The following is a 53,847-nucleotide window of genomic DNA, read 5'->3' as shown; positions in this document are numbered from 1 at the left end:
AGGATTCCTCACAAACTCATCTTGGTGTGGCACTTCCAGCAGGTAAGGAGGTGTCCAACAGAGGCAAGAGAATTAGGAGACGTCAGAGATCCTGGCATAACAGACCCGAAGACACTGCCAGAGATGTCAGCACACAGCTCCAAGAGATTCTGTGCACTCTTTCAACCCCCGAGGGCACTGAAGTCACCTACACAAACCCACCAGACACATACACATGGTTAAAATAAATCTGTTTTTGTTTTTCGAGACAGGGTTTCTTTGTATAGTCCTGGCTGTCCTGGAACTCCCAATGTAGACCAGGCTTGCCTCAAACTGCCTGCCTGCCTCTGTTTCCTAAATGCTGGAATTAAAGGCGTGTGCCACTATGGCTGGCAAACTAAGATACATTTTTTTTCTTTTAAAAAGCCGATAGTATAGCTCCGTGTTTGCCTAGTATGCACGCATTCCTGGCTTCCAATTTTAACACCCCATAACCCCGGCGCACGCCTGTCATCGCAGCACTCCAGCGCCGACAGACGCATCGGGAGTGTAAGCTCACCCCCAACAATACGGGGAGTTAGAGGTCAGCCTGAACTTCCTGAGACCCAATCTCCAAAAAGCAGACGTAAATAATAAAATACGTAAACAAGGGGCTGCCTGTCGACGACTGCTTTCAGTTCTTCCCTAGGTCTGCACGAGTCTCCATCGTCGCTTCAGAAGACACGTCGTTGCTCCATTTCTGTCTGAGGCCGATGTTGGGAAGCCGGGCGCCCCATGTTCAAAATTCTTACCCAAAAGGCGCAGATCGGAACGGAAGCACCCGAGCCGGGATCCTGTGATTGATTAGCCAAGCCTGGACGGTGCAGGAGGCTGTGAAGGACGCGGAGGCCCAGGACCGCCCCGACGCTCTCGCAAGGACACAGAAGCCCAAACTCAAGCCGGCGCCGCTCCACACTACCGCGTCGCGGACTAGCGGCGCGTCCGGCGCGTGCGCCAAGAAGCTCCCACGCATGCGCCTCGCTAGCCCCGCCGCGCGTGATTCCTCACGCAGCCTCTTCCCGCCCTCCTCCAGTCCTCACTTCCGGGGTTTCCCAGCGACGGCCGTAAATGGCGCGCAGAAGCGCCCCGCGAGGCCGTCGTAAACGTCTCCCTTTGCGACACTTCCGGCCGGCTTCTGCGGCCGGTGCTGGTGGGCCATCGTGAGGCGCCGGAGGACGTTCCCAGCGGCTGCAGCCATGGAGATGCCGCTGCCGCCAGACGGTGAGGCCCATCCTTGAGCGGAGGTCGTTAGGTTCTCCCCGCTTGCCCCCGCTGGCCGGCCGTGCCTCTCCGAGTTCCCGGATCGGAGACGAAGCGCGCTGCGGCCTCGCCGCTCCTCCCGCGGCCTCTCCCGTGGGTCCCCGCATTCCAGCGCGCGCGCTTGGCCCCATTCAGGACCCGTACACCGCCGCCTTGCCGCGGCCCGCCCCAGAGGACCCCGGCCCGGTCTCCGGGTTCGGGCTGCCTCCATTGACGTCTTTTCCTCCGTCCTGCAGACCAGGAGCTTCGAAATGTCATCGATAAGCTCGCTCAGTTCGTGGCTCGCAACGGGCCCGAGTTCGAGAAAATGACGATGGAGAAGCAGAAGGACAACCCGAAATTCTCGTTTCTGTTCGGAGGCGAGTTCTACAGTTACTACAAGTGCAAGCTGGCTCTGGAGCAGCAGCAGCGTGAGTCCCCCCGGCCCTCGGCCGCCTCAGAGTTCAGTCCGGGCCCCGCCGCAGCCTCTTTATTTGGGGGTCGCATGTTTCCTCTGCAGAGCTGAGCGGTTGTGTCTCCGCTGTTCTTTCTGTTGTTCCCGGGGCCCTGCATCAAGATAGACTGTTGAATACATGTGTCATGTAGAGTCATAGAAGTGTTACAGATTCACTTCCCGGGCGCCGGGTCGGGAGTTTCTGGATTTCTTTGCAGGGGGATGACGAGTATGCAGGAAGGCGGGAAGCAGAGGCTTGTACCTGGGGCAGGAACTGTGTAGCTCATCCTTCAGGCTGAGGCCAGAGGTTTCTGTGCATTTCAGATGCATAGGTCAAAAAGTTTTCCCTTTAGTTTTTGCAACTTTTTTTTCCTTATTTTATTTTATTTTTTAAATGGTTTTCTACATAGAGTTTCTCTGTGTAGCCCTGACTATCCTGGAGCTAGCTTTGTAGACCAGGATAGCCTCAAACTCCGATCTGCCTGCTTCTGCCATCCAAGTGCTGGGATTAAAGACATGCACCACCCCGCCTGGCCTAACTGTATCTTAAATACCCAACTAGGTGAGCATCAAGAAAAACATGATAAAAAAAATAATAAAGCCGGGCGGTGGTGGCGCACGCCTTTAATCCCAGCACTCGGGAGGCAGAGGCAGGTGGATCTTTGTGAGTTTGAGGCCAGCCTGGTCTACAGAGCGAGATCCAGGAAAGGCGCAAAGCTACACAGAGAAACCCTGTCTCAAAAAACCAATAATAATAATAATAATAATAATAATAATAATAAATAAGAATTTTAGAGCCAGGTGTGGTGGGTCTGGGTCAGCCCTTTAATTCCAGCATTGAGAAGGCAGAGGCAGGTGGATCTCTGAGTTTGAGGCCAGCCTGGTCTACAGATCAAGTTCCATTATAGGCAGTGCTGCACAGACCTTGTCTCAAAAAAATGAAAGAAGAAAGTAGAAAGCACAGCTGGCCTTTGAGGGTCTCACACTGTAGCCCAAGTTGGTCTGCCAGCCTGTTACTCAGACTGGCTTCCAACTCAAACCAAACTTCCTATATCAGCTTTTCAGGTGGTGGGATTACAAGTGAAGCCAGCATACCCAAGCTTTGAATGGTAACATGTCAACAGATGGTGTGGGTCCTGAGGGTAGGACTCAACATCTGTCATATCCAGAGTAGCTCTCTAGCCTCTGAATAAGCTGTTGAAATGAGTGCCTGCCCTTGCAAAGCCATGGGTATTCAAAGCTGACAGCTGCCGAGCCACAGTCCTCTGATGCCAAATAGTCTTTGTTGTGCTCTAGCAATGTGTTGTAGATGATTGGTAGAAAGCTTGTAGGACAGACAGACTTGAGCCCATGGAGCACAGGGACTTGAAGAAGCTATATATTCAGAGAGGAGCCACCAGTGGCCACAAGTGTGAACTGAGGAAGGGTTTGATGTGGAGAGTTTTGATATACCACGGTAGGTGCTGGAGTCTTGTCGGTCATAAGGTTTTGTTTCCTGTTTAGTCTTGGTAGAGGTCAGCTGTTTGATGTCACCAGCAGGGTGTCTGGTCATTCCTTAGCCCCCAGAGCTCCAAGTTCATAACCATCCAAAGGCAGCAGAGAACCCTTAGAGGGTTCCAGCACAACAGGCTAGAGTTGGGGAGGGAGGTGATTGATGGTCACCCTTTATGAAGGTGGTCATGAGCATGGATGGAGGCAGGTGGGGCCAAAGGCAGACCCCCTTGGGGATGGGTGAAGAAAGACAAAGTGGGAGGAAGTTTTGACAGTGCCTGGGAGCTACACAGGAAGTCTGTGCCCACCCTTCCCCCCCAGACAGTCACTTGTTGGGGCCATAGACTTAAAGCTGTAGCAGGGAAAGGAAAGTGCATGGAAGCCATGGTAGATTGGGGGCAGGGGACAGGAGGAGATTCCAAGAGCCATACCATAGTAGGATCTACTGAACATGACAGGGACAGCCAGGAACAAACTGGAGAGAGGGCTGGGCGGGGGGTGGGCGCTAGGCTGAGGGTGATGGATGGTGGAAGTCCAGAAGAGGGTTTGGGTTTGGTCACAAGGGAGATAGGAATAGAGAGGACCTACTTGCTGAGGAGCTATGAGCGTCACCTGGAAGTTAGGCTCAAAAAGGGCAGCGGGCCAGCTTTATTTATTTCATCACTAAACCTTTGACTGGTCTAGAAAGACAGTTTGCAAGCTCTGTGGTAAAGGACTGGGGTTCAGCTGTTTCTTAAAACTTTAACCACCATGGCCTTGTGTTTGTAAAGTGCAATAAAAATGTAAGCTGTGGGGTATTGCCTATCCCGTAAATTGTTACTTGAGGTGAGGCTGCTCCACAGGCTTCTGTCTGCTATGTGCAGAGGGGCCACTCTGCTTACTGGGTATGGTGCAGGCCGAGGCAGAGCTGTGGCTGACACTGTTGTTGATTTGTGTGAGGGATACAAACACCCTCATCTGGATGGACCGCTGTACTGGAGTGAAGGAGCAAAGCCCAGCCTTGGGCTGGGAGGCGGGTACGGTGAACCTGTGAAAGGCGGCCCAGTGGTGCCATGAGTGAAGGCCCAGGCCATCGATGGCTCCTCCAAAGTGGAGTTTCCTCCCCAAAGGAGTGTAGGATTTACAGCTTAAGCCAAGCCGACTTGTAGGGTGCCACTAAGGCCAAATGACACCTGCCCTCTTCCCCTACTTTCTTTGTTTTTATCCAAAGGCCATTTCCTTTGGGTGAGCCTCAGAGGCTCCCAAAGAGTGTGACTATGTTGTTGGAACCAGGCAGGGCCCAAAAGTAGAGGGTGGGCAGGCCATCTTGTTGAAGTCCTGTCTGCACGCAGGGACCTTTTTCTCCAGACACACTGATACCTCATCTGGCCAGCATTGGGGCACATGCCAGCCCCAGGCACTTATTGTCAGACCAGTGTGTTTCTGGTGGTTCAAGCTACATGCATGGATCCTGGATGCTAGTCCAAGGGCTACAGATTGGGAGGATCACTACAGGAGGTGGGGCAGGTTTTGGGGGCACTCCAACCCTGTGTGTGTTGGCCAGGGCTCCAGAATGTGTCTCGAGTGAAGGGGAGATTAGGGACCAGTCGCATGGGACAGGTGTCACATCTCCAGCAACAGCCATGGCCTGCAGTCCATAGTAGCTCCGACCTGGGGAAGAAGGGAGGAAGATGGGCAGGTTCAGCCTGTGTGGTGAGGAGTGGTGAAAAGGCAGCCCTGGTGGTCTCCAGCGAGGCCAGGCACAGCAGAGGAAAGCACGGGCAGGTTGGCCCTATGAGGTGGAGAGTGGACCTAACGTCCTTCCATCAGGCCCTCTCTCTATAGAGGCCAAACCTTGTTGGTGAAATTATTAAGGCCACTCCACGTAGTTAAAAGGAGATTTATTTAATGGCATAACTTACAAATGAAGGGATAGGTAGGTTGAGGGTTCTGGGAAAGATGCAGCGCAGTCCGGCAGTGTTCTCTGGAGAACTCTCCTCAGTCCACCTCTAGCGTCCGGGGTCCAAGCAGGAAGAGAGAGTGGCGCATACCGATCTTGGGTCTTCAGGGCCCTCCCTTGGCCCTGCCTTGTAGGCGTGATAGTTACTGAAGCCTCAGTGGGGGTTGGAACTTCCAGACCAAAGCTGGAATGGCTACCCACTATAAAACCTGATGCATCTTAGGGAACCTGGGACTGGCCCTAGGCTCACAGGACCCATCTCTTTCCTAGTCATCTGCAAGCAGCAGGCCCCAGAGCTGGAGCCAACCTCAGCCATGCCCCCTCTGCCACAACCTCCGCTGGCTCCCACCACACCCCTCACTCCGGCCCAGGGCACCCCATCAATGGACGAGCTCATCCAGCAGAGCCAGTGGAGTCTCCAGCAGCAGGAGCAGCACCTGCTGGCCCTGCGCCAGGTACAGATGTTGCTTGGGCCAGTGACCATGGGGTCACCTTCCAGTAGGACTGCCGGTCATTTACAGGTGTTGGGTGGACTTGTGCCCGTTGTGGATGCACCATGTGGTGGCTTGGTTGGTGCCTTCCAGACTCAGTGAGTGGGGAGGGACCCTATTGGCCCCATCTGTTAGGCTGGTCCTGTTGCCAAATTCTATAGGGATGAGAACCAGAAATGAAAGGAGTGACCTAAGGACCTGAGTACCAGCCCCACTTGGTGTTTCCTTGCTGCCTCTGTCATACAACATGCATGGGTGTTTGCCACCAGTCACAGACTGGACAGTGAGGTATTGGGCACCAAAAGAGGCCTCTGAGTCTTAACTGGCTTGGTGTACTTACCATGTGTTTGTTGGTTTGGGTTTGCTTTGCTTTGATTTTGAGACAGCAGCTCTTCATGCTGTCCTGTAATCACAGTCTTCCTGCCTCAGCCTCCCGAGGGCTAGGAGCACAGGACCTACCACATATGTTGACCCTCACTCCTGCCTTGCTCTGCTTAGTTGGTTCTCAAGCATCCTGCCTCCCCGACTTCACCTTTTCCTGTTGTCTGAGGCCAGCTCTGTCCCCTGCCTGATCATCTGCTGTGGTGGTGGACTGTCACAGGATTTGGCATATGCTAAAGACAGATGTCAGTGTGTCTGCTCACACCACCTGTCCCTTGTGGCCTTCCCAGGAGCAAGTGACTGCAGCTGTGGCACATGCAGTGGAGCAGCAGATGCAGAAGCTGCTGGAAGAGACACAGCTGGACATGAGCGAGTTTGACAACCTGCTACAGCCCATCATTGACACCTGCACTAAGGATGCCATCTCGGTGAGGCTCAGTGTGGGGTGGGGATGTCGTCACCTACCTGACCGACCACCCACTCACCCTGGCCTGACTCTCAGGCTGGGAAGAACTGGATGTTCAGCAATGCCAAGTCCCCACCACACTGCGAGCTGATGGCAGGCCACCTACGCAACCGCATCACTGCCGACGGAGCACACTTCGAGCTGCGGCTGCACCTCATCTATCTGATCAATGATGTGCTGCATCACTGGTGAGTACGCGATCACTCGGGCCATCGCCCACACCTGTAAGGGTCTCCCAACTCACCAGACCACCCCCTGCACACCCACACACTGGACCACTGCCTGCCCTCCCAGGACAGCGGCTGGCACCTCCACAAGGCAGGCCTTGGGTTTTCCTGCCTCCTCTGCCTCTGCAGCATCATGTGTCTGCTTCAGTCTGCTGTCCTCCCTCCTACCACTGTTGGGCACAGCCGGACACCTGGCTGCTGCACTGTGGGGACCCTCCCTCTGCTCTGATGTGTCCTGGGGGCTCCTTTTGCTGACTCTGCCTATCAGACTTCTCCTTTGCACTATGGCTCCAGCCTCCTAGGGCCTGGTAGGTGTGTCTCTGCATGGTCACCGGGTGAAGTTGATGGAGGAAACCAGAACCCAGAACTCTGGCCAGAGGCAGGTGCAGGAGTTCCACAATAGTGATACATGCTGACAGTCAGCTAGGCTGACTGCCCCTGCCTTTCAGCATGGCCATGACAGCCAGGACACCTGATAAGTGTGCATGGCTCTCCTGACAGCAGGAGAAGCTGACCTGCTCTTTCTCTCCCTCCTTCCCCCTCTCCACTCTCCCCATCTCTACACAACCCCTTCCTGCCTCGTCTCCATATCTGTCCTGCTGGGAAGTGACAGTGGCTCTGCCACCTGTGCCCTCTTGCATTGTACCCTTCTCTCTCTCAGTGGCTTGCTACTGCCTCTGAGGATAGAGTCTCTGCTCGGATGGCCTCCTTCCCACTCCCTGCTATACTCTTCACCTGGGCTCACATAAAGCTCTGGCCTGCGCTGCCTTATGTTACCCAGCTCCTGGCCAGCCATTGCTGCCCTTTGACCTCAGCTGTGGGAGCTGAAGCTGCTAGCCTCTGTGTGTACCTTTCCTGGGTTGGCATGTGGGCCATCTTGCTGAGCCACTGTCACACCAGAGGCCTGGATCCACCATGCTGCACAGCTGGAGGGGCCTACTTGGACTGTTTCTTCCTCTTTGTCCCTCCTCAGTGGCACTGGGCACGAAACCCAGGGCCTTGCCCATGGCAGGCAAATGCTGTGTCCAGGGCTGACCATAACCCTCATGGGTAAGGTTAGGCTCCAAGAAGCCTCCTCAGTGGCCCAATGGGGCTGAGGAATCCCTGCTGAGCAGGTTGTTGAATCTGCTTGTGCACAGTGGTGACCAGGTCCTGACTACAACAGCCCCATTTCACACTTTACACACATGCAAGCCCTCTGGTGGGCCCTTCTTATAGTGAAGGCCTTGCTCTGAATAGCTCTGGGGTGCACATATTCACTCCACCTGTCTCCCAAGACAAGGCACCTACACTATAGGTAGTCCTGCCTGGTTGGGGGGGCCATTTCCTGAGGAGAGGGTGCTGTGGCTGCAGCCGCATGGTAACGGGTGCGTGGCCGGGTCCCGCCCCAGGGCCCTGACGCGCGGAAGGTCTCTCCCTCACAGCCAGCGCAAGCAGGCCCGGGAGCTGCTGGCTGCCCTGCAGAAGGTGGTGGTGCCTATCTACTGCACCAGCTTCCTGGCTGTGGAGGAGGACAAGCAGCAGAAGATTGCCCGGGTATGGGGCTGCTGGGGCTGGGTGGGCGGGTGAGTGACTGGTGAGTGGCTGGGGCTGAGTGCCGTGGCCTCTGCCTCACGAGTCTCCCTCTGCATCAGCTCCTGCAGCTCTGGGAGAAGAATGGCTACTTTGATGATTCCATCATTCAGCAGCTGCAGAGCCCCGCCCTGGGACTTGGCCAGTACCAGGTAAGCGCCACCCATCACCTCCAAGTCTCAAACTGCCCACTGTAGATGTTTTCATCACTGAGTCTGTGGCTACATCTCACACACCCTTTAGCTATTGGGCCCCAGGCTGGTACTCTGAATGGTGGTGTTCTCTCCGTCAGGCCACTCTCATCAATGAGTATTCCTCAGTGGTGCAGCCTGTGCAGCTGGCTTTCCAGCAGCAGATCCAGAGCCTCAAGACACAGCATGAGGAATTTGTCAGCAGCCTGGCCCAGCAGCAGCAACAACAGCAGCAGCAGCAGCAGCAGCCACAGCCACAGACACAAATTCAGCTGCCTCAGATGGAAGCAGAAGTGAAGGCCACACCCCCACCACCAGCACCGCCCCCAGCCCCAGCCCCAGCACCCACTATCCCACCAACTACCCAGCCAGGTATGAGGTTCCCTCCACCTCTTAAAACTGAATGCCCTGAGATTCAGAAAGCACTGTTCCCCTAGACATCTGCTCCACAGACCACCCACTGCTGGGCCAAGAGTGATCTGCTTATGTGCCCAGGCTAGGCAGACACTCATAGCAGTGTCGGCTCTGCATGATCCCCAGAATAAAAAGGAGAAGGTAGGCTAGTGCCTTAACATGTCCGTATCTCATGTTTGTAGTGTACGTGTGTATGTGTGTAAGAACCACTTCTGAAGAAACCTGGGTAAGGTCTGAGCACCCAGGAAGAGAGGGTTTCAAGTTTGTTTGTTTGTTTGTTTTTTGGTTTTTTGTTTTTTTTTTTTTGGTTTTTCGAGACAGGGTTTCTCTGTGTAGCTTTGCGCCTTTCCTGGAACTCACTTGGTAGCCCAGGCTGGCCTTGAGCTCACAGAGATCCGCCTGGCTCTGCCTCCCAAGTGCTGGGAATAAATGTGTGCGCCACTACCGCCCAGCTCAAGTTTTAGACTAGCAACTGCTTGCCATGCAAGCTTGAAGACCTCGTTTAAAACGTCAGGTGCAGTCTGGGCAGTGGTGGCACACACCTTTAATCCCAGCACTCAGAGGCAGGCGGATCTCTGTGAGTTTGAGGCCAGCCTGGTCTACAGAGTGAGTTCCAGAACAGACAGGGCTGTTACACAGAGAAACCCTGTCTCGAAAACCCAGAGAGAGAGGAGAGGGGGCGGGGCTTATAGTAGTGTATGTCAGCTGAGTGCTAGGAAGGCAGAGATCGCCAGATCCCTGGAGCTTGCTGGCCACCCAGCCTCACTCGGTCACTGAGCTCCAGATTGAGTGAGACACCCTGTCTCTAAAACTGAGGTGGAGGCCAGCAAGATGGCTCAGTGGGTAGAAGCACTTGCAGGGGTCTGGTGACCTCAGTTTGATCCCTAGGATCCACAGAGCGGCAGGAGAGAGCCTGTTGCCAAGAGTTGACCCAACTCTCACTACCACACATGCACCATGTGCATGCCTGCAAACACACAGATGAGTTCATTAAAAAAAAATGACTCCATACTTTTGTGAATTGTAGACAAGACAGGGACATATCATGAGCATTGAAAATAAAATGTCCAGTCTTGTATTCCTAGAGGATGGTGGTGGTTACCTTGGCAGCGGTGGCTTTCAGCCCTGCTCTTGGGCTGGGTTGGGGGTCCTGGAGCCTCTCCTCCTACTGATTGGCTACCTCTCACTGTCAACTGTGTTTAGATGACAACAAGCCTCCCATCCAGATTCCTGGCTCTTCGGATTACGATGCCTCGGCAGGTGTCCAGGATCCTGCAGCTGCTGGCCCTCGGGGTCCTGGCCCCCATGAGCAGATCCCACCAAACAAGCCCCCTTGGTTTGATCAGCCTCATCCTGTTGCTCCTTGGGGTCAACAGCAGGTACTTTCTTATCTGTTGGGGCGTGTGTGTGTGTGTGTGTGTGTGTGTGTGTGTGTGTGTGTGTGTGTAAGTAAAAGACCTGCTGTGTTCACACCTAGTAGGGTCCTGTGGGGCAGGGGGCAGCCATAATGGCTCAGGGACAAGGGAACCTGAGCAGACCCCTGTCCCCATAGTATAATTGATTGGGCCACTCCTTGGCCTGTCCTTACTAGTGCAGCTTTCAGGTCTGTCAGGAGGGATGCAGGGAAGATCAGAAGTGGTGAGCTAGCCTCCCCCGGAGGCTGTAGATGCTGGCTGCAGTGCCAGGACTCGGGGTGGCTCAGGGTGGGAAGCTTCTAGACCAGGGCAGAGGTCACATGGTGTATGACCAGAACTGCCCTATAATTTGCTAGGTGAGATTGGCTGGAGCGTCTGGTACAGCAGACGTTCCCCTCAACAGGGCCTGTCCTGGTGACTGACTGCAGAGGACACTTAGGGTGCCAGGGATGTGGCTGTGGGCTGAGAACTATAGGTCTCAGATCTGAGCCTCACACCCCTCAGCTTCAGGTTTACTTGACAAGAGATGGCACACTCCCTGTAGACAGTCCCCATGTTCCAGTGTGGGCTTGAGCCTGCTGGGTGTGCATGGGAACCTTTGAGGGAGGTGGGTGACAGGCTTTGTCAGCGCAGGCTCAGTAAGAGCTGTGGGATGGAGGGCTGGTCCACCTTGAGTTCATGTCTGTGCTTTGCCTTACAGCCACCAGAGCAGCCCCCATACCCACACCACCAAGGTGGACCACCCCACTGCCCACCCTGGAACAACAGCCATGAGGGCATGTGGGGTGAGCAGCGTGGGGACCCTGGCTGGAATGGCCAGCGAGATGCTCCCTGGAACAACCAGCCGGACCCCAATTGGAATAACCAGTTTGAAGGACCATGGAACAATCAGCATGAGCCACCACCCTGGGGTGGTGCCCAGCGTGAGCCACCTTTCCGGATGCAGCGGCCCCCCCACTTCCGTGGGCCCTTCCCACCCCACCAGCAGCACCCACAGTTCAACCAGCCTCCACACCCCCACAACTTCAACCGCTTCCCACCCCGCTTCATGCAGGATGACTTCCCCCCTCGTCACCCTTTTGAGCGGCCACCCTACCCTCACCGCTTCGACTATCCCCAAGGAGACTTCCCCACAGGTGAGTGAAGGGGCAATGTAGGAAGGTCTGTTGGGGTGTCCCAGGCCTGCCTGGCTGTTGGTAGTGTGGAAGTGACAGACATAGGATGGGTGTGGAATGGGCAGACAAGGGTGGTCTCCACCCTGTGCCCACACACAGGCCAGCCGGACTTAGCCTGGCTGTACTTCCAGCACCGTTTTCCTTCCCTCGTCTTGCCGTCCTTCCTGGCTGCTCACTTATCTGAAGCTGTGCCTGTGTCTTCTTGTCTCTTGTGGTTGCTGTGTCAGCCTGAGCTGGACACAGAAGCCACAGACAGGGGTGTGCCTCAGTGGTAGAGATCCACACCCTACTCCAGGGTCCTCAGGGCTAGCCTCAGGAAGGCTTCCCTCTGCATTTGTCCTTCCTGTTCTCTTCAGAGGACCCCAGGCGGTTGGGTTGGAGTCTACCAGAGACCTGGTAGCCCTACTGTTACACTTTGAGGGCAGCTGCTAGCTCACCGTGATGTAGCTGGAGAGTTTTCTCTCCAGGTCCCGCCGAGCCCCGGCAGTCTGACAGCCCACTTACAAAATAAACACACAGACGCTTATACTATTTACAAACTGTATGGCCATGGAAGGCTTCTTGCTAACTGTTCTTATATCTTAAATTAACCCATTTCTATAAATCTATACCTTGCCACGTGGCTCGTGGCTTACCGGCATCTTCACATGCTGCTTGTCATGGTGGCGTCTGGCGGTGTCTCTCTCTGCCTTCGTGTTTTCACAATTCTCCTCTCTGTTGGTCCTGCCTATACTTCCTGCCTGGCCACTGGCCAATCAGTGTTTTATTTATTGACCAATCAGAGCACATGCAGACCATCCCACAGCAACCACCTTGTGCTTCGGTCCTGGCAGAGAAGGACCTCAGCACATTCCTGTTGAGAAGATAGAAATTCAGCTTGCAGCCACTGGGTACAGTGGTAGTCCTTCAGTCTTCTCACTTGAGTCCCTTAGCTGCACCCGTGTCTGTGAGAGTTCCAGGCCTCCCTCTCTGTTGGCCCTCTCACCCCACTTGACTGCCCCAGCAAGCTGGAGCAATGTTCTGTTTTGCAGAGATGGGACCCCCTCATCACCACCCTGGCCACCGCATGCCACACCCTGGGATCAATGAGCACCCGCCCTGGGCTGGGCCCCAGCACCCTGACTTTGGCCCTCCTCCCCACGGCTTCAATGGCCAGCCTCCCCACATGCGGCGACAGGGCCCACCTCACATCAACCATGATGACCCCAGCCTGGTCCCCAATGTGCCCTACTTCGATCTTCCAGCGGGGTTAATGGCTCCCCTTGTGAAGGTGATGCTGGGCCCTGGCAGGGGTGGTAGCTTAGTGTGGGAGGAAGGAGCATGCTGGTGTTCCAGGTTCCTGCCTTGCTGCTGTCTTCCACTGGGTGGTCAGGGAGGGCTCCTCGGGGCGCAGGCAACAGCTGTGTTCTCCTACAGCTGGAGGACCATGAGTACAAGCCTCTGGACCCCAAAGACATCCGCCTGCCGCCCCCCATGCCACCCAGCGAGAGGCTGCTCGCAGCCGTGGAGGCCTTCTACAGCCCACCCTCCCACGACAGGCCGAGGAACAGGTAGGAGGCTGGGCCCCAGGCCTGGCTGAGCCCCGCCCTCCTAGTCCACCTTGCAGGTGAGGAGCTGGTTCCTCCACAACACTCTGCATTGGTCTCAGACACGGCATGGAGCACAGGCCTTGGGCCATCCAACCTTGGCCCCGCAGCCACTAAGAACAGCAGTGGGTGTATTTGTGAGGTCACCAGGGATTCGGTTGCCCAGCAGGTCCTCCCAGTGGGAAGGAGGTCTGGGCACGAGGCAGCTGCCTCCTGGTCAGCTCCCTCCTGGCCATTATGGCCCTTGGGAGGCTGTCCCAGGTCTCTCATGGGGACCTTGTCTTACAGCGAGGGCTGGGAGCAGAATGGCCTCTATGAGTTCTTCCGAGCCAAGATGCGGGCGCGGCGGCGCAAGGGCCAGGAGAAAAGGAACAGGTGAGCAGGGTGGGTGTCATGGGGCCAGCCCCGTGGTGTGCAGTGTCCTAACTGGCCGTCCTCACTGTGGCATTTCCCCTGCAGTGGCCCCTCCAGGTCACGCAGCAGGTCCAAGAGCCGAGGCCGCTCATCATCGCGCTCCAGCTCACGCTCCTCGAAGTCTTCACGCTCCTCCTCACGCTCCCGGTCCCGGTCCCGGTCCCGCTCCTCCTCACGCTCCAGGTCCAGGTAGGCATGTGGGGGCATCAGGAAGCTCATTGTACACTGCTCCTACCACCCACATCATCCCACTGTCCCCACAGAAGCCGCAGCCGGTCACGCTCCTCCAGAAGCCGCTCGAGATCCAGGTCTAGATCCAGGTCCAAGTCATACTCCCCTGGGAGGCGGCGCCGCTCCAGGTCCAGGAGCCCCACCCCACCGTAAGCCACTGGTGTGGGGCATTCAGAGGCGCCCCTGTTGCTAAGGGGCAGGTGGCATCACTCGGACCAACTGGGCTAGCCCACAGGCCCTCTCCTACCATGCTTCACTGGCTGCTCTTGGTGCTCTAAGGCCCATTGTGGGGGTCACCAGCTTACCACATGGCTCTCTTCATTCCAGCTCTGCAGCTGGCCTGGGTTCTAATTCAGCACCTCCCATCCCAGACTCAAGACTCGGAGAAGAGAACAAAGGCCATCAGATGCTGGTGAAGATGGGTGAGTACCTGGGCCAGTGCCAGCTTCCTGCATGACCACATGATGGGATTCTGCTGGGGTTCAGTGGCCACTCCGTGGGGACATGGTGACAGCCTTGCCATGTGCACGTTCTTTACTCTCTGAAGGTTGGAGTGGGTCTGGTGGCCTCGGAGCAAAGGAGCAGGGCATCCAGGACCCCATTAAGGGTGGCGATGTCCGGGATAAGTGGGACCAGTACAAGGGCGTGGGCGTGGCCTTGGACGACCCTTACGAGAATTACCGCCGCAACAAGAGCTACTCTTTCATTGCCCGAATGAAGGCCCGCGATGAATGTGAGTAATGGCGTGGGTGGGCAGGGTGGACATAGCTTTGTGCTGGAAAGCTGGGAGTGACAGCCCTGTTCTTATACAGTCTCCACGTTTGGGGCGCGAAAGGAAGAGAAAGAAGACTGATGCAGACCTCGGGCAGGCGCTGCTCGGTGTGGAAGGGGCTCGGGCTTGACTTGCGCATGCCCTGGAGGAGTCGCTGCAGATACCTCGGCCTCTCAGTGCCAGGATAGCAAAGCTCAAAACCAAGACCACCCCACCCCAGCCCAGAACCCAAGTCCCCCCCACAGTGCTGTGCAGCTAGGAGCCAGGTAGTGAAAAAGCCTGGCTTCTGAGCTGCAGAGGTCAGGAGGAATTTCATTTTGGTTCCACCTGGTTTTGTGTTAGGAAAAACAGAGACCCCTGACTCCTCAGTTCATCGTTTAGCTGTGTTTTTATCCCTTTCCTCAAATGTTAGCTGTTTGCTACTACCTGGACACAGCTTCTGAGGAGACAGGGCTGAGCCTCTCGGGTCAGGAAAAGACGGCCTCCAGAGCCCTTCCGCCCTGTGCAGCGCCTCAGCTTGCAGCTCCCGCCTGGGAAGCCCAACACCAGCGAGGAGCACCCCAGAGTATGGGGTGCTATGGGGTGTGGGGTGCCAGCCAGGCAGCACCTCCTGTGCTGTTCAATTTGCGCACCCCAGCCATTCCCAGAGAGAGGGAGGGAGGGAGGCGAGGCCTGGGAGCATCCTGGGGCTGCAGCAGCCAGTTATTTGTACAGAGACTTTTGAAATGTTCTTTTCAATAAAATGCAGAGCCCTCTACAACTTCTCAACACCACATGAGACACTTGATTTTTGTTTTAGATTTCCCATAGCTGTGACGTGTGCAGACGTGTCTGACTCGGGATAAACAAGCAGACACATGTGCTGTTAACAACTGATTGTGGATTTTACTGTTTTGCCTTCAAATAAAGCCTTTTGTAAAAGATCATTTCGTCCCACTGTGGGTGCACACGGCATGGTGCAGGCTGCTCTGGGGTGGATGTTGGCTGTGACAGACAAGCTCAGACCTGTCTCAGCACCTGGTATGGAATGTTCCCCATGGGGCAGCTGGTCCCCTCTTGGATGATCCAGATGCCTGGCATGTGCTGTCTCTTGGCTGACTCATGGCTCCATCCTGCTGTGAGTGGCCTGTGGCAGGTCCTCAGCTGTCCTCACGATGTGTCTGCAGAGCAGCTGGCTGGGCAGATGGAGGCTTTAGAATCCATGTGTGGTTGTTACTGAGCAGGGATTATCCGGGGGATCCCCAACCTCACCTGCCCCCACAGGAATGAGGTGGACAGAGTTAAGCCTCACCTGCTGGGACTTGAAGCTCCTCCTTCACCTCCTGAAGGGCAGCCTCCATGGTCAAGGGTGCAGGCCTGTGACACCTAATGTACTGCGGGACACAGGATGGAGACTGGTGCTGGACCCCGAGGGGCTACACTCCAGATGTCCTGGAGTGAAGAGCCACACTGGGTTCTGGGTGACATGGTCAGGCTGGGTCAAGAAGCTGAGATGCTGTATCAAACATCTCACTGTGAACTGGTGTGGTGCTGGCCCACCTGTGATCCTAGCATTTAGGGGGCTGAGACCAGGGAATGTAAAGTTCTGGGTCAGCCTGGGCTATGAAGCAAGACCCATCAAAAAGTATGTGGAACCTGCAAGATGGCTAAGTGGGGTCAGAGTACCTGCTGCTAAGCCTGATAATCTGCCCTCAACCCCAGGACTGGATGGAAGGAGAGACTCAACTCCTGTCAGCTGTCCTTTGAACAAAATGAGCTGGGTACGTACGGTGGGTATGCTGCCATCAGCACTTTGGAGGGAGGCTGAGGCAGGAGGCGTGCCATTGGTCTGAGGCCAGCCTAGGCTACAAGAGTGAGACCCTATATCAAAAAATGAAAAGACGGATGGCTCGGGCCGAGAGCACTGGCTTCTCTTTGCAAAGGACCTGGGTTTGGTTCCCAACACCCAATGGCGGCTCACAACTGCCTGTAATTCTAGTTCCAGGGGATTTGATGTCCTTCTGAGATCCTCAGGCACCAGGCACACGTGGTGTGCACATACATTCATACGTATATGCAGCAATTTACATGCTTAAAAATAGGGTCAGCTGAGTGGTGGTGGTGCACACCTTTAATCCCAGCACTCTACAGAGTGAATTCCAGGACAGCCAGGGCTCACAGAGAAACCCTGTCTCCATTAAAATAAGAAAGGGAAGAAAGATGAGTGGGGAGGGTGCTCTCCTGATTAGCCCAAGAGACAAGCAGCTGCAGCCTGTCTGGTCTGGAAGGGCACAGGACCCGTCCCTGACATGGTGTCCAGAGTGAGGTGTCTGTGGGGCCCCAGCCTGAGAGTACAGGCACCCCCAGGCCCGTCGCTAGCCTCAGGTCATCTCTGACATGACTCCCCGCACAGTTACCTCTTTGGTTTCCTCCAGGGTGTGGTAGTGAAATGAGTCCCCATCCAGGGACTGCAGGAGGGACACGTGCAGATGGCGACTGGCCTCGATGAACTGCTGCGTCAGGCTCAGCTGCTGCTTCAGCATGTCATTCAGCACCAACACCGCAGGGCTGTAGGCTGTCAGGGCTGTACCACCCCATGTCACTCAGTGGCTCTCCAGTGCCACGTGGATCCTGCAGATGCCACCTGTGCAGCCCACGCCTCCCTCCCCATGGAGTCCAGACTCCGGCAGACCTGCTGCTTTCTGGCCAATCTGCCCCTCACAGCACACACACAGCCACCACACGTTAGCTCCACTAAAGGTCAAGAAAAATCTTCTCTTTAGCTGGGCATGGTGTCACATGTCTGTCATCCAAGCAGGAGTATGAGGCGCTAGAGTCGAGCTCCAAACCAGCCTGGGCTATGTGCTAAAACCCTACCCCTCCACCCCCTACCCCGTTCCACCCTCGAAGACAAAATGTTCTTTGGATGGTTTTTTGTTTGTTTGTTTTTGTTTGTTTGTTTTTAAGAGATGGGGTTTCAATAAACTCCATTCAAATGATCCTCCTGCCTCAGCTGCCCAAGTAGCTTTGATTACAGGCTTAGTATTGCCAAAGTAATGGCAGGGCCAGGATGGACTCAAGGCTTCTCTGATGAGCTGACCACCAGTCCCTGGGAATTACTTCTGGACTCCTGGGTTTGGTTAAACCTAGGTGTCCCTTTACCAGAGATGAAAAGGTCCCAGCCACCCTTAGGCTGTCCAACAAGATCCTATCAGCTGCTGACAACATCCCTCCCAGGGACTCCTCAATTGTAGCCAACTCTCGAGAGCGCTGCCCTGTGCCTCAGGAATGGCTGGGCACTGTAGGGAAGGGGTGAGGCCCCAGCTGTCCGTTACCTTCTATAGCGTCCGCACTGACAATGTGACTGGCGATGGGTGCTGGGTCCACGTAGGCGCCTCCGAGGGTGGGGCCGATGGCCGCCATACCACCAGCTGGCCCAAGACAAAGACAAAAGACAAGCTGTTGAGTGTGGTACAAGGGCTCTAGGATGACAATGAACTGAGCTGCAGGCGCCTGTCTGTCTCCTTCTGGATTGCTTATTGGTTGGTTGGAAACGGGTCTGGAAGCCATAGTACCCAGGTTTGCTTTGAGCTTCTGGGCTCCAGAAATCCTCCTGCCTCATCCCCTTGGCATCCAGGACCACATGTACACAGACAGTTTTGTGTTGTTTTTGTCCACTTTTCCTATGTGTGTGTGTGTGTACGTGTGTGTGTGTTTGTGTCAGAGCAAGGAAGAGGCTTAGCACCTTCCAGTGGCCTCAATTGGCCACCAAGGCTCCTTCCTCTCTGAAGAACAGGTGAAGACCCCCAACCACAACAAGGTCAAGCAAGGCTAATATACAGTGTGGCCCCAAATTCAAAACCATCAAGTGAGAAGTGCGCCCCTCCTCAGCGGAGGGGGAAGGAGGAGCAGCACAGCCACCCTGCCTGCAGCTGACTAGGAAAAAGGTCTAGAGCAATGTCAGGAAAGAACGGAGGAGCCTGAGACCACAGCTGGGAAGGAGAGAAACATCTGGAAGTCCCAGTGGGCATGATAGGAGCTGCTTTCAGAATACACTGGCCACTAAGGTCAGACACGTGACCTTGGAAACTGTGCAGTCTGGATCGCACCTGGTGAGGACCTGGGTGCAGGGGCTTGCAGCCAGGCTGGTGGGCTGGTATCCTCTGTCCCCTCCCCCAAAGCAGGCTTCTGGGCACCAGGAGCCATCTGCCCCAGTGGTGGCATCCTGGATGTAAACAGACTTCACTGTCTTCCCAGGGTCTGAACAGGCCTTCGTCTTAGTTCTGAAATATGTTTCAGAGCTGGGAGGCTACCAGAAACACCCTAGCTGCCACTCCCTTGTCCTGGGAAGAAGAAACAGGGTGCCAAGCGTTGAGGTGGAAGATCTACCTCAGCGTTCCCTTCCCCATCTCTTTCTCTCCAAACCCTGCCTCATCTCAGAAAACCCACCAAACGGCAGCTCCTCCCCGAGAGATGCTCAACACCACTCCTACAGGGTATTTAAACTGCCCCCTAGAGAATCGGTCTCTTCTCCCCATCTCCTCTTTGGGGACTGCAAAATCATCCGGGAGTGTTTCACTCATTAAACCTGGACTTTTCCTTAATTCGGTTTGATTCAGTCTGATTAGATTTACTGCATTGGCAGAGAGTCTTAATATCAGGGTATGGAAACTTCATCAAGATCCCCCCAAAGCTGGTTAATGACAAGAGCCTGCTGTGGGCTGCAGGAATACATCATAAGAACTCAGCTGGTTATGGCAGAGTCACTACCTGGAGGGATCAGGGAATTCCTCCAGAGGAAGCCAAATTCCAAGGAGTTTTTGGTGTTATTTGGCTTGTTATATATCAGCTGTCTTCTGTTATGAAAATCATGTGTGCCTTCACAGTTTTCCCAACTGACTTTTCCCTAAGAAGGGCTAACAGTGTGGGCTGATCACTCTCTGGACATACACATTCCAGGACTTTGGAGAACAGCCTCAGGAAAGGCTTCCTCTGGAATCAGGGATCTCCCTTAGCCACTTTCAAGGACTAACAGTGATAACAGTTCACATGCTAGTAACCTGACTTAAGGTGAATTCCACAAGGGGACACCACCTAGGTCAGGTGGATGTTAAGTAATAGCTTTACACAATTTAGCTCGGACCCTCCTTTTATATACCGGGACTTCCAGGACACAGGACCGAGAAGAGAAAAGAGAATGGAAGAACTAGATGGGTAAGAACTTGAGAGGAACAAACTGAGATGGGGAAGAACTAGATTGAAGGGCTAGAAGAGAGGACTAGAGGAACGAGATGGAAGATGAGGAAGAGCCAGATGGGGAAGAACAAGATGAGGAAGAGCCAGATGAGAGAGAAGGAGATGGGAGAGGAGCTGAGATGGGAAAGAACTAGATGGAGGAGAACCTAGATGGGGCAGAACTAAGATGAAGAAATTAAGATAGAACCTAGAGGGGACAGTAGATATGTAAAGAGAAATTGGGCAAGAAAGGAGCTAAAAATGAGAGCAGAGTATAAGTTTGTAGAGAGAACTGACAGAATAATAAAGTGTATGGACTAAGGAGTTTTGTGTACATAGATTCATTTCCTTTCTTCAAAGATTACTTATCAGCTGGTTGTAGATTCTTCCTGGACCCTGGGAGGGGACTAGCGAGGGTTGGACCCCCATAGTCCCCGATAGGAGCCCAGGTTCCCACAGGCCCTCGCTCACCCTTGCTCCACTGGTAGGCAAAAGCAGGGTCGAGAGTCTGCACAGCTGTCTCCTTCACGACTCTGGTCACACCTTCGCCCCACTTTGTCCTTGATAGGGATTGTCTGGGAAGGAGATCTGTCCGCCGACTGGAAGAAAACTGCGATAAAGTGTCCAGTGTCCTGTCCAGTGATGCCTCCGAGGCCAAGAGACCAGAGGACTGCTCAAAATCCTCAGAGTAAGCCGGGCTGGCCGTGAGTGCGGTGGGGGTCTCCACGGACCGCACACGGGACACACTGTGAGACGGGACAGCTTCGGCGGAGCCGTCAGCCAGGTGCTCCGAGACCTCAGTGGTGAGGCCCTCTTCATCTGCAACCATGCTGCCTGTGCCCTGAAACGCAGAGCTCTTGGGCTGGGTAGCCCTCTGTTCTTCCAGTGGAGTGGGTGACGTGGGTGGAGAGCTTCTGCCTGACATCCCTTCCCTTCCAGAACCTTCCTCCTAAAAAGAGCAATGGCAGCAGAACCAGAGGGGATTTTAGAAAGCTGAAATAATGCCCCTTCAGCCAGGCAGAGCAGCATACATCTGTGACCCCAGGAGGGGTCTGCAAATTCTAGGCTAGCCTGGGCTATATAGCAAGACCCTCTCTCAGAAACTCAAAGTAATCCACACCTTTTATTCCAGCACTTGGAGGCAGGGGCAGAAGGATCAGGAGTTCAAGACCAGCCTTAGCTACAGAGTGAGTTGGAGGCCAGCCTGGGCTACATGAGATCCTGTCATGTCAGAAAACCAAAAGTAAAAATCAAAACAGCTGTGGTATATCGTGCTTGTAACGTGACCACTGGGAACACAGAAGCAGGAGGACTGCCTAGTCTAAGGTCATGCTAGGCTACAGAGTGAGACCCTGTCCTCCTGACCTCCCGAAAGAAAAGAATTAAAAATATGTCTCTGTGGGCTGGAGAGATGGCTGAGCAGGAAAAGGCAGTCCATGCCAAGCCTCACAACCTGAGTGAGATCCCTTGGACCACACGAGGGTGAAGAGCAGACTCCCACAAGTTGTCCTTGGTCTTGACTCACACATGTGCATGGGTGTACACACACACACACACACACACACACACACACACACACACAACAAAGGGGGGGGGCGGGGACTGGAGAGAAGACTCAGTGATTAAGAGCACTGGCTGCTCTTCCCAGGGGATCTGATGCCCTCTTCTGGCCTGTGTGGGCACTGCACCCACATGCATGTACTTCCAGAAACACATAATTAAAAAGTAAAATATGCCGGGCGGTGGTGGCGCACGCCTTTAATCCCAGCACTCGGGAGGCAGAGGCAGGCGGATCTCTGTGAGTTCGAGGCCAGCCTGGGCTACCAAGTGAGTTCCAGAAAAGGCGCAAAGCTACACAGAGAAACTCTGTCTCGAAAAACCAAAAAAAAAAAAAAAAAAAAAAAAGGGCTTATTGGGAAATGTTATCATTTATACTATTTTCTACAGAGAAAATATTTTACTGTTTAAAATAACCCTGAACTTTTAAATTATAACATGTTTTTATGTTCAAGCTATCTGTGTATTATTTCTCCTGCAGTTATACATAAAATGTTTTTACATTAAAAACAGAACAATGATTTCCTAAGTACAGAATCTCTGTTTTTTTTTTTTAAAGATTTTATTTGTTATGTGTACAGTGTTCTGCCTGCAGGCCAGAAGAGGGCGCCAGATCTCACTACAGATGGTTGGGAGCCACCATGTGGTTGCTGGGAATTGAACTCAGGACCTCTGGAAGAACAACAGCCAGTGCTCTTAACCGCTGAGCCGTCTCTCCAGCCCAGAATCTCTGTTTTGTATGATGGAAAAACCCCACAAATGGACAGTAGTATCAGGACATAATATCATGAATGTAATAAGTCAATACAATTAATGTAATTAATAAATACCATAAATACAATTATTTTATTAAATGAATACTGAGAATGTAATCAATGAATACCACAAATGTAATTAATATCATGAGTGTAATTAATGAATATCATGGGTATAATTTAAAAAATAAACTAATTTTAAAAAATCCCAAAAATACTCAAAAAAAATACCCATTTAAGGCGGTGGTACCCACCTTTAATCCCAGCAATCAGGAGGCAGAGGCAGGTGGATCTCTGTGAGTTTGAGGCCAGCCAGGGCTACAGAGCGAGTTCCAGGACAGCCAGGACTGTTATATGGAGAAACCTTGTCTCAGAAAACAAAACAAACATGCCCTATATGTGCCAACAGGGCACCTCCATGTTGTCTGGGGGAGGCAGGCGGCTGGGGATGGAGCCCGGGGCCTTGTGCATGCTTAGCACATGCTACTCCACTGCACTGAAGCCCAGTGCCAGGAACCACAAAGCACTTCACACAAGGCTTCTTTCTTCTTCTGCAGGCTAAGGACAAGGACGGGACTCATTCTAGGTAGTTCAGACTAGCCTAGAATGTACATCAATATGGCCTCAAACTCACAGCAATCCCACTGCCGTAGCTTCCCAAGTACAGGGATTACAGGTATGAAGGAGCACATCTGGCTAGCTTTTGGGTTTCTTTCTAGTGTAGTGGTTTGAATAAGAACAGCCTCACAGGCTCATCTATTTGAATGGTTAGTCACCAGGGAGTGGCAATATTTGAAAGGATTGTAAGGATTAAGAGGTGTGGCCTTGTTAGAGGAAGTGTGAGCTGTGAGGTTTTAAAAGTCCACCCCGGAGAGTCTCTCTCTCTCTCTCTCTCTCTCTCTCTCTCTCTCTCTCTCTCTCTCTCTCTCTCTCTCTCTCTCTCTGCCTATGGATCTGGATGTACCTCTCTAGCACCTGCCTGCATGCTGCCATGCTTCCCACCATGATGATAATGTAAGTAAGCCTGAAACTGTAAGCAAGACCCCAATTCAACATTGTCCTTTATAAGAGCTGCAGTGGTCATGGTGTCTCCTCACGCCCTTCTTTAAAGCCCTTAAGCTGATGCTGTTTGCTGCCTGTCACAGACACAAGACCAGTTAACTAAGACACCATGGAAAAGAACATGGCCTTGAACTTCTGACCCTCCTGCCTCCAGCCTGAACCCACCATTCAGAGCTGGGTGCTATGAACTTTAAAGGTGCACCCTTGTGTATTACTAAACCCACAGCTGATAGGGCAAGATGGTCACAGGAGCCTGGGGCCACAAGTGGCTGAGGACTGCATCCCACTCAGCCAAGGCTGTAAGAGCTGTAAAAGGGGTTCTAGCTGGGCAGTGGTGGCGCACGCCTTTAATCCCAGCACTCGGGAGGCAGAGGCAGGCGGATCTCTGTGAGTTTAAGGCCAGCCTGGTCTATAGAGCTAGTTCCAGGACAGAAAGGGTTACATAGTGAGACCATGTTTCAGGGGGAAAAAAAAAAGGTTCTGATCACTTCTTTTTTGTTTTTTGAAAAAGAGTCTCTCTATGTAGCCCTAACTATCTTGGAATTCACTGTGTAGACCAATCTAGCCTCAAACTCACAGAGATCCTCCTGCCTCTGCCTCCCGAGTTGCTGGCTTGATCAATTTGCTTACAAACATTAATAATACATTTATTTAGTGTGTGTGTGTATGCGAGTGCATGTGTTAGTGTATGCAAATGTGAGCACACATGTATAATATAGTATGTACATACAAGTGAGTGCACATGTTAGTCTGTGTGTGCACATTTGAGAGCATGCATGTTATTTAGTGTGTGTGCATGTAAGCATGTGTAACCGTTCGAGGACAGAGGTAGGAGTCAGTGGGAACTACAGTTCTATAGAATGAACTCAGGCTTGGAGGCAAGCACTGAAACCTGCTAAGAGTCTTGCCAACCCATGGGGTCCCTTCAGGACTTAGTGTCTCCTTCTCTCTTTCTTTCTTTTCTTTTTTTTTTGGTTTTTCGAGACAGGGTTTCTCTGTGTAGCTTTGCGCCTTTCCTGGAACTCACTTTGTAGACCAGGCTGGCCTTGAACTCACAGAGATCCGCCTGCCTCTGCCTCCCGAGTGCTGGGATTAAAGGTGTGCGTGACCACCGCCTGGCTTTTTTTTTTTTTTTTTAAGACAGGGTTTCTCTGTGTAGCCCTGGCTTGTCCTGGAACTCACCATGTAGACCAGGCTGGCCTCAAACTGAGAGATCTGTTGAGTGCTGGGATTAAAGGCATGTGCCACCGCCACCCACTGGCTAAACTGTGGAACTCCTGACAGGAGAGTCAGACCATTCTTTGGACTGGTGACTCCTGCAAGACACTGACCAGTCTCTGTGGCCTCGACCCCTACAGATGCTGTTGTCCCAAACTCAACCAACAGGTCCCTAACTGTTGCCAGCATCACAGGACAGGACTGCTGTGGCCGAGCCCCACCGCCTACACAGAACATTCCAGCTGCACACTGCTGTACTTTAAATGTCTCATGGGGCACCGGTGTGGCGCAGAGGCAGACCATTTGCCCAGCACAGACCACACCCTGGCTCTGACCCCAAAACCACAAAGAAAAGTAAACAAGGGCTGTTTCCATAGCCCAGGCGAGAGATGGCCCTGGAAGTCTGTGTTTTGTCCCCAGGACTCACAGGGTGAAAGGAGAGGAGCAACTTTATCCTCCGCCCCGTGTGTGGGCTGTGGTGTACAAGAGCGCGCGCGCGCGCACACACACACACACACACACACGAGTAAATGTGTGCGGCATATTGCCTTAACTCCAGCATTGGGGAGGCAGAGGCAGGAGGATCTCTGTGAGTTTGTAGCCAGTCCAGTTGATAGAGGGAGCTCTGGGCTGATCAGGACTACATACTGAGATCCTGTCTTTAATTTTAAAAAAGTAAACTAATACAATAAAATGACTCCATTATACTTACTTTCTGTTCCACATCTGATTTCTCTCCATCAGCCAGAACCAGATCATCAATGGACAAAATATTAATTCTAAAATCTGTAATTAAAAAGTAAGTGCACTGTGGGTGAGAGGGCTCGGGGTAAAGGCCCTTGCAGCAAAGCCTGGCGACCTGAGTTCAATCCCCGGGACCATATGGTGGAAGGAGAGAGCCAACTTGCTAGTTGTCCTTAACTCCCCATGGGCACTATGGACATGGGCTCCGCGCACACATCACACGATAAAGAAAAAGAAGCCAGGGTCTGGAGAGATGCTCAGTGGTTAAGAGTACTGGCTGCTCTTCCAGAGGAAGTGAGTTCAATTCCCAGCAACCACATGGTGGCTCACAACCATCTATAATGGGATCTGGTATACAAACGTACATGCAGACAATGCACCCATATACATAAAATGCATAAATAAGTAAATCTTTTAAAGAAAGAAAAGGAAGCCAGGTATGATGGCACACGCCTTTAATCCCAGCACTCAGGAAACTGAGGCAGGCAGATCTCTGTGAGTTCCAGGCCAGCCTGGTCTACATAGTGAGTTCTAGGACAGCTAGGCTATGTTGAGAGACCCTGTCTCAAAAAACCAAAAGCAACAAAAAACCCCAAACCCAAAGTCATGAATCTGGGAGAGGGATTGATGAGTAAGGGATACAGTCCCAGAATGCACTGCACACGGGTATAAGAATGTCAAAGAACAAAACTACCCAGTTAGTGCAGTGATGTGAAGAATACAGCCATCTGTTAAAATGTCAGTTCTGTCCCTCAAGGTCCCCCAACAGAACCATCTCCTGCTCTTCCTCATCCCACCCAACAACAAAGCAGCAAGACACCCCCACCATGCAGTCCACAGAGATCTAGAACCCCCTTCCAGGTCAGCCTCTGTTCTCTGAATTATCCAGCCTGGGATGTAGCTCAGAGGTACAGCACTGCTAAATTAACTGATTAAATAAATAACCCAGGGCGTGGATCTCAACACTCAGATCCTGGGTGCATATTCTTCACCCAGCCTAGGAGGCCAGTGCAGTCACATATAACCCATGTGGACATCAAACTCAGTAGGCACCTGAAGATGACCATGAAGCCCTGGTCCTCCTGTCTCGACCTACCTCCCCATCCCATGCTAGGATAACAGATGGGGGACCACCACGCTCAACAACACCTATAACTTTTAATTTTTTTCTTTAGATTTATTTACGAGTGTTTGTCTGCATGTCTGTGTACGCAGCATGTGTGTGCAGTGCCTCCAGAGTCCAGAAGAGGGCATCAGATCCCCTGAAACTGCAGTTACAGGCAGCTGTGAGGCACCACATGGGTGCTGGGAACGGACCCCGGGTCCTCTGCCAGAGCAGCAGTGCTCTTAGCTACGAAACCATCCTCAGCACCACCCACAGCTTTGAGTGTGTTTTCCTTTCTCTGACCAAGGCTTGGCTATGTGAAAAGAACAGACTCAGGTCTAGGGCTGTGGCACATGCCTGTCTTCTCAACACTCAGTGGTAGAGGTCTGAGGAAGACAAAGGAGGCACCCAGGCAAGCTATCGTCTCCCTCAAACAAGGAATGTGTGTCGTGCCAGCCTTGGTCTCCACAGGCTGCTCCAGTAGCACTGAGAGGAAGACTTTCAACTGACTGGCAGTTCACCCAGGCCTGCTGCCAGTGTGATGGGATTTGCCACCCACCCACCCACTGCCCACAGCAGTGCCCTGGAACTGCAGACTGGGTACACTCAAGGTAGCCTCACCCTTCCCCCCAGAGTGATGGGTTACCATGGAGACTGTCATCAGTAGCTTCTGAGACTGGCTCCTCTGAAGCTCCCACCTCACTCCTGCTGGGGCAGGAAGCCAGCTTGATGCACCCCATCTTTGAAGATGCTGATTTTGAAAGGTCATTTGTGATGGAAGGCGAGGATGTGAGGGAGGCTGTGTCTCCAGCATTGAGAGTCCATGGGGAGTCTAGCCGATGAGAGGGACGCGAAGGCTTTGTGCTGGAATGGTCCACACTGGGCAGAGACAGGACCTCTGGCTGAGCTGGAGTCTGATCCTACTTTTGTGAAAAGACTGAAGTTACCAACTTAAGCAACATAAACTCTTGCCATCCCATGGAGCCACTGATGGGTGGGTGACTCGGCCAGCAAGATGGTTCATTCAGGGAGCAAAGGCTCTTGCTGCTGAGTCTGAGGGTTTGAGTTCAATCCCTGGGACCCCTGTGGTGGAGGGAAGTGAACTGACCTTGGCAAGTTGTCCTCTCAGCTCCATGTACACACAAGTGGGTATGCATGCACACAGTCTCTCTCTCTCTCTCTCTCTCTCTCTCTCTCTCTCTCTCTCTCTCTCTCTCTCTCTCAAATACATAAATGTTAAAGAAAAAAAAAGTACTCTAAGGGACAGTGACTAAGTAAAGTATCTGCCATGCGAGCACAAAGACATGAATTTGACCCCTGAAATGTGGTATGGAGGTGCACACTTTTCATTCTAGTGCTGGGAAGGCTCACACCGACGGATCCCTGGGGCTCACTGGCCAGCCAGCCTGGGCTCAGCAGTGAGCCCCAGGCCAATGAGACCTTATCTCAAAAGGAAGATGGACAGTGGCTGAGGAAAGACAGCCAAGATTGACCTTTGGCTTCCACACATCCGCACATGTGTTTCACACACAGGTGCACATTTAGATGACGATGGGGTTGGGCATGGCTGAGGCAGGAGGATCTCAGGGTCCGAGTTTCTCTCCTGGGTGCGTATTCTTCACCCAGCCTAGGAGGCCAGTGCAGGTACAGCCAGGGAGGTGGTCAACTACACCCTGTTGGTCCCAGCTAGAGGCATTCCCACCCAGCTCACTCGGGGTGAGCAAAACAGACGGAGGCCTTATGAAAGAGTCCCGGAGGAGCCAGCCGGTAAGAAAGCAGTGGCTAGACCCTTCCCAAGCTGAGCTGCTCCGGTGTCTCCCTGAGTGAAAAGCATCTTCAGTCACCTGACACTTGCTCAGAGCAGATGCCGGGGACTCCCAAAGTGCTTCAGCACGTCACGTCTGACGCCCACAAGGTGACCGAGAAAACACTCTGTGACAGCCGGAGCCTGTGGATGCAACAGAGTGAACAAGGGGGCCTTGTGAGAGCAATAAGTTTGTGAAAACTCTCACCTGGGGCAGGTGACCCCTTAGGAAGGCCCTTAACACAGCAGTCGTAGCTGCTGGTGACACTGAAGGACTGGAGGGGAAATGTACTGCTGAAGATGTCACATGCTTAGGTTGCAGGACTTGGAAAAGTAAGGCTAGGACTGAGCCAGAAGTGTGCCTGCCCAGATGCACGCCTGTAATCCCAGTGCTCAGAGGGCAGAGGAAGGTGGATCTCTTATTAGAGTCTAAGGCCAGCCTGGTCTCCATTGCTAATTGCAGGACATACAGGGCTACATACAGACCCTGTCAAAAAACCAAAAACCAAAAACCAAAAAGCTGCCCCTCCATGTAGGCTCACTCTTGCAGTGCAGAAGGCAGTACTCAGCGCTGGGGGGGCACGGCCCGAGGTCCGGCGTGCTTAGGACGAAGACAGCAGTGCAGGGCAAGGCCTGTCAGCTGCCGAGCCAGAGGCAGGAACAACTTCCTGACCGGACTTAAGGCCCCCCTCCCCAGGGGACCCTCACAACTGCTATTTTGAACTTACATAAACCCGGGGCCAGGGGAGTCAGGCTTGGGGAAATCTAGAGCTGTGGCTTTGGTAAATGATGTGTGCAAATGGCCAAAGTGCCACCCGGCATCTGTATTTGCGACCATGAGCTATCACTCACACTGGGGTGGGCTCTGGTCATCACTGTCTTCCAGTCACCTCTGCTCCTGTAAGTGTCCCCAGTGAATGTATTCGTTCCCCAAGATGGACTTAGGTGCCGTTTGTACTTTGGTTTGTCACTGGTTCCCTATCTGGGGTGAGATGTCTACATATCTCCATGGCAATGGTGCCACACAATAGCTTGCTCCCATTGGCTAGTACTCAGGCAGCTTTCTCACACAACCCAGCGCCACTCAGGCACCACCAGTTCACAGCGGGCTGAGCCCTCCACATCAATAAACAATCAAGACAGTTCTTACAAACAGGGCGGCAGGCTCATCTGATGTGGGCGATCCTTTGACTGGACTTCCCTCTTCCCAGGTGGCTTCTGGTTGTGTCAAGCTGACAACCAAAACCAACCAGGACAAAGCACCTGCTGCCCTTTCTTGAAGCGGACCTGAGTTGGGTTCTCAGCACCCACATCACATGCCTCACAACACTCTCTAACTCTGCTTCCAGGGAATCACAGCCCTCTCCAGCTCGGCAGGCACCTGGGCACACGTGGGGCATCACACACACATACGGACGCACATACATTCACCAAGGAGGGGTCTCTGAGGTAGCCCTGGGTTCTGTCCCCAGAGTCACAAAAAAATCTAAAACTCTCAAACCAACAAAAGAAAACCTTACCGAAGACAGTTTTCCATGATCGCTCCTGCTGACTTTGGTGCTAGTGAACTGCCGATTCCTGTGTGTTTCTTTCTCTCTAGAAGAGTCCATCAGGCTTGCGAGCAACACTTTCATTTCCTCTTCGTCACTGTCGGGAGCATCGCGTTTTCCAGCAGGTTCTCTCTGTCTGGGTGGTGGGACGCGCTTCCCTGTCTCCACTGCGGGCACCGGGGACCTAGCTTCAGTGGGCGGCTCCTTCTTCTTCAGAAACCTGCTACCTGTCCCACTTTGCCCATCGCTCTTTGCTGGGGGCGTTTTACAGGCTTGTTTCTGGAAAGTTCTGTGTGGATGTTGAGAAGAAAGATCAGGCGCTGTATCTGTGTCCTTCGGGAGACGCCTCTCGCTGGCCTTCGAGTCAGACTCCGTGTCTGACAAAGCCGCAGGCGCCTGCTTCCGACTCTGGATCTTGGTTTCAATCTGGGCCACCTTCCTAAGGGCCTCATTGGCTCTGGTCTTGGAGGAGACCGTGGGGGGCCTCAAGCCCAACCTTGACCCCTTCCCTGGCATGGCCTCCTCCTTGGGCATCAAGTATTTCTCATCCATCCTTTGGTTTCTCTTTAGAATTCTGTTCTGCCCGGGCGTTACTTGGCCAAGACTTCGGGCTTGTATGTTCCTTATCTCTTCCATCCTTGAGTCCTCCAAGAACATATCATTGAAGTCAAAAACACCACGGGGAGGGCCAAGGGGTCTTCTTGTGGAAGCCATTCTAGGAAAACCAAGAATTATGTTTTTAGTTTTTTTAAAGTATTTAATTTATTTTTTGTTTCTTTTTTCTTTTTTCTTTTTTTTTTTCCGTTCTGCTTTCTCAAGACAGGGTTTCTCTGTGTAGCCCTTGCTGTCCTGGAACTTACTCTGTAGACCAGGCTGATCTCCAACTCAGAGATCCACCTGCCTCTGCCTCCCGTGTGTTGAGATTAAAGGCGTGCACCACCACTATTTGGCTAAAAGCCTTTCTTTTAGTCACCTATGATGCCACACACTCTATGGGTTCAAGGCCAGCCTGGCTGTAGAACTTGCTTCTCTTTCCCCATCGCTGGTCCAGGGGAATAACTAGCTCCAGTGGGCGGCTCTTTCTTCTTCAGAAACCTGTTATCTTTCCCTCTTGGCCAGCCAGCAAAGGTTTGTCCACCCAGCCAGGGCTATGTAAGGAGACTGTGTCTCAAAAAAGCCAAAAAAGCCGGGCGGTGGTGGCGCATGCCTTTAATTTCAGCACTCAGGAGGCAGAGCCAGGTGGATTTCTGTGAGTTCGAGGCCAGCCTGGTCTACAGAGTGAGTTCCAGGAAAGGCGCAAAGCTACACAGAATAACCCTGTCTCGAAAAACCAAAAAAAAAAAAAAAAGCCAAAACAACAACAAAAAAATCATGTGGATGTGTGCATGCTTGAGTGTGTGTTTGTACACCTCACTCATGCAGGAGCCCTCAGAGGTTAGAAGCGGTGTCAGATCTCTGGAGTTATAGACTGTTGTGAGCTGCCATGTGGGTGCTCGGAATTGAACCCAGGTCCTCTACAAGAGCAACCGGGGCTCTTAACCACCGAGCCATCTCTCCAGCTCCTCTTTCTTTTATTTTTTAACATTTGATTGCATTTTGTGTGTGTGTGTGTGTGTGTGTGTGTGTGTGTGTGTGTGTGTGTTCACACCTGTGGAGGCCAGAAGACAACTGAACATTTGGTTCTCCCCTCTAACATGTGTGTTCCTGGAATTAAGCTCACACCTTTTCAATGTGCCATCTCACTGGCCCAGCACGGTTGGTTGCTTATGAGATTCCCATATGTACCTCTCCTGCATTCCAAAGCTTCCATGTGGCAGAAAATCACACTGCCTGCTAGACTATGAAGACGGTTGGTCTCCACACACAATAATAAAGTAAAGAGAGAGAGAGAGAGAGAGAGAGAGAGAGAGAGAGAGAGAGAGAGAGAGAGAGAGAGAGAGAGAGAGAGAGAGAGAAAGAAAAGAAAGAAAGAAAGAAAGGAAAGAAAGAAAGAAAGAAAGAAAAAGATGCAGGGCAATAAACCTGGAGTTACTACGTAAGCCACTCCAAAGGGGTCCAAGCGAAATGGAAATGTATGCACATGTTCATAGATCATTCACAAAACACAAAACTGGGAAACAACCCAGATGCCCACGAACTACCATGTGAACGGGAGCAGGGAATGCAGAGGTAACCTATTACTCAACTTGTAAAACAGGGAGGGAAGGCCTCAGCCCTTGCCCACAACAACCTGAGTTTATTCGGAGAATCCACATGGTGGAAGAAGAGAACTGATTCCTGCAATTTGTCCTCTGACCAAACAAATAAATAAGTGTAAAAACTTTTATTGTATATAGTTTTTTTAAAGTTTTATATATTCATGAGCGCAGGGGTGCATGACCGCAATCTCAGCACTTCGAAAGTGCTGCAGAAAGAGGAGGAGCCAGCCTCGACTACACAGGGAGCTCCAGGCCAGCCTGGGCTACCAGAGATGCGGTCTAAAACGACTAACAAAACACACAAAGTAAAGGAACTAAGCATTACACACTGCCGCCACTCAGTTTCCTCGCTTTTATGAGCAAGCCCTATGGGATCAGCTCCGGCACCCTCCAAACCCGTTTTGGAAACTGAGGCGCGGGAAAGGCGCCTCTTTCCCCGCAGTCCCCCGCGAACCCAGCTGCTCACTGTTAGGTCACCTGAGTAGTTGCGCTGGCCTCTTCCCGCATTGACATACGACAGCACCTAGCTTCAGCCGCAAAGCACAGGCCCCGGGGTGCCGTTGCCCCAGGAGACCGCGCCAGTGCCACAGGAGACTACATCTCCCGTCGGACACCGCGCTGCGTCCACCAATGAGCGCCTCAAGTCACAATCGCGAGGCGTCACGGGAGCGGTAGTTCCAGCGCGCCCATTCAGGGGGTCCTCAGGTCACAATCGCGAGGCATGACGGGAGTTGTAGTTTCTGGGTCGCGCCTGGCGGGCAGGGCAGACGCCTGAAAGCAGAAGAGCGGGAGTCGCGCGCGCAGCCATGGCCCGGGCTCGCGTGTCGCTCTGGGCCATCTGCATGCTGCGCGTGGCGCTGGCCACTGTGTACTTCCAGGAGGAGTTTCTAGACGGAGGTGAAGGCGATGGCCGTGGTGGCTGGCGGCCTTGTCCTCCGTCCGTGCTCCTGATCCCGAGCACTTAGCCGCGCTAACCCTCCTGTCTCCCCACAGAGCGCTGGAGGAACCGCTGGGTGCAGTCCACCAATGACTCCCAGTTCGGCCTCTTCAGAGTCTCGTCGGGGAAGTTCTATGGGCATAAAGAGAAAGACAAAGGTTAGTGTAGAATCCGGAGCAAACAGAGTGGAGTTAGAAAGCCACACGGCACCCTGACAGCGCACCTACCGCTCAAGCCAGGGCACTAGCACATGCAGGCTCTGCCATGCCTTATTTAGGTTTCCATTAGTTTAAGATTGGGTGGGGATATTTTGGTTTTAGTTTTTGAGACCGTCTCATGTAGCCCAAGATGATCCTAACTCCCAGCAGACCTCCTGGCTCAGCCTCTCAAGTACTGGTCACTTTTTATGTATCCTATGTGTGTTTGGGGGGCGCTGTGTACCAAGCGCTGGAAGAACAGCCAAGGTGCTCAGGAGTCTTCCTGAGTCCTGGAATGACAACAACTGGACCAATAAGAACGACTGTCGGGCATTTTTTCAGTATTTGCCCAAGATCAACTCACTTCATGGAGATTAGAACAAGGCCGTGGCACACACCTGTGAGGAATATCACAAGTTCAAAACCAGCCTGGCTATAGTGAGTTCTGGGCCAGCCTAAGATACAGTCAGATCTTGTCACAAAACAAAAAGAGGGACAATCGAAATGAAAGTGGGGCAGCAAGATGGGTCAGCAGGTAAAGGAGCCTGTGGCCAAGCTTGATCTGAGTTTGATCCCCAGAACCCACGGGGGGAAGAAGAGAATCTAGGCCAAGTTAACCTTTAACCTTGACACATGCTCCTGCACCACAAAATAAATAAATGCAATTTTCATTTTATTTACTTTTGAGGTAGGGTTTCTCTTTGTAGCCCTGGCTGCCCTGGAACTCACTGAGATCTGCCTGCTCCTGCCTCTCTGCCTCTTGAGTGCTGAGGTTAAAGGCATGTACCTACCACCATAACTGGCTAATAAATGTAAACTTTAGCCGGGCGGTGGTGGCGCACGCCTTTAATCCCAGCACTCGGGAGGCAGAGGCAGGGGGATCTCTGTGAGTTTGAGGCAGCCTGGTCTACAGATCAAGTTCCAGGACAGCCAAGGCTACACAGAGAAACCCTGTCTCAATAAATAAATAAATAATAAAATAGAGAGATATTGGCAGGAGGATTAAAAGGTCAAAGTCATCCTTAGCTGCATAGCAAGTTCAAGGACGATCTGGTATACATGAGAGCATGTCTGGAGAAAAAAACTGTTGGTTTATCTGAGACAGGTTCCCTCTAGGAAGCCCAGGCTGGCCTGGTACTCCATATCCTTCCGCCTCAGTCAGCCCCATGCCTGGTTCACAGGTGTGAGTCACTATGCTGGGAAGATTTTTTTTTTTTTTTTAAATTATGTATACAGTGTTCTGCCTGCATGTATGCCTGCATGCCAGAAGAGGGCGCCAGATCTCATTACAGATGGTTGTGAGCCACCATGTGGTTGCTGGGAATTGAACTCAGGACCTCTGGAAGAACAGCCAGTGCTCTTAACCTCTGAGCCATCTCTCCAGCCCTGCTGGCAAGTTTTTATTGAAACTTCTGTAACACGGATGAAACACTGTCACAGACGCTCATTTACATATCCCTTGGTTGTTACAAAGTAGTCAAAGAATTGAGACAGGCCCGGTGACCCGCTAGGTCTAAAATACCCACCATGCGGAGTGGGCTTGGGGCTCAGTCTTGCCTAGCATGCCCAAAGCCGCAGCACCACAGAAACTGGGTGTGACGACAGCAGGAGGGAGCTGCAGGAAGAGAGTCATCAGAAACTCCAGCTAAGAAGCCAGAGGCAGAGACAGGAGGGTCTCTGTGAGTTTGAGACCAGCCTGTTCTGTAGAGTGAGTTCCAGAAGAGCCAGAGCTGCGTAGTGAGACCCTGTCTCCGAGGGAGAAAGAAAAACGTAGTAACATTATTATGTAAAATCATTTTAAGGGCTGGAGAGATGTCTCAGCAGTTAAGAGCACTGGCTGCTCTTCCAGAGGTTCTGAGTTCAATTCCCAGCACCCATATGGTGGCTCACAACCATCCATAATGAGATCTGGTGTCCTCTTTAGGTCTGCAGGCACACATGCAGGCAGAACATTGTATACATAATAAATAAATAAATAAATCTTTTTTAAAAAAAGAAAGAAAAAATCATTTTAAAAGCAGAAACACGCCCTCCCCAGCGTTATGACTGAAGTGGGTTAAACAAGCCAGCATGGCACAAATGAGCCTGAGGATGTGGCTGCTGTCTGCCCGTTGTGATTTTTCTGTCCCCTAAAACCCTGTTGAGTAAGAACAGCAGGCCAGGCCTGGTGGCTGGGGCTCTGGACATCTGGATTCCCTGCACGGTCTCTGGGGACCGAGACTTAGCAGTCACAGATGGAAAAATGCGAGGAATTTAGATGGGTGAGAGGTGACAGGAGAGAGTGTGGTGCCTAGACACGGAAGTGGGGGATTGAGTGGTTCTTGGGGCTGCCTGGCTGCTGGTGACGGGGTGGGATGGGGGTCTGCATCCCATGTGAGAGTGGGGAGCCAGCTTGGAGTTGAGGCTTAGATGTGTGGATAAACAAGTCTGGGCTGTTGAGATGGCTCTGTGGGTAAAGGAGCTTGGTACCGAGCCTGACCCCCTGAGTTTGAACCCTAGGACCCATGTGGTTGAAGGAGAAACCCGATTCTTACAAGTTGCCCTCTGACCCTCACATGTGTGCTGACAACCTACTCCCCTCACCCTAACACACATACAAAATAAATGTAACTTTATAAATTGAAAGAGCCAGGTGTCCACCTTTGGTCCCAGCACATGGGAGGCAGAAGCAGGCGGATAAAGGTGAGTTCTGGGATAGCCAGGTCTATGAAGAGACTCTGTCTCAAACAAAACAAAAGAAAGAATAGAAAATACCAGGTTTGTTTTGGGGAATTTGGGGCTGGTTGGTTACCTGATTTGTTGTTTTCGGGTTCTGCTGTTTATTTTGAGACAGAGTCTCACTATGTAGCCCTGACTGGCCTAGACTTGCTGTGTAGACCAGTCTGGCTTCCAACTCCTGGAGATCTGTCTGCCTCTACCTCCCCAGTTCTGGGATCTAAGACACAAGCCGCTTCAACCAGCCACATTGATTTTGGATTTTAATATTTTAAATTATTTATTTTCCTTATGTGTAGAATGTTTTGCTTGTCTGCATGTTTGTGCACCAACTGTGTGGTGCCTGAACAAGTCAGAAGAGGGCATTGGATCCCTTGGAACTGGAGTTACAGCCTGTTGGGAGTCACCATGTGGGCACTGGGAATCGAACCCAGGTCTTCTACAAGAGCAGCCTGTGTTCTTAACTGCTGAGCCATCTCTCCAGCCCCTGGTTTGATTGATTGATTGATTGATTGATTGATTGATTGAGACAGGGTCTCAATATGTATCCCCAACTGGCCTGGAATTCACCATCCATCTGTCTCAGCCCCCAAAGTGCTAGGATATGACACCACACCTGTCCAGCTAAACTGCCTTCAGGTAGCAAGGGAAAATCAATACACCTGGACCTGGCCAATATGGCTCACTCCTGTCGTAGCACTCTGGCAGTGAAGGCAGGAGGATGACAAGTACAAGGTCATTCTTGCTATGTGGGCTGCTTTTATGTCAACTTGACACAAGCTTGGATCATCTGAGATGATGGACCCATAATTGAAAAAAATACCTCAATAACATTGGCCTGTAGAGGAGCCTGTGAGGCATTTTCTTAATTAGTGACTGGTGTGGGAAGGCCCAATTCGTTGTGGACAGTGGCACCCCTGGGATGTGGTCCTGGGGTATATAGAGTGCAGGCTGAGCAAGCCACAGGGAGAAAGCCAGTAGGCAGCCTTCCTCCATGGTTCTGCTTCAGCTCCCGCCCCCAGGATCCTGCCCCGACTTCCCATTATGGTGGACTAGGAGCTCTAAGGGGAGTAAACCCTTTCCTCCTGAAATTGCTTTTGGTCACGGTGTTTATCACAGCAACAGAAACTAAGGTATGTGGCAAAATGGGGAGTTTTAGGCCAGCCTAGGCTACATGAGACCCCATTAAAAAAAAAAAAAAAGGAAGTAGTGTTTTATTTTCTTCAGTAGCTATACAGCCTTCATTGTATAGTGTATATTCTTGCCTTATCAAGATTAAGGTAGCAAAATTAAGCTTTTCCATATTCTGTCTAGAGGTGTGTGTGTTATGGCACATGTCTGGGCACTGAAGAGACCAGAGAGGACAGCTGGTGTCCTGCTCTGTCGCTCTCCACCTGTTCCCTTAAGACAGGCTCTCTCACTGAACCTGGAGATTTGGGTGGTGGCCAGTGAGCGCCAGCCATCTTCTTGTCTCCAACACACACACACACACACACACACAGGCAATGAAGTTACAGGCATGTGTAGCCACACCTAGCTTTTTTTTTTTTTTTAAGATTTATTTTATTATGTATACAGTGTTCTGCCTGCACATATGCCTGCAGGCCAGAAGAGGGCGCCAGATCTCATTACAGATGGCTGTGAGCCACCAAGTGGTTGCTGGGAATTGAACTTAGGACCTCTGGAAGAACAACCAGTGTTCTTAACCTCTGAGCCGTCTCTCCAGCCCCCTAGCTTTTTTTTTTTTTTTTTTTTTAAGTAAGCACTGGGGACTTAAACTCAGGTCCTCTTGCCACCACCTCAGTGAGGACTCTCACACTCTCAGCCATCGCTCCAGCCCCTGCTTTTTACGTGTGTGTGTGTGTGTGTGTGTGTGTGTGTGTGTGTGTGTGTGTACTTGCCAAGACATACACGTGGAGGTCAAAGGACAGTGTGTGAGTGTTGGTTCTCTCCTTCCACCATGTGGGTCCTAAGGACCCCACTCAGGTCTGGCTGCAAGCACCTTGATCTGCTGAGCCATCTTACTAGCCTGTTGTGTTGAGGTGGCTTCGTGTGGTCCAGGCTGGCCTCGAACTGCCATGCAGCTGAGGCTGAGCCTCCTGTCTCCTCCCAGTGCTCCATGTGTGCCACCACCCCCACTTTACATGGCACTGGGGATGGAGCCCCAGGCTTCTAGCACACTAGCTGAGCTTCCAACTGAGCTGCATCCCCAGTTGGTAATTTTATAACATGAAGTATAACAGTGGTGGGATTGAGGATGTGATCCAGAGGGAGAGCCAGTGCTGGGCATGTGCCATCTGTCCCTAATATTAACAAACAAAACAAAACAACAAAGTGACCCTGCTGGGTATGGTGGCCCACACCTTTAATCCAAGCACTCAGGAGACAGAGGCCAGCCTGTTGTACATAGTGAGTTCCAGGACAGCCAGGGTTACACAGTGAGACCCTGTCTCAAAATAAAATAAAGTAAAATAAAATAAACGACAAAAACCTAGCAAGAGTGTATTTTTGTAAACTGTGTGTGTGTGTGTGTGTGTGTGTGTGTGTGTGTGTGTGTGTGTGCATGCGCACGTGCGTGCCAGGCATGTGTGGTAGTGTAGGGGGGCACAAGTGTCATGATGTGCATGTGGAAATTAGAAGACAGCTTTTGGGAGTTGACCAACCCTCTTTCCGTGACATGGGTCCCCAAGGATCTAATCCCAGTATCAAGCTTGACTGTAAGTGCCGTTACCCACTGAACCATCTCTCTGGCCCTAGCAAAAGCAAAGGATGCTTCTTAAGTACAAAGGCACCTGGGTGTGTGAAGCACAGGCTTCTGGCTGCAGAGATCTTACTAGTGGTGTACTTGTGGCACACTGCGACTGCTTTGTCAACAGTGAGTAATGCAAACCTCTGTTATTGGGGGTCACTAGTGACATGAATATGAGGTCCCACAAGTTGCTGAGTGCAATGTTTGTTTGTTTATTTGTTTGAGGTTTTTTTTGTTTTTGAGACAGGGTTTCTCTGTGCAGTTTTTTGTTTGTTTGTTTGTTTGTTTTGGTTTTTGAGACAGGGTTTCTCTGTGCAGTTGTTTTTGTTTTTTTGGTTTTTTTGTTTGTTTGTTTGTTTTTTGTTTTTTTTTGTTTTTTGTTTTTTCGAGACAGGGTTTCTCTGTGTAGCTTTGCACCTTTCCTGGGACTCACTTGGTAGCCCAGGCTGGCCTCGAACTCACAGAGATCCGCCTGGCTCTGCCTCCCGAGTGCTGGGATTAAAGGCGTGCGCCACCACCGCCCGGCTGGTTTTTTTGGTTTTTGAGACAGGGTTTCTCTGTGCAGTTTTGGTGCCTGTCCTGGATCTCGCTCAGTAGACCAGGCTGGCCTCGAACTCACAGAGATCTGCCTGGCTCTGCCTCCCGAGTTCTGGGATTAAAAGCATGCGCCATGGCCGCCCGGCGCTGAGTGCAGTGTTGTTCTGACTCCATCATGCTCACTTTCTGTTGGAAGGCCTGCAGACAACCCAGAACAGCCGATTCTACGCCATCTCTGCCAGCTTCAAGCCGTTCAGCAACAAAGGGAAGACGCTGGTAATCCAGTACACCGTGAAGCACGAGCAGAAGATGGACTGCGGGGGCGGCTACATCAAGGTGTTCCCCTCTGACCTGGATCAGAAGAATATGAACGGAAAGTCTCAGTACTACATCATGTTTGGTGAGTGCAGCGGGGGAGGGCACATGCTTCCAACATCACTGGGGCTCTGCTGATGGAACTAACTGAACTATCTGACCCAAGTGTTCTCGGGACTAAGAACCAAAAATCCAAAGGGCTCTGAATCTCAGAGTGGCTTAAAATTTATGTGGATCTGTGTGCAACATGTACTTGCAGATGGCTGTAGAGACCAGAAGAGGTCGTCAGTTTCCCTGGAACTGGAGTTAACAGGTGGTTGTAAGCTGCCATCTGGGTGTTGAGAACAGAATCTGGGTCCTCTGCAAGAACAGCCAGCGCTCCTTATGGCTGAGCCATCTCCTCAGCGCCAGTAACTCCAGGGAATGGGTTCTTTCCTTCCTCCATTGGAGTTCTGGGAATGGGATTCAGACCTTCAAGACTGATGGCCAGTGCCTTTTCTTGCTGAGCCTTTCACTGGTCCTGTGCTGGGTGTGAAACCCAGGGCCTTGTAGACACACCACTAACCCTCAACTACAACCTCAGCCCTGAAGCTTTGAGTGCTGAGACCACATGGAGCCGGGCACACACCTGCATTCACACACATACACGTGCATCACACACACGGGGAAAATGTGTTTGTTTTTTGAGACAAGGATTCTCTGTGTCACAGCTCTGGATGTCCTGGAACTCACTCTGTAGACCAGACTGGCCTCGAACTCACAGAGATCGTCCTCTCTCTGCATCCCGGGTGCTGAGATTAATGGTGTGTTCCACTACACCTGAACAGAAAGTATAAAGTTTTCAGGAGTGAGATGTTAATGGTGGGCATGTTGGTAAGCCCTGCCTCCCAGCACCTAGGAGGGGAGGCAGGAGAATGATGTCAGCCTGCCTAAGTAACAAGACCTTGCTTCCGGAGATTCAAAGCAGTGAGAAAGTTTGGAGTTCCAGTGGGGACACTGGACAGGTGAAGTCAACACATGTGTCCCAAAGTGACAAATTCTGGCTGCTGAAACAAGTCCAGACTGCCAGGGAAGGGATGGTAGACTTTCTGGTCACTTCTAAGAGAATGGTAAAGCTTGAAAGATAGCAAGTGTGGGCTGGGGCTGGGCTTGGTTGCTAACATGTCTGCCTAGCATGCAGAAAGCTCTGGGCTCCATCCCCGGCACCTCATAAAGCAGGCATCATACCAGTTCTTGGGAGGTACAGGCAAGAGGATCAGGAGTTCAAGGTCATCTTTAGCTACAGACTTCAAAGCCAGCCTGGGCTACAATGACATCCTGTCTCAAACCCCTCCAAAAATGTAGAAAACAAAATAAAGACTGGGGAGATGGCCCAGGGGGTAACTGTATTTAAGTTCAAATCCCCGAAAACCCACATAGAAAGCCAGACATGGCTGTGTGTGCCTGCAGTCCCGACACTGGGGGGTAGAGAGAGGGAGACCCTGAGAGCACCTCAGGCTGGCCAGTCCAGCTGGAAGGACCAGCTTCCGGCTCAGTGTGGGCCTGTCTCAAGGACAGAAGATGGCAATGGATAGAGAAAACCTGAAGTCTTCCTCTGCCCTCAGCATGTGATGCAGGCAGGGAATTCTGCACATTCCTGTGTATGCACTACACATGTACACACACACCTTGCACTACAATGAAATCAATCCTTTGGGCTGTGTTGTAGCCCAAATGATGAGTGCTTGATTGACGCGTGTGAGAGCCCCCCTGGGTTCCACGGCCCCACTGGGTTCCACTCTCAGTGCTGTAAAAAAGCAAAAAGACAAAACAGCACAGAATGCCTTAGCTCTTTTTGTGCTTTTTAAAAATTTATTTTTTTAATAATTTTTATTTGAATTAAATTCAAACATTAAAGTGAGTGTTTCTCATTTTAAGGAGCATATATTTGGGGGCTGGAGAGACAGCTCAGTGGTTAAGAGCGCTTTCTGTTCTTGTGGAGGGCCTCAGTTCAGTTCTCAGCACCAGAGCAGGCTGGTTCATAGTCACCTGGAACTCCAGATCCAGGGAATCTGACTCCTTCTGGCCACCACAGGCACCTGCATGCACATGTACACACACACACACACACACACACACACACACACACACACACAGAGAGAGAGAGAGAGAGAGAGAGAGAGAGAGAGAGAGAGGGAGAGAGTCACACACAAAATAATCTTTAAAACATATTTATGGGGGCTGGAGAGATGGCTCAGAGGTTGGGAGCACTGACTGCTCTTCCAGAGGTCCTGAGTTCGATTCCCAGCGACCACATGGTGACTTACAACCATCTGTAATGAGAGCTGGCACCTTCTTCTGTATACATAGTAGATAAATAAATCTTTAAAAAAAAAAAAAAAAAAAAAAAAAAAAAAAAAAAACATATTTATGTAAGGCATGCACGTGCCATGGTCACATGTGGCGGTCAGAAGCCCCAGTGAGGAGCAGACTCTCCCCCTCTCAGCCTGGGGCCTTCCCTTCTGAGCAGTCTCTCCAGCTTACTGCTTTGCTCTTTGTTAGAAGCTGGGTACACGCCACCCAGGCTGGAATCCCCCGCAGTCTTCCGGCCTCAGCCTCCCTGCCCTGTGAACACAGGACACCGCCCAGTTGGGCCTTGTTTTCTTCTGTGTGATGATTCACAGTGGGGTCCAAGATGACTTTGACAGGAGGGCGCTGGTCACCAGGCCTTTGCTTCAGTGTCTTCTGGTGAAGTCAGGATGCCCCCGGACAGACGCGTTTGCTCTGTGTTCAGGGAGGATGCTGAGCCAAGGGTTTCTGTATGCTGATGCAGTCTGGAAGACCATTGAGAGCACCAAATTTTTTTTCCTTTTAGGACCTGATATTTGTGGATTTGATAGCAAGAAAGTTCATGTTATCTTATATTTCAAAAATCAGTATCATTCAAACAAGAAGCCAATCAGATGTAAGGTGAGCAGCTAATGTCACAGCGAGCGGTTCTCTCCATCCGCCTCATTCCTCCCTCCTCCTCCATCTCCCACCTTACCCTCCTCTTTTTTTTCTTTTTTTGGTTTTTTTTTTTTTTTTTTTTTTTTTGGTTTTTCGAGACAGGGTTTCTCTGTGTAGCTTTGCGCCTTTCCTGGTACTCGCTTTGGAGACCAGGCTGGCCTCGAACTCACAGAGATCCACCTGGCTCTGCCTCCCGAGTGCTGGGATTAAAGGCGTGCGCCACCACCGCCCGGCTCTTTTTTTGGTTTTTTGAGAGAGGATATCTCTGTGCAACAGTCCTAGTTGTCCTGGAACTCACTCTGTAGACCAGGCTGGCCTCGAACTCACAGAGATCCTCCTGCCTCTGCCTCCCGAGTGCTGCGATTAAAGGCCCACACCCGGCCCTTCCCCTCCTTTTTATTCCTTCCTTTCTCTCCTTCCCTTTTTATTTCTTTTAAGCTTTTATTATTTGTAATTATGTGTGAGCAAGAGTGTGAGTGCAGTACCCACAGAGGCCAGAAGAGGGTGTTGAATTCCTTGGAGCTACCTGGCATGGGTGCTGGAAGCCCAGCTCTGGTCTCTGTGAGAGTGGGGTGTACTCTAACCACTGAGCCATCTCTGCAGCCCCCACTTCTCTTTTTCCTTTCATTCATCTCACTACATGGCCCAAAGGGCCTCAAACCCCAGGATCCTCCTGCTTCAGCCTCCCAGATGTTCCCTGTGCCTCTTGCCTGGTGAATGTGAACAGGACTGGGTGTGGTGGCTCATATCTAAGCAGCAAGACCACAGCCTGCAAGTCATCCTGTCTTGAAATTTCCTCTATTGTCTTAATCACTTTTCTATTTCTGTGAAGAGACACCATGACCAAGGCAACTCTTATAAAAGAAAGCATTTAATTGGGGCTGGCTGTGGTTTCAGAGGTTTGGTCCATGATCAGTGTGGTGGGAGCATGGCAGCACATGGGTAGACGTGGTACCAGAGAAGGAACTGAGAGCTACATCCTAATCTGCAAGGTAGTGGGAAGAGAGAGACAGTGGGCGTGGGCCTGGCTTGGGCTTTTGAAACCTCAGAGTCCATAACCTCCCAATCCTTCTAATCCTTTCAAAGAATTCCACTCCCTGGTGATTAAGCATTCAAATATATGAACCTATGGGTGGCCATTCTCATTCTGCCAAACTACTTAACCCATGACCTTTCATTCACCCTCACTCAGATTTTAATACAAAAAGAGCCAGGCATGTTTGCATAGGCCTTTAATCCCAGTAGTGGGAATGCAGAGGCAGGAAGATCTCTCTGAGTTTGAAGGCAGCCTGGTCTACATAGTGAGTTCCAGACCAATCAGGACTACATAGAGAGACCCTGTCTCAAAAAAATGGAAAGGCAGGGAGAGGAGAGAGAAAAGATGCCAGAATCACTTGTGGGCGTGCTTATGACAAAGTCTGGAAGTGCGTGTGTAAATGACTATAAAGTGATGGGCAGAAATACCTCTGGATGTACCCTGCCCCAGAACATTTTAGCAAAAGATAAGGAAAGGCCACTTTGAAGTTAATAGCTCAGGTCTGTCCCAGAAGATACCTCCCTGGCTGGATGGCTAATAAATCCCTCCCACCACCACCCCTAGGCATTTTCCTCCTCCTTCTGGAGGGAATGGGGAATGAGGTTTCTCTTCTGTCTGTTCCCTGCTGGATGGGGCACCCATACCTCTTTAGTTAAAATAAAACTCTCCTGAGCAGTCCTAGGATCACCAGAGGCAGGGTGACACTGGGCCTTGAGGGCGTTTTTGGTCTTTGTTTCAATATTGAGACAAGGTCTCACGCAGCCTAGGCTGGTCTTAAACTCCCTGTGTATCCAAGGATGACCATGAACTCCTGATCATCCTGCTTCCATCTCCCAGGTGTCTGGCTTACTGGAGTGAGCCACCACACCAGTGTATTGATTTGGTTTCAAGACATACACTAGCATAAGGCTGGTTGGAACAATGGGGTCAGAACAGGCTACCTGACCAGCTGTGCTCATTTGTGTGGAGGCCAAAGGTTGAGGTCAGGTTTCTCCCGCTATAATAGCTGCCCACCTTATTTTCAGACAGGGTCTCTTGGCAAACTGCTCTGCATATTTTTCCCACTGAGCCATCTTGCCAACCCCTCTCATTTTTTTTTTAAAGCAGCAAGTGGTTTTTGTTTTGTTTTGTTTTGTTTTCTTTTTTGAAGATTGATTATATATATATATATATAATCATATAATCATATAATCATATATATATACAGTGTTCTGTTGAGTACAGAGAGACAGTACTTCAGTGTGGAAAGTGGAGAGCCATCAAGGAAGACACATGACCTCAGCCCCTGGTCTCTATACACATGCACATACACATACAGGTGCCTCTGCACACATATGCATTGTACACATACACACAGAAAAAAGAAATGTACAGGGGCTGGAAAAGATGGCTCAATAGTTAAGAGCACTGGCCGTTCATGCAAAGAACCTGGATTTGCTCACAGCTCCCACATGGAGGCTCACAACCATCTGTAACTCCAATTCCAAGGATCAGAAACCCTCTTCTGGCCTCCGCAGGCACTGGGCATGAATCTATTTATTTATTTGTTTGTTTGTTTGTTTGTTTGTTTATTGGCAGGGTTCCATTATATAGCCCTGATTAGCTTGGAGCTCGTAGTATAGACCGGGCTGACCTTGAACTCACAGAGATCTCTCTTCCTCTGCCTCCCAAGAGCTGGGATTAAAGGTGTGTGCCATCATACCTAGGAAAGTAACAGCTTTTAGTCAGCTGTACAAGGCTGTTTTCTACATGCTTTTCAAAACATTTTTGTGTTCTGTCCACTCAAAGGCAGAGAAAATTTCCCAAGAAAGTGAGAACATGAGGCCATGTGTGGTGTGGTGAGTTGAGGGGAGTCTGTGTGGTGTGGTGAGTTGAGGGGAGTCTGTGTGGTGTGGTGAGTTGAGGGGAGTCCACCAGCCACAAGTCACAGTATAGTTTTCACCAGCCTGAATATTATGGGCTTTTTCCTACAACCTGCTGCCAGAGGACACTCCTCTGCCTACTTCCTCATGTCAGCAAGGAGCTAGTAACAGTGAACAGCCCTGTTAGAAGCTGAAGACTATGGCAAGAGAGATGGCTCAGGGGTTGAGTGTGGAGGACCTGAGTTCAGATCCCACTACCCATGTCAGGTGTCTCACAACTGCCTTACTCCATCATGTGGCATCCAATGTCCTCTTCTAGCTTCCACAGGCATCTGTATGCATCAGCACATACGCACACACACACACAACACACACGCACACGCACGCGCACGCGCACACGCACACACTAAAACTAGCTAGTTTTAACTAGTCCTAGAGACCAGGCTGACCTCGAACTCAGAGATCACCTGCCTCTGCCTCTTGAGTGCTGGGATTAAAGGTGTGCTACACACACACACACACACACACACACACACACACACACACACACACACACACTTAATACAAAAAGAATCTAAGAATGAGGGGTTGGCATCTGTAATGAGATCTGGTGCCGTCTTCTGGCCTGCAGGGACACACACATGCAAACAGAACACTGTATATATATATATATATATATGATTATATGATTATATATATATAATCAATCTTCAAAAAAGAAAACAAAACAAAACAAAAACCACTTGCTGCTTTAAAAAAAAAATGAGAGGGGTTGGCAAGATGGCTCAGTGGGAAAAATATGCAGAGCAGTTTGCCAAGAGACCCTGTCTGAAAATAAGGTGGGCAGCTATTATAGCGGGAGAAACCTGACCTCAACCTTTGGCCTCCACACAAATGAGCACAAAACAAAACAGAAAAACTTGCTGGCTTGCTATGTAGTTGAAAATAACACTGAACTCCTGATCTCCCTGCCTCTATTTCCCAAGTGCTGGCCTTAGAGGTGTGAGCCACTAACCAGCTTGTTGGTTTGGACTTTAAGACGGGGCCTTATGCTATAGCCCAGGCTGGCTAGAGACTCATAGCCTCCCTGCCTCAGCCTCCCAAATGCTAGAGGCAGAGGCCTGTGCAACCTCCAACACATCCAGCACTGTTTTATCCCCACTGCCCCCTCCCCGTGTGTGTGTGTGTGTGTGTGTGTGTGTGTGTGTGTACAACTTGTGGGAGTCATTTCTCTTCTTCCACCAATGTGGGTCCTATGGATTGAACTCAGGTCACCAGGCTTGGTGGCAAGTGCCTTTACCCACTGAGCCATCTCCCACCCCTGGTTCCTGTTTTAAAGTACACATCTGGACACATAATAAAAGTGTACCTCGGGGCTGGAGAGATGGCTCAGAGGTTAAGAGCACTGTTTGTTCTTCTAAAGGTCCTGAGTTCAATTCCCAGCAACCACATGGTGGCTGAAAACCATCTGTAATGAGATCTGGTGCCCTCTTCTGGCCTGCAGGGATATGTGCAGGCAGAACACTGTATACATAACAGATAAATAAATCTAAAAAAAAAAAAAAAAAAAAAAAAAGTGTACCTCACTGTGGCTTCTGTGCAGGTCGATGGCTTCACCCACCTCTACACTCTGATTTTAAGGCCAGATCTTTCTTACGAGGTGAAAATTGATGGCCAGTCCATTGAATCTGGCAGCATTGAGTATGACTGGAATCTGACGTCGCTGAAGAAAATGGAAAAGACATCAGCGGAGTCTAGGGCCTGGGATCAGGTGGAAGGTAACAAAGCCCAGGTAGGTGAGCTGCAGCTTGGGAATGTGGTGAGAGTCCTTTCCAGGGTCTGCTTGCACTGTATTCCTGGCCCACACAGACCTCTCACCCTGAGGCCTGGACACACAACTCAAGGGACTGTAAAAACAATTTTAAATGGGTGTTTGTTTTTGACACAGAGTCTCACTATGTAGCCCTGGCTGACCTGGAATTTACTCTGTAGACCAGGGCCTTGAACTCATGGAAGTCCACCTGCCTCTGTCTCATAGGTGCTGGCACTAAAGGTGAGTGCCACCAGGCCTGGCCATTGTAGGGTTTTAATCACACAGATATTAGGTCAGATGCTCTCACAGGGAATAACAATAGCCCAAGTTTATTTGATTCTGGCCTGCAGCTTTCTAACTGCTGTGGGATATTCCTGTACATTGTATGAAGATGTGTCAAATAGCCCAAGACAGATTCCGCCTGCAGCTTTCTAACTCTATAATCCTGAGGTTTAGACGCAGCTTCTCTCCCTTCATTCCCTGCTCCTAAGACCCTAAGACTACCCAAGGAGAGCAAAACCCATCATGGCCACAACAAAAACCCCACAGACAAACAAAACCCAGGCAGTGTGCACTTGCCACTTGGTGGAATTGGCAGTTCTACAGCCTTGGTGTCTTAATTAGGGTTACAATTGCTGTGATGAAACTCTATGACCAAAGCAACTTGGGGAGGAGAGGGCTTCATCCTGGAAGGAAGCCAGGACAGGAGCTCACACAGGGCAGGGACCTGGAGGCAGGAACTGATGCAGAGGCCATGGACTGGTGCTGCTTACTGGCTTGCTCCTCGTAACTTGTTCAGTCCGCTTTGTTTTTTTGTCTGTTTGTTGTTGAGACAGGGTTTCTCTGTATAGCCCTGGCTGTCTTAGTACTCACTCTGTAGACCAAGTTGGCCTCAAATTCACAGGGATCTGACTCTGCGTCCTGAGTGCTGGGATTAAAGGCATGTGCCACCACTGCCCGGCTCAGCCTGCTTTCTTTTCTTTCTTTCTTTCTTTTTTTAAATTTTCATTTATTTTCTTTATATATACAAAAACAAAGGTCCAAAATATGGTTTGTTGAAGTAGTTATCAACAGGATGTCAGCTGATTTCACATTTGCTTTGGTCGACACAGCCTGGGAACAGCAGTCGGCCCCCTCCTAACAGCACAGAAACACACTGACAGGGCTGCCTTCAGTGCAGAACAAAGAGCTTTCAGGAAAAATAATTTTCTGTGGGTTGCAGTCTGATTGTTCTTTGCTTTATATCTAGAATCCACTTATGAGTGAGTACATATCATGTTTGTCCTTCTGGGTTTGGGTTACCTCACTCAGGATGATATTTTCTAGTTCTATCCATTTGCCTGCAAATTTCATGCTGTCATTGTTTTTCTCTGCTGAGTAGTACTCTATTATGTATATGTACCACATTTTCTTAATCCATTCTTCAGTTGACGGGCATCTAGGTTGTTTCCAGGTTCTGGCTATTACAAATAATGCTGCTATGAACATAGTTGAGCATGTTTCTTTGTAGTATGATTGAGCATTCCTTGGGTACATGCCCAAGAGTGGTATGGCTGGGTCTTGAGGTAGATCGATTCCCAATTTTCTGAGAAACTGCCATACTGATTTCCACAGTAGTTGTACAAGTTTGCACTCCCACCAACAGTGGAGGAGTGTTCCCTTTGCTCCGCATCCTCTCCAACATAGACTGTCATTAGTGTTTTTGATCATTGCCATTGCCATTCTGACAGATGTAAGGTGGTATCTCAGAGTCATTTTGATTTGCATTTCTCTGATGACTAAGGATGTTGAGCATTTCTTTAAATATCTTTCAGGCATTTGTGATTCTTCTTTTGAGAATTCTCTGTTTAGCTCTTTAGCCTGTTTTTTTTTTTTTTAAAGATTTATTTATTTATTATGTATACAGCATGTATGACTGCATGCCAGAAGAGGGCACCAGATCTCATTACAGATGGTGGTGAGCCACCATGTGGTTGCTGGGAATTGAACTCAGGACCTCTGGAAGAGCAGTCAGTGCTCTTAACCTCTGAGCCATCTCTCCAGCCCCCTTTAGCCCATTTTTTAATTGGATTGTTCAGTATTTTGATGTCTAGTGTCTTGAGTTCTTTATATACTTTGGAGATCAGTCCTCTGTCAGATGTGGGGTTGGTAAAGGTCTTTTCCCATTCTGTAGGCTGTCTTTTGGTCTTATTGACTGTGTCTTTTGCCCTACAAAAGCTTCTCAGTTTCAAGAGGTCACATTTATTAATTGTTGTGTTCAGTGTCTGTGCTGCTGGTGTTATATTTAGGAAGTGGTCTCCTGTGCCAATGCGTTCAAGTGTACTTCCTCCTTTCTCTTCTGTCAGGTTCAGTGTAACTGGATTTATGTTGAGGTCTTTGATCCACTTGGACTTGAGTTTTGTGCATGGTGACAGATATGGATCTATTTGCAGTCTTTTTTTTTTTTTTTTTTGGTTTTTTTGAGACAGGGTTTCTCTGTGTAGCTTTGCGCCTTTCCTGGAACTCACTTGGTAGCCCAGGCTGGCCTCGAACTCACAGAGATCCGCCTGACTCTGCCTCCCGAGTGCTGGGATTAAAGGCGTGCGCCACCACCGCCCGGCTTATTTGCAGTCTTTTACATATTGACATCCAGCTATGCCAGCACCATTTGTTGAAGATACTTTCTTTTTTCCATTGTATAGTTTTGTCAGCCTGCTTTCTTATAGAACGCAGGACTACCAGCCCAGGGATGGCATCATCCACAATGGGCTGGACCCTCCCTGTCAATCACTAATTAAGGAAATTCGGGGCTGGAGAGATGGCTCAGCAGTTAAGAGCACTGGCTGCTCTTCCAGAGGTCCTGAGTTCAATTCCCAGCACCCACATGGTGGCTCACAGCCATCTATAATATGATCTGATGCTCACTTTTGGCCTGCCGGTATGCATGGCAGAGCACTCATAAAACATAAATAAAAAATTATAAGAAAAAAATTCCCTATAGGCTTACCTACAACCCAGTCTTATGGAGGAATTCCTTCCTTCCTTCCTTCCTTCCTTCCTTCCTCCTCTCTCTCTCTCTTTCCTTCCTGCTTTCTTTCCCTCCCTCCCTCCTTTCTTTCTTTCTTATTTTGGTTTTTCCAGACAAGGTTTCTCTTTGGAGATCTATAAACCAGGCCTTGAACTCAGAGATCCTGAGTGCTGGGATCAAAGGCATGCGCCACCACCACCTGGCTATGGAGGCATTTTCTTAACAGAGGCTCCCTCCTCTCAGATGACCCCAGCTTGTGACAGGAGTTAGGGACCTGCCCTGCTAATCTGTTTCTAAGGATTTCCTGCTGATATGCTAGTTCCCACCATCCTCTGTGGGCCAGCTGGGCTCTGTCCCAGCCTCACTGGGTATGTGTGTTCACTAGTTCCCCCTACAACCCACACTAAAGAGTTTCCCGGGGGTGGTGAGATGGCTCAGCAAGGAAAGCTGCTTTCTGCTAAGCAGTGAGGACCTGAATTTGGTCCCTGGAACCCGCGTGGTGGAGGGAGAGAACTGACTCCAGCAAGCTGTCTTCTGGCCTCCCGTGTGCACATTTGCATAATAAATGTAATAGAAACGTTTTACAAAAATTCCCCTTTTCCCAGTGTGCCTCTGGTGTCATGCATTTCTTTCTCTATTTGAAGGATTGGGAAAAACACTTTCTGGATGCGAGTGCCAGCAAGCCGAGCGATTGGAACAGTGAGCTGGATGGGGACTGGCTGCAGAAGCCACCATACCAGGTGTGTGGCTTCTACCTGCAGTGACTCGGGACGCTTGTGGTGGCCCTTGCCCCTGTCCCACCTGTGCTGTTAGAAAAGAGTATTCTTGGTGTCACAGGAAAGAACACACAAAGTAAAAGTAACCTGGCAAGGCGATTTCTTTTTGTGAAAAGGATACAGCATGACCCAAGCCTGCTAGCAAGCACGTGAGAGGGGAGTTGGTTTAGTTTTTATTCTAACACAGATGGTGACTGTGTCTCAAGGGAACCTGATCATACAGTCTTTCGAGGTTTGCTACTTTTGAAAGAGTTGATACAAAGAAGATGAAGGAAAGGGGGAAGGGATGGGGTTGCTGCAGGCTATCAAGTTCCAGGAATTAGGGGCAGGGTGCTTTTCATTAAAATTTTTTTTCTTTAACCAGGTCAGGGAGGCTAAAAGATTTACATGGAATTTTTTACCAAGTGGGGGAAATGAGAAAACTTGAATTCCTTTGCATAAAATGTTTATAAATTGCAGGAAGGTTTATGGAATATTGGCCCTTGGTGGACTAGCCACCTTTGATAGGAAAACACAAAAACAAAACAAAAAACAAAGCAACCGTTTCTGCTGCCTGTGATGCAAACCTGACAAGCGCCTGCTTTTGCAGGACAGCCTGAAAGCCGAGGGCATTGATAAAGACGTGTGGCTCCACCGGAAGATGAAGCCTGCCAGCTACCTGACACAGTACGACCTCTCAGAGTTCGAAAACATTGGTGCCGTTGGTCTGGAGCTGTGGCAGGTGACTTGGCTTCAATTCTGCTTTACTTTAATAGCTCTGGGCTGGACCTTGCTGTGTAGCCCAGGCTGGCCTTGAAATCATGATCCTCTTGCCTCAGCTCCTGAGTGCTGGGATGCTAGGCATATGCCATGGTGGTCGGCTGATCTAATAACTTGAACTTTAATGTAAGCCACTTAGTACATAATTGTTGTTTTTCTGTGTGTGTGTGTGTGTGTGTGTGTGTGTGTGTGTGTGTGTGTCTGTGTTAAACACACATGGGTGGAGGCCAGAAGAGGATGTCTCGTGTCTAGCTATGTCAGTCTGCTGTATTCCCTTGAGATAGGGTCTCTCACTGAATTGGGAGCAAACCTGGTATCCAGTGAGCCCCAGCATCCCCTGTCTCTGCCCTTCCTGTCCCCAAATACTGGAGTCAGAGGCACCTGCACAGCCATGCCTGGCTTTCCATATGGGTGCTGGAGATTTGAACTCAGGGCCTGAATGCTTTCCCAGCAAGAGTTCTTACTATTAAGCTATCCCTCCAGCCCTTGATTTATTATTTTTTAAAGTGTTGTGTGTACTGTGTATGTGCACATGTGTGTAAGTGTCCTTGGCGGCCAGAAGAGGGTGTCTGAGCCCCTGGAGCTGGAGATGCAGGCTGTCGTGAGACACCTGGTGTGGATCCTGTGAACTGAACTGTGGTCTGCTTAAGGAGTGGTGAGCACTCTTAACCTCTAGCTCTCTCTCAAGCCCCAGCCTGTAATTATTTTTCACTGGGCACTTTCGTTATCATTGGCAGTTGCATGTGGTTTTGAAGACACAGCATAGGTCTGACATCTCTGCCTCTTAGAAGTCCCTTCCTTTGGATCTGACTGTCACTCCTGTCAGCTGTGGGATATGCAGTAGGAGTGGAGCCTGGGCTTCCTCAGTCCCAGCTATCCCCCAGTTGATGCCCACTACCCACACGTAGGTGCTAGCAATGTAAGCCAGGTCCCCCTGCATAGTAAGAGTGTGCTCTACCTTTGGGCCACCCTGAGCCCCACCTGGAATGTGGCTCTGCATTGTAGAAATGGGCTTATTCACAGCTGATAACAGCTGATCATGGATGCAGTACTAAGCTGAGTACTCCTGGCCATGAGAAAGGTTGTGTGTCTCCCATCACCAGTGAGGGCCTGCTTCCATCCACAGGTGAGATCTGGAACCATCTTTGATAACTTCCTGATCACAGATGATGAAGAATACGCAGAGCAGTTTGGCAAGGCCACCTGGGGGGAGACTAAGGTAGGCACAAACCATTCAGCTCACTTTTTTTTTTTTTTTTTGGTTTGAGACAAGGATTCACTCTGTAGACCAGGCTGACCTCGAACTCACAAAGATCCACCTGCCTCTGCCTCCCGAGTGCTGGGATTAAAGGCGTGCGCCACCAAGCCTGGCTTTCTTTCTTATTTGTAATTATGTCTGTGCACATGAGTGCAGTGCCCACAGAGGTCATAAGACTGTGTTGGATCTCCTGGAGCTACAATCACCCCAGTTGTGAGCTGCTTCATGTGGGGGCTGAGAACTGCACTCAGGTCCTCCAGAAGAGCAGTATGTCTAACCCATCCCTGTAGCCCTGTTTTCTTGAGAGGGAGGGTGTTGGTAGAGCTTTGGCTGCAGTGGAATTCACCTAGCAGCTTATAGGAATCCATTCTTGTCCCTGCTTCCCAAATGCTGGAATGACAGACGTATGACAGCACTGTCTACATTAGTCAGTTTTTATCGATTTAGTGACAGGGTCTCACATACCCCCAGCCTGGCCTCAACTTTGCTGTCAGGAGTGACTTTGGACTTCTCATCCCTGTGCATGTTTGCAGATGTACCACCATGCCCAGTTTTTGCTGTGCTTGGTTATTGAATCCAGTGCCAGGCAAGCATTATCAACTGAGCTATAAGCACTCTGTCAACTGAACTACAAGCACTCTTCTGTATGAGCCCCCAGCTTCAGCCTGTTTTATTTTTGTCCCTCCAGGGTCCAGAAAAGGAGATGGATGCCGTACAGGCCAAGGAAGAAGTGAAAAAAGCCCGTGAGGAGGATGAGGAGGAGCTGGTGATGGGGAGGTTTCACCGGCACAACAGCCAGTTCAGCAGATTCCACAGGCAAGGCGAACTGTAGTGGTCCCCACTTTGCATGCAGAGGACTGGCCCAGCCTCCCCTCCAATACACACATGAACGATCACACGTCTGCATGGTCATTTGTCAGTTTCTGAAAAACAAGCCCATGTTTGTGGTGGGGTCCCCTAGTCTTCCCCAGATCCCATGACCCTGGTGCATATATCAGGAGGGAGGTTTCCCTCAGCTGCCTATGGGGCACACACCTTTAATCTCAGGACTTCAGAGGCAGAGGCAGGCAGAGATCTCTGTGAGTTCCAGGCCAGCCTGGTTTATATAGCAAGTTCTAGGGCAGCCTGAGCCACATAGTGAGACATTGTATTAAAAAAAAAAAAGTTTCCCCCAGGCAGTGGTGGCCCATGCCTTTAATCCCAGCACTTGGGAGT

At 50.9% G+C, this 53,847-nt stretch overlaps 3 protein-coding genes across 11 annotated transcripts; 2 read left to right on the top strand and 1 right to left on the bottom strand.

Moving 5' to 3' along the window:
• The first annotated feature begins 1,108 nt into the window (after window positions 1-1,108).
• Window positions 1,109-15,402, top strand: Cherp (calcium homeostasis endoplasmic reticulum protein). Of its 2 annotated transcripts, none has more exons than XM_052752474.1 (18): window positions 1,109-1,239; window positions 1,515-1,688; window positions 5,412-5,596; window positions 6,304-6,441; window positions 6,516-6,667; window positions 8,131-8,242; window positions 8,341-8,430; window positions 8,571-8,841; window positions 10,087-10,262; window positions 10,999-11,434; window positions 12,505-12,743; window positions 12,890-13,023; window positions 13,348-13,434; window positions 13,519-13,662; window positions 13,737-13,853; window positions 14,032-14,126; window positions 14,252-14,437; window positions 14,517-15,402. In XM_052752474.1, exons 1-18 carry the CDS (start codon window positions 1,215-1,217, stop codon window positions 14,555-14,557), a joined length of 2,802 nt encoding a protein of 933 aa, XP_052608434.1. In that variant the 5' UTR covers window positions 1,109-1,214; the 3' UTR covers window positions 14,558-15,402. The 2 variants fall into 2 exon arrangements, with proteins under 2 accessions (XP_052608434.1, XP_052608433.1); XM_052752473.1 differs by having other exon boundaries at window positions 8,098-8,242.
• CUNH19orf44 (chromosome unknown C19orf44 homolog) lies at window positions 15,337-32,284 on the bottom strand. 8 transcript variants are annotated; one of them, XM_052752478.1, is made up of 9 exons: window positions 32,161-32,283; window positions 29,456-30,200; window positions 26,778-27,051; window positions 24,995-25,068; window positions 20,162-20,639; window positions 17,791-17,886; window positions 16,873-17,039; window positions 15,768-15,849; window positions 15,337-15,691 (listed from the first exon to the last, which is right to left on the bottom strand). In XM_052752478.1, the coding sequence occupies exons 2-9, from the start codon at window positions 30,197-30,199 to the stop codon at window positions 15,669-15,671; spliced, it is 1,938 nt and encodes a 645-aa protein (XP_052608438.1). In that variant the 5' UTR covers window position 30,200; window positions 32,161-32,283; the 3' UTR covers window positions 15,337-15,668. The 8 variants fall into 8 exon arrangements, 5 of the variants coding, with proteins under 5 accessions (XP_052608438.1, XP_052608435.1, XP_052608437.1 ...); XM_052752475.1 differs by having other exon boundaries at window positions 15,337-15,666; XM_052752477.1 differs by having other exon boundaries at window positions 15,337-15,651.
• Window positions 32,285-32,372: 88 nt separating this feature from the next.
• Window positions 32,373-53,530, top strand: Calr3 (calreticulin 3). The gene is made up of 9 exons (XM_052752481.1): window positions 32,373-32,580; window positions 32,677-32,778; window positions 39,015-39,218; window positions 41,988-42,082; window positions 46,623-46,811; window positions 50,484-50,579; window positions 51,205-51,336; window positions 52,501-52,593; window positions 53,321-53,530. The coding sequence occupies exons 1-9, from the start codon at window positions 32,490-32,492 to the stop codon at window positions 53,462-53,464; spliced, it is 1,146 nt and encodes a 381-aa protein (XP_052608441.1). The 5' UTR covers window positions 32,373-32,489; the 3' UTR covers window positions 53,465-53,530.
• Window positions 53,531-53,847: the final 317 nt, after the last annotated feature.

Source organism: Peromyscus californicus, unplaced genomic scaffold (genome assembly GCF_007827085.1).
Source record: "Peromyscus californicus insignis strain IS unplaced genomic scaffold, ASM782708v3 Scaffold_23__1_contigs__length_62951481, whole genome shotgun sequence".
Classification (NCBI taxonomy): domain Eukaryota; kingdom Metazoa; phylum Chordata; class Mammalia; order Rodentia; family Cricetidae; genus Peromyscus; species Peromyscus californicus.
Note: the sequence above shows the minus strand (reverse complement) of the source record. Positions and strands in the feature narration are given on the sequence as shown.

Bases quoted from the DNA above. Each gene is read 5' to 3' on its own strand.
- Cherp (XM_052752473.1), top strand. From the start codon at position 1,215: ATGGAGATGCCGCTGCCGCCAGACG. The intron at 5,597-6,303 runs GTACAGATGTTG...TGGCCTTCCCAG, and splicing joins ACCTGCTGGCCCTGCGCCAG to GAGCAAGTGACTGCAGCTGT. The intron at 12,744-12,889 runs GTGATGCTGGGC...GTTCTCCTACAG, and splicing joins TAATGGCTCCCCTTGTGAAG to CTGGAGGACCATGAGTACAA.
- CUNH19orf44 (XM_052752475.1), bottom strand. From the start codon at position 30,199: ATGGCTTCCACAAGAAGACCCCTTGGCCCTCCCCGTGGTGTTTTTGAC. The intron at 17,040-17,790 runs GTAACGGACAGC...GGGGTGGTACAG, and splicing joins CAGTGCGGACGCTATAGAAG to CCCTGACAGCCTACAGCCCT. The intron at 15,667-15,767 runs GTGAGGCTTAAC...TGGATTCTAAAG, and splicing joins GGAGCTTCAAGTCCCAGCAG to CCTCCATCTGCCCAGCCAGC.
- Calr3 (XM_052752481.1), top strand. From the start codon at position 32,490: ATGGCCCGGGCTCGCGTGTCGCTCTGGGCCATCTGCATGCTGCGCGTG. The intron at 32,581-32,676 runs GTGAAGGCGATG...GTCTCCCCACAG, and splicing joins GGAGGAGTTTCTAGACGGAG to AGCGCTGGAGGAACCGCTGG. The intron at 52,594-53,320 runs GTAGGCACAAAC...TTGTCCCTCCAG, and splicing joins CCACCTGGGGGGAGACTAAG to GGTCCAGAAAAGGAGATGGA.